This window comes from Dendrobates tinctorius, unplaced genomic scaffold (assembly GCF_039654945.1).
Source record: "Dendrobates tinctorius isolate UK_male_01 unplaced genomic scaffold, ASM3965494v1 ptg000003l, whole genome shotgun sequence".
Classification (NCBI taxonomy): Eukaryota; Metazoa; Chordata; class Amphibia; order Anura; family Dendrobatidae; genus Dendrobates; species Dendrobates tinctorius.
The window spans coordinates 55,138,214-55,210,302 of record NW_027361671.1 but is presented as its reverse complement, the minus strand read 5'-3'; positions in this window follow the sequence as shown (position 1 = coordinate 55,210,302).

Sequence of the window (72,089 nt, the reverse complement as noted above, 5' to 3'; positions counted from 1 at the left end):
CCTGTATAAGCTACCTGAAGTCTGCTTCATTTAGTGAGGACAGAACAGTCACATTGTAGAAGGATCATCTTTATTCTCATTTGCAGAAGGAAAGACTAGAAGCAATGGGATGAAACTGAATGAGAGGAGACACAGATTAGATATTAGAAAAAACTTTTTGACAGTTAGGGTGATCAATGAGTGGAACAGGCTGCCAAGAGAGGTGGTAAGTTCTCCTTCAATAGAAGCCTTCAAACAGAGGCTGGACAGGCATCTGTCTGGGATGATTTAGTGAATCCTGCTTTGAGCAGGGGGTTGAACCAGATGCACATGGGACTGTAGGCAGCAGAGCATGGAGAGGCGGAGAGCTGAGTAACGAGCAGCAGCAAGGAGTCCACCAGTAGACAGGCAGGAGCTCAAGACCCAACAGCAATAAAATACTCAGGCAAAAGAGGAACACACCACCCAGACTTAAATCACAAAACAGACAGGAAATTCCATGACAGGGCGAGATACAAGACTCCATCTTGAATAAGGGCAAACAGGCACAAAGGAAGGTCCGGAATCCTTACAGCAGCCAATCAGTGGTAGGAGCATGGTTACATTACTCACACCTCAGAAGCGGCCTTAGGACGATTTCAGTGCAATGCAATGTGGTTGTTAAAAAATCGTAAAATCTGTCAAGTAAAATTATTTTTTATCTACTTTTTTTTTTCTGATGATAGATTTTCTTTAAAGAAAAAAACAAAAGAAATTAACTGGAGTATAAGTTGGTATACATGCAACGTGTAAGAGCATGATCACACTGATCAGTAAATGAACAAAACCTAACACAGAAATAAAATGCACATATACCCTGCTGTAATAAAGTAAAAATCAATAGTGTACAGAAATAACATAGGGGACTTTATAAAGACTGTGTTTGATAGCTGTCAGTTTTGAAGGACTCTCTCTTCTTATTGCCATGTGATGTGGATTTCCTAGGCCAGTTATATAGTCATGAACCTATATTAAGAATAAAAATGCAGGGAGCGCTGTAATGTGATACAGGATGGTAGTCGTAGGTAAGGCCTTGTGGACTTGTGCTTTGAGGATGTTACGCCCATGCAGGCTGTATGTAACCGATGTTGTTGGTTTTCCAGAAACAAGTGTTGGAAAGTTCATTGAGGTAGACCACCATTTAAAAATAAACTTTTTACTGAGCGGGAACTAGGTAGGGAATATATACAGGAGCTAATGGGTACAAAGTCTTTTGAACATTTCCTTCACAACTAGGAGCATATTCCACAGTCTCAATTCCTTCCACTTTACTTTCTCTATTTGTCCTCTATATTCGCTGTTTCTCACTACTTCACCACAACCGAGCTCAACACTACTGTCCTCTTTAGCAAGACTCCTTTACTTGACTAGCGGTTCCACACCTTCTTTCCCATTAGGGGAACTATGGCGCCAGTATGGCTGGTACTTATCTTCTCTAATGCTGACGTATTGGAAATCCTGTCCAAAGCACTCTACCCATCTTGCGTACTAAATCTTGTCTAGGCCCGTCACCTTCAGGAATTATAAACTCTGGGTCTTTTCTGCTAGGCGTTCTCTCCCAGGCCCCACTCTGTCTCTTAGTCACTTCTGCTCTGGATCTCACTATCTCTTCCTTTCAGTCTCCTCTCACTTAGAGACACCCAAGAATGCGGTACTGCTCGCACTGGACCTTAGGTCCGTTCTTTATGCACTTCAAGCCCAATCTCATTTCTTGACAGGAAAACGCCACTTTCCCTTCAACTCTGCTCCTCCCACTCTGGGGTAGTCCCCAAATATTAACTCTTACTATCCCTATTGTCAAAATACACACATTATCAACATCATAAACACAAGTCACAATTCACATTATATATGACAGTTCACATTACACACTACAACAATTTACATATTATTCAAGGGGGTACGTGGGCAATGGGTCCATCTCCTTACAACTCCGTAGTGCAGAAATCCTTAGTAAAGTAGAGATGGTGAGGGCTGACCGAAAAGGAATATGGTAGTGCTCACACCTTGGAGGGATGTGCAAATGCCAGTCAAAACTCTATTTCAAATCCAAAGATAGATGGAATCAGCCGCAGCTGCCCAAATGATGGTCCTCTTGAGGAACTGATGCGCCCCAGAGACCGTGGGATACTCGGCGCCGGGCCCGTTAACTTCAATGGGGAAATGTCACAGTCGCAGTGACCTGGTCCGTGGCCTCAGGCGGTCATGTAAAAGGGGTTGAATTGAATGGGGATAAAGTTTATGAAGTGATTCGTGATGCCACCTGTGGTTTCTGGTCAGATTGACCAGCGCTGCAGTGTTGCTTCTCTGGGACAGATGTTGTGGTGCAGCAATGATGTTGAGCTCTCCACAGGTAGAGCTGTAGTCCCAGGGCAGAAGAGATGAGTGGGTAGATGGTGAGGTAGTGTAGAGAGGAAGATGCAGGATTGCTGAATGAGTGGCGCAGAAAGAATATGGAGGACACAGTGGCTTGTAGTTCAATGGGCTTTACTCACAGTTCTGCTGTACACACAGATGCCCGCTTCAGTGCTGCTTCCTCCAGGTGAGGGGTCCAGCCAACTTCCAGATAAGATGAAATGCACCTTTCCAGCTTTTCCTGTCAGTGTGTGGCTTTCCTGGCCGTCTCCAAACAATATGCTGCTTTTCCCTTCTTACTTCCACTCCAGCACTTCACAGTTATCGTTCTGAGCCAGCAGCTGCGAATCCTGTCAGACAACTCCCTGCCGTTTCTGTGATCCTATATAGCCGCCATTCCAGTCGGACTAACCGTGGTTGGGGCAATGGTCCCTAAAGTAACCAAAGCTATCGGCTTGCTAGTGGCGCCCTGAGGTACGCAAACTAGGCTAGGGGTGTTTCATTTTGCAACCAGTTTCTCCCTCCACCTGACCTGTAGTCAGCATGGGGAAGGGACCCACGGGGAGGTCGCTCCAGCCGTGTCCCAGAAGAACCTTCTTTCCTTTAGGGAGCTTTCTTTGTATTCCAATCCGTCCAGCAGCCTCTAAGCAGTAGAGCTGCTGCAGACACGTCCTTCTGCTTTCCCTCCCTCAGAGGGATCTGATCTCACTTTCTATCCTGCTCCCGCTCTAAGCTACGCTCCGCCCACCTCCCAGCACTTTTCGTGTTCCAAGCAGGGAGCCATAAAGCGTGCTCTGCTACACTACTGGTGTGTGTGGAATGTGGGTGCTGGAATCTGGTCGGGTGCACCCACCTTACCTGGTTGTGGGGTACCACACCTCTGAGTGAGGTGCAGTACCTCTGTGCCGACTGGACCCTCACGGACGCCACAGAACCACCAGGTATTGGATAAATAGTTTAAAAATTAAAATAAAACAGGGAGTGATATAATCACTGCTGAGTGTGACAGACAGGCAGGTAACATGTTACACACCAGGCCTGAGGAAGACATCTGTCCAATGTCGAAACACATAGCCCTTAACCTTTTGGTAAATTCTTTTGAAGATACAGCATTACCTGCCTGTCTGTTACACTCAGCAGTGCTTATAAAACCCCATTTTTTACTTTCATGTTTAAACTATTTATCAGTATTATATGTATGTATACAGTCATATGTAAACGTTTGGGCACCCCTATTAATGTTAACCTTTTTTCTTTATAACAATTTTGGTTTTTGCAACAGCTATTTCAGTTTCATATATCTAATAACTGATGGACTCAGTTATATTTCTGGATTCAAATGAGGTTTATTGTACTAACAGAAAATGTGCAATCTGCATTTAAACAAAATTTGACCGGTGCAAAAGTATGGGCACCCTTATCGTTTTCTTGATTTGAACACTCCTAACTACTTTTTACTGACTTCCTGAAGCACTAAATTGGTTTTGTAACCTCATTGAGCTTTGAACTTCATAGCCAGGTGTATCAAATCATGAGAAAAGGTATTTAAAGTGGCCACTTGCAAGTAGTTCTCCTATTTGATTCTCCTATGAAGAGTGGCATCATGGGCTCCTCAAAACAACTCTCAAATGATCTGAAAACAAAGATTATTCAACATAGCTTTTCAGGGGAAGGATACAAAAAGTTGTCTCAGAGATTTAACCTGTCAGTTTCCACTGTGAGGAACATAGTAAGGAAATGGAAGAACACAGGTACAGTTCTTGTTAAGCCCAGAAGTGGCAGGCCAAGAAAAATATCAGAAAGGCAGAGAAGAAGAATGGTGAGAACAGTCAAGGACAATCCACAGACCACCTCCAAAGACCTGCAGCATCATCTTGCTGCAGATGGTGTCACTGTGCATCGGTCAACAATACAGCGCATGCATAACGCCTTTTTGTATGACCAAACAACTCAATCTTTGTTTCATCAGTCCACAGGACCTTCTTCCAAAATGTAACTGGCTTGTCCAAATGTGCTTTTGCATACCTCAGGCGACTCTGTTTGTGGCGTGCTTGCAGAAATGGCTTCTTTCGCATCACTCTCCCATACAGCTTCTCCTTGTGCAAAGTGCGCTGTATTGTTGACCGATGCACAGTGACACCATCTGCAGCAAGATGATGCTGCAGCTCTTTGGAGGTGGTCTGTGGATTGTCCTTGACTGTTCTCACCATTCTTCTTCTCTGCCTTTCTGATATTTTTCTTGGCCTGCCACTTCTGGGCTTAACAAGAACTGTATCTGTGTTCTTCCATTTCCTTACTATGTTCCTCACAGTGGAAACTGACAGGTTAAATCTCTGAGACAACTTTTTGTATCCTTCCCCTGAAAAGCTATGTTGAATAATCTTTGTTTTCAGATCATTTGAGAGTTGTTTTGAGGAGCCCATGATGCCACTCTTCATAGGAGAATCAAATAGGAGAACTACTTGCAAGTGGCCACTTTAAATACCTTTTCTCATGATTTGATACACCTGGCTATGAAGTTCAAAGCTCAATGAGGTTACAAAACCAATTTAGTGCTTCAGGAAGTGAGTAAAAAGTAGTTAGGAGTGTTCAAATCAAGAAACCGATAAGGGTGCCCATACTTTTGCACCGGTCAAATTTTGTTTAAATGCAGATTGCACATTTTCTGTTAGTACAATAAACCTCATTTGAATCCAGAAATATAACTGAGTCCATCAGTTATTAGATATATGAAACTGAAATACCTGTTGCAAAAACCAAAATTGTTATAAAGAAAAAAGGTTAACATTAATAGGGGTGCCCAAACTTTTACATATGACTGTATGTATGTATTTGTATCCTTCGATACACTCAACATCACCATCAGACCTATGGCTACTTTTATAAGTTCTTACAGCTTAGACATGCTCTCCATACACAATTTCCTGGCACTCTTTATAATATATCCTCTTTTCCTCAAATTGGTATTTTACATAGCCAAGGTCCCAAAGGTTTAATCTCTGCTTAATCTACACAGCTACTCAATATTCAATGTATTCCTGCCCAATTGGCGGCAGAGGAGAAATGGAGGAGGCCTATTCCCTCAGGAATAGGAGGAGTGATCAGAAGCACCAGATTCTCCCAAAATGTCTCCCCTTCTATAAATAACAAACTAGTCCAACTTTATATACTTCATGAATATTTTCTAACTCCTGTTTCTTCTTCAGAATGCCATAGATGCGGGTCTGAGGGAGATGATTTCTCACATTAAATGTGGCACTGTTCCACATTATTTGAATTTTGGTAAGGTAGTTAATGATAATATTCATGGGATTGTTCAATCTTCGATACCACTCAGACAGCTTGTATTTTGGTCATTTTGGAGGAAGACATTTGGCCCCATCACCTGTACATTACGATTTGAGAAATTCTCTTCTTAGCTGGACAGACAGTCACAACGCAATGAATGGACCAAGAGCCTCCTAGGATCTCACGTTGCTTAAATATGGTTAACACTACCATTATGTATGAGAAGATAGTATACAGTTAGGTACATATACTGTATATTTGAACAGAGACAACATTTTTCTAATTTTGGTTCTAAACATTACCACGATGAATTTTAAACAAAACAATTCAGATGCAGTTGAAGTTCAGACTTTCAGCTTTCATTTGAGGGTATCCACCTTAAAATTGGATGAAGGGTTTAGGAGTTTCAGCTCCTTAAGATGTGCCACCCTGCTTTTAAAGGGACCAAAAGTAATTGGACAGATTAAATAATTGTAAAAAAAAATGTTCATTTCTAGTACTTGGTTAAAAACCTTTTGTTGGCAATGACTGCCTGAACTCTTGAACTCATGGACATCACCAGACGCTGTGCTTCCTCTTTTTGATGCTCTGCCAGGCCTTCACTGTGGTGGTTTTCAGTTGCTGTTTGTTTCTGGGCCTTTCTGTCTGAAGTTTAGTCTTTAACAAGTGAAATGCATGCTCAATTGGGTTGAGATCAGGTGACTGACTTGGCCATTCAAGAATATTCCACTTCTTTGCTTTAATAAACTCCTATGTTGCTTTGGTTTTATGTTTTGGGTCATTGTCCATCTGTAGTATGAAACAATGAACAATCAGTTTGGCTGCATTTGGCTGGATCTGTGCACACAGTATGGCTCTGAGTATCTCAGAATTCATTCAGCTGCTTCTGTCCTGTGTCACATCATCAATAAACACTAGTGACCCAGTGCCACTGGCAGCCATGCATGCCCAAGCCATCAAACTGTCTCCGCCGTGTTTTAGAGATGATGTATGCTTTGGATCATGAGCTGTACCATGCCTTCGCCATACTTTTCTCTTTCCATCATTCTGGTAGAGGTTGATCTTGGTTTCATCTGTCCAAAGAATGTTCTTCCATAACTGTGTTGGCTTTTTTAGATGTTTTTTAGCAAAGTCCAGTCTAGCCTTTTTATTCTTGATGCTTATGAGTGGCTTGCACCGTGCAGTGAACCCTCTGTATTTACTTTCATGCAGTCTTCTCTTTATGGTAGATTTGGATATTGATACGTCTACCTCTTGGAGAGTGGTGTTCACTTGGTTGGCTGTTGTGAAGGGGTTTCTCTTCACCATGGAGATTATTCTGCGATCATCCACCACTGTTGTCTTCCGTGGGCGCCCAGGTCTTTTTGCATTGATGAGTTCACCAGTGCTTTCTTTCTTTCTCGGGATGTACCAAACTGTAGATTTTGCCACTCCTAATGTTGTAGTAATTTCTTGGATGGGTTTTTTCTGTTTTTGCAGCTTAAGGATGGCTTGTTTCACCTGCATGGAGAGCTCCTTTGACCGCTGTTTCCTTCACAGCAAAACCTTCCAAATGCAAGCACCTCACCTCATATCAACTCCAGACCTTATATCTGCTTAATTGAAAATGACATAATGAAAGGGATTGCCCACACCTGTCCATGAAATAGCCTTGGAGTCAATTGTCCAATTACTTTTTGTCCCTTTAAAAACAGGGTGGCACATGTTAACCCCTTCATGACCCAGCCTATTTTGACCTTAATGACCTGGCCATTTTTTGCAATTTTGACCAGTGTCCCTTTATGAGGTAATAACTCAGGATCCTAGCGATTCTGAGATTGTTTTTTCGTGACATATTGGGCTTCATGTTAGTGGTAAATTTAGATCGATAATTTTTGCATTTATTTGTGAAAAAATCAGAAATTTGGCGAAAATTTTGAAAATTTCGCAATTTTCAAATTTTTATTCTGTTAAACTAGAGAGTTATGTGACACAAAATAGTTACTAAATAACATTTCCCACATGTCTACTTTACATCAGCACAATTTTGGAAGCAAAATATTTTTTTGTTAGGAAGTTATAAGGGTTAAAAGTTGACCAGTGATTTCTCATTTTTACAACAAAATTTACAAAACCATTTTTTTTAGGGACCACCTCACATTTGAAGTCACTTTGAGGGGTCTATATGGCAGAAAATACCCAAAAGTGACACCATTCTAAAAACTGCACCCCTCAAGCTACTCAAAACTACATTCAAGAAGATTATTAACCCTTTAGGTGTTTCACAGGAACTAAAGCAACATGGAAGGAAAAAAAGGACATTTTAATTTTTCCAACAAAAATTTTCTTTCAGCATCAATTTTTTCATTTTCACATGGGCAACAGGATGAAATGGATCCTAAAATTTGTTGGGCAATTTCCCCTGAGTACACCGATACCTCAAATGTGGTCATAAACCACTGTTTGGGCGCAAGGCAGGGCTCAGAAGGGAAGGAGCGCCATTTGACTTTTTGAATGGAAAATATGCTGGAATATTTAGCGCTTGCCATGTCGCGTTTGGAGAGTCGCTGTGTGCCTAAACACTGGAGCTCCCCCACAATTGACCCCATTTTGGAAACTAGACCCCCCAAGGAACTTATCTAGATGCATAGTGATCACTTTGAACCCCCAGGTGCTTCTCAAATTGATCCGTAAAAAAAAAAAAGTACTTTTTTTTCACAAAAATTATCTTTTAGCCTCAGTTTTTTCATATGGACAACAGGATAAAATGGATCCTAAAATTTGTTGGGCAATTTCTCCTGAGTGCACAGATACCTCATATGTGGTCATAAACCACTGTTTGGGTGCACGGCAGGGCCCAGAAGGGAAGGAGCGCCATTTGACTTTTTGAATGGAAAATTAGCTCCAATCGTTATCGGACACCATGTCGCGTTTGGAGAGCCCCTGTGTGCCTAAACATTGGAGCTCCCCCACAAGTGACACCATTTTGGAAACTAGACCCCTTAAGGAACTTATCTAGATGTGTAGTGAGCACTTTGAACCCCCAAGTGCTTCACAAAAGTTTATAACATAGAGCAGTGAAAATAAAAAATCATTTTTTTTCCTCAAAAATGATTTTTTAGCACGCTATTTTTTATTTTCACAAGGGTAACAGGAGAAATTGGACCAAAAAAGTTGTTGTCCAGATTGTCCTGAGTATGCTGGTACCCCATATGTGGGGGGGGCACTGTTTGGGTGCACGGCAGGGCGCAGAAGGGAATGAGCGCCATTTGACTTTTTGAAATGAAAATTAGCTCCAATCGTTAGCGGACACCATGTCTTGTTTGGAGAGCCCCTGTGTGTCTAAATTTTGGAGTTCCCCCTCAAATGACCCCATTTTGGAAACTAGACCCCCTAAGGAACTTATCTAGATGCATAGTGAGCACTTTGAACCCCCAGGTGATTCACAGAAGTTTATAATGCAGAGCAGTGAAAATAAAAAATCTTTCTTTTTCCTAAAAAAATTTTTTTTAGTTGGCAATTTTTTATTTTCACAAGGGTACTAGGATAAATTGGACCCCAAAAGTTGTTGTCCAGTTTGTCCTGAGTACGCTGGTACCCCATATGTGGGGGGAACCACTGTTTGGGCACACGTTGGGGCTCAGCAGGGAAGTAGTGACATTTTGAAATGCTGACTTTGATGGAATGGTCTGCGGGCGTCATGTTACATTTGCTGACCCCCTGTGTGCCTAAACAGTAGAAACCCCCCACAAGTGACCCCATTTTGGAAACTAGACCCCCCCAAGGAACTTATCTAGATGTGTGGTGAGCACCTTGAACCCCCAAGTGCTTCACAGAAGTTTATAATGCAGAGCCGTGAAAATAAAAAATCATTTTTTTTCCCTAAAAAAAAATGAATTTTAGCACGCAATTTTTTATTTTCACAAGGGTAACAGGAGAAATTGGACCCCAAAAGTTGTTGTCCAGTTTGACCTGAGTACGCTGATACCCCATATGTGGGGAGGGACCATTGTTTGGGCACACGTCAGGGCTCGGAATGGAAGTAGTGACGTTTTGAAATGCAGACTTTGCAAATGTAACGACGACCGCAGACTATTCCATCAGAGCCCCTGATGTGCCTAAACAGTGGAAACCCCCCACAAGTGACCCCATTTTGGAAACTAGACCTTCCAAGGAACGTATGTAAGATGTGTTGTGAGCACTTTGAACCCCCAAGTGCTTCACAGAAGTTTATAATGCAGAGACGTGAAAATGAAAAAATCATTTTTTTCCACAAAAATAATTTTTTAGCTCCCAATTTTTTATTTTCCCAAGGGTAACACGAGAAATTAGTCCCCAAAAGTTGTTGTGCAATTTTTCCTGAGTACGCTGATACCTCATATGTTGGGGTAAACCACTGTTTGGGCACACGTCAGGACTTGGAAGGGAGGGAGCACCGTTTGACTTTTTGAACGCAAAATTGGCTGGAATCAATGGTTGCACCATGTCGCGTTTGGCGACCCCCTGATATGCCTAAACAGTGGAAACCCCTCAATTCTAACTCAAACCCTAACCCCAACACACCCCTAACCACAGCCCTAACCCTAACACATCCCTAACCACAAGCCTAACCCTAATTCCAACGCTAACCCTAATTCCAACCCTAACCCTAATTCTAACCCTAATTCCAACCCTAACCCTAATTCCAACCCTAACCCTAATTCAACCCTAACCCTCTTTCCAACCCTAACCCTCTTTCCAATCCTAACCCTAACCCTCTTTCCAACCCTAACCCTCTTTCCAACCCTAACCCTTTCCAACCCTAACCATCTTTTCAACCCTAACCCTAATGGAAAAATAAAAATAAAAATATTTTCTTTATTTTATTAGTTGTGCCTACCTATGGGGGTGATAATCGGGGGGTTTATTTACTTTTTCTTTCATTTTGATCACTGTGAGAGTGATCAAAATGAAAGAATGGAATCTGCAGCCGGCAGATTCGGGCAGGCGCACTGCGCATGCGCCCGCCATTTTCTAAGATGGCGGCGCCCATGAACCGGACCCGCCGGACACCAGGAGCGACAGGGGGACTTAGAAGGTGCCGGGGGAGGTGAGAGGGGGCGAGGGGGTTATCGGAATCTGGCGGGGAGCAGAGGGAATGGGAGGGGGGCAGATGATGACAGCGGCGGCAGATCGCCGCTGTCATTCAGTTGCGGGGGGTGGGCGATCGCCGGTGGGGGGGTGGAATCGGTGTCTCCAGCCATGTCCAATGCTACAGCATAATCGGCCATGGCTGGATTGTAATATTTCATCATTTTTCATTGATGAAATATTACTATCGCTCTGATTGGCTGTTTCACTTTTAACAGCCAATCAGAGCGATCGTAGCCACGTGGGGGCGAAGCCACGCCCCCTGTGGCGAAGAACAAAGCCCCCTGTATCTGCGGGTCGGGTGACCTTTCAGTGACCTAGGTCACCCGACCCGCAGGGGGGCTTTAAAGTCATGACGCCACATAGGCGTCATGGGTCGTTCTGGCACGACTTTTCATGACGCCTACGTGGCGTCAAAGGTCGTGAAGGGGTTAAAGAGCTGAAACTCCTAAACCCTTCATCCAATTTTAATGTGGATACCCTCAAATGAAAGCTGAAAGTCTGAACTTCAACTGCATCCGAATTGTTTTGTTTAAAATTCATTGTGGTAATGTCTAGAACCAAAATTAGAAAAATGTTCTCTGTCCTAATATATATGGACCTAACTGTATAAGAGTTGACACTGTCCTAATAAATTTGAGAAGGTTTGGAATCTTTGGTGTGACCCCTCTACTACTCAACCTACTTCTTGAAGTTTGAGGGAATCCTTAGCCTTATATTTACATGAGAGACAATAGTCGTCATTGTATTTCCCATGGAGGACCCTGTGTAATGTCTATTGTTGTATTCTTTATATTTGATCAAAATGATGTGAATGAAGAGCAAATAACACTGTGTTACCAAAGTTTTCTCCCTCGGACAATTTTGAGTGTTCCTGATAGATTGTTTCATGCTGATTTCAGAAATGACTTCAGATTTCTCCTATCAGGTTTTTGAGAAATGATACGAAACATTATAATATTCTGTTATAAGTCTAAAAACTCATATATGAACTTTTTCTGAAACCGTAAATTCTGAATTTTCCACTGAAATAACATAAATCGTTGATCTACACATATGCAAGCAAGTATTATGCGAATTCCGAGCAGGCGCAGTGAATCATTTGGCTGACCATGTACGGAGCATACCACATCTCCTGGGCAGGGGAGGATTTAAAAGACAATACTGACATACTTAGAGCATGGCTGAATGGATCACGACCTTCAATGCCATTCGCTGTCCCAATGATATGGAGAGAGCAGAGAGATCATGTAACAGATTGCTACGTCTGCCTTACAAATGTAAAATGATATTCAGCAAAGGACAAGAAATCAATAGAATAACCTAATCTTCATTCAGCCATAAGACCAGTGCCACATGATGAAAGTCTTTGTGTTCCAAAGCCGCCCAAAGTATGGACAATGGAGGACGACGAAGATGAACTAACAATGTCAGTGGAATATGAAACTGCTGCAGACCCAGACTTTGAGGCTTCTACATCTAATCCAAATCTGTTCATTCAAGATGATCTGAGTGACTTGGTCAGAGATTTGAAATTGTCAAAGAAGCAGGCAGAGTTACTGAGATCAAGGCTACAAGAATGGAATCTCTTGTTACCAGAAACAAGAGTCTCTGTTTTTCTAAGTCATCAACAAGACCTTAATCAATTTTTCAACCATGTCGACAGTTTAACCTTTTGCAATGACATCATGGGGTTGTTTGGTGCTCTTGGATGCGAACATGGCCCGAAGGATGGCGACTGTTCATTGACTTGTCAGTTTTAAGTCTAAAGTCTGTTTTACTACACAACAGAAATATCTATCCTTCTATACCTATTGGACATGCCGTACACATGAAAAACGTCTGAGAATATGGAGTTACTGTTGACCCACATTAATTATAGAAATTATAACTGGAACATATGTGGTGATCTAAAAGTTGTTGCACTTCTTCTTGGACTGCAGCTTGAATATACCAAGTATTATTGTTTTATTTGTGAGTGGGACAGTTGTGCACGAGAAATGCACTAGTTCAGAAAGGACTGGCCACTCCGCGAAAACTTGGTTGCTGGGCAGAAGAATGTTAAACATAATCCTCTCATTGATGCAGCAAAGATATTTCTCCCTCCTTTGCATATTAAACTTGGGCTTATGAAGAATTTTGTCAAACCAATCAACAAAGAATCGGAAGCCTTTTCTTACTTGTGACAGAAATTTCCATGAATAAGTGATGCAAAGATTAAAGAAGGATTTTAGCACAGGATATCATACCTATAATTGATCAATATATTGGACTTCAGTCCAGAAAAAAGGGTAACTCTGTGATCAGACAAACCTCCAAAGAACCAAATGAGTTAAAAAATGCCCAAATAATTACTAAAACATTTTCATAAAGTTAAGCATACAAAAAAACTTGGTCTTGTGCAAAAAAGTGTAAATATTTTATTCAAAAATTACATCTCCATAAAATATCAGTAAGTACAAAATATGATTCATATATGGTGGAAAACAATATGGCCAGGCCACCCGACATCAATAAACAGTAGAGCAACCAAATGGAAAAGAGTTAAGGTTAGCGCTCAGGAAGGGATTAAGGAAAAGAAAGGAATACTCCCTACTTCCTAACAAGGCACTTGGATTAAATTACCAATCTAAATATATACTGTGTATAAGTGCCGTAGATATGGAAGATTCCTATGTGCAAAGTACAAGGCTCAGTGGCCAACCATACAACCATATACCCCCTAATACTGCGTCCTGAGCCCCTATCATCAAACCACCGGTATAGATATAACAAAGAGAATTTTCTTACCCATAGTGGGAGTCGGGGGGTCCAGCCAATGCCCCTACGCGTTTCGCACACAAGGGCCTCCTCAGGGGGCCGCATGGCTAGTCATAAGGCTAGGGGGTTGTCATGAACTCATTTTCTGCTCCACCAGTTGAGAATTCTACTTCCGTTCTCCCTCTGGTGGTGACAGGAGGCAGTGCGGTTGGTTTAAGTGGTAATGATCTGCCACCTGATGAGGAAGATAACGATTGGATATCTGGAGTATCAGACTGGATATAAGACAGCAGACGCCCTATCCGGGTGTTGGTGATTCAATCTGCTTCTCAGGTCCTGGACTTCAGCTCTCTTCCAGTCTTCTCAAGTTAAGTTTGTTTTTTGCTATTGTTCACACTTGCGCTTGTTGGTCAATTCAGTTTTTTGTGTAATCAGCCTGCCCCTGCTGGGGCTATGCTGAAATTCCACTCCTATTAATCAGTATTTGCCAATCTGCTTTTTGTCCCTTATTAGATTGGCCTCTTTTTTGCTCTGTCTCAGAATATTTCAGAGTGCTGATATAGGTTTAGAAGTCTAGTGACTTCAGGGTTAATCAGAAGTCACAATAATTTTGTAGGTTTTTTTGAGCAGATTGCAGACAGTGTTTTTCCTTTTCTGTCCTTTTTAGTTAGCCGGGCTCCATCGTTTGCTCAGCCTATTTTCCTGCCTTTGTTTGTATTTTCATCTTGTTTCACCGTCAATACATGTGGGGGGCTGTCTTTCCTTTGGGGTCTGCTCTGGGGCAGTTAGTTTTCCTCTTTTCCTGCTTTAGGCTTATGTAGTTCTCCGGTTGTGACGAGGCGTCTAGAACCAATGTAGGAACGCTCCACGACTGCTGCTAGTTGTGCGGGTAAGATCAGGCATCTGCAATCTGCATAGTTACCAACTTCTCTGGTTTTCTGAGACTTAGCTTGCGGTCTTTTTTTCCTCCTCAGTTTCCCATTCATAACAGGGGGTCTTTTATAGGGATCCCTACATCAGTGTAAATTGGAATTGAATGCGCGCGGCCATCTTAAGCCGGAACATGCGCGGTGAGCACGGCGTCCCCGCCACGTCATTTCCGGCCATCCCGGAAGTCAACGCACGTCAGAGCCCCCATGGTAACCATGAGAGCCAGACAGAGCGCCGACGCCGTGAGGATGCCTTTCACAACGCGGCAGGCGTGTGCACCGCGCACGCGCACAGCAGCGCGGCCATTGCTATATAGGGCACAACTGTGGGCAACATATATTGTAAGGCAGCAAAAAGAAAAAACATAAAATGAAGTGAATCATATTATCTAAAACATCTATACCGATATTTAGCCATAGAATACAATATATATATTTGTATAGAAATTTATATAGATCAGTTCATCACATATTTTTAGCATAACATATATAATGTTGCACCAAATGTACACATCAATATTAGCAGATGATTTTTTCTTTTCATCCAGTGAAAAAGGTCCCAATCTTCAGAGCTTGATAACACATGTGCGCCTTCAGAGGTCAAGATAAAAAGTTCATACAGTCATATGTTAAAGTTTGGGCACCCCTATTAATGTTAACCTTTTTTCTTTATAACAATTTTGGTTTTTGCAACAGCTATTTCAGTTTCATATATCTAATAACTGATGGACTCAGTTATATTTCTGGATTCAACTGAGGTTTATTGTACTAACAGAAAATGTGCAATCTGCATTTAAACAAAATTTGACCGGTGCAAAAGTATGGGCACCTAAACATATAAGTGACATTAATATTTTGTAGATCCTCATTTTGCAAAAATAACAGCCTCTAGTCGCTTCCTGTAGCTATTAATGAGTTCCTGGATCCTGGATGAAGGTATTTGTGACCATTCCTGTTTACAAAACAATTCCAGTTCAGTTAAGTTTGATGGTCGCCGAGCATGGACAGCCCGCTTCAAATCATCCCACAGATGTTCAATGATATTCAGGTCTGGGGACTGGGATGGCCATTCCAGAACATTGTAATTGTTCCTCTGCATGAATGCCTGAGTAGATTTGGAGCGGTGTTTTGGATCATTGTCTTGCTGAAATATCCATCCCCTGCGTAACTTCAACTTCGTCACTGATTCTTGCACATTACTGTCAAGAATCTGCTGATACTGAGTTGAATCCATGCGACCCTCAACTTTAACAAGATTCCCAGTGCCGGCATTGGCCACACAGCCCCAAAGCATGATGGAACCTCCACCAACTTTTACTGTGGGTAGCAAGTGCTTTTCTTGGAATGCTGTGTTTTTTAGCCTCCATGCATAACGCCTTTTTGTATGACCAAACAACTCAATCTTTGTTTCATCAGTCCACAGGACCTTCTTCCAAAATGTAACTGGCTTGTCCAAATGTGCTTTTGCATACCTCAAGCGGCTCTGTTTGTGGCGTGCTTGCAGAAACGGCTTCTTTCGCATCACTCTCCCATACAGCTTCTCCTTGTGCAAAGTGCGCTGTATTGTTGACCGATGCACAGTGACACCATCTGCAGCAAGATGATGCTGCAGGTCTTTGGAGGTGGTCTGTGGATTGTCCTTGACTGTTCTCACCATTCTTCTTCTCTGCCTTTCTGATATTTTTCTTGTCATGCCACTTCTGGGCTTAACAAGAACTGTACCTGTGTTCTTCCATTTCCTTACTATGTTCCTCACAGTGGAAACTGACAGGTTAAATCTCTGAGACAACTTTTTGTATCCTTCCCCTGAAAAGCTATATTGAATAATCTTTGTTTTCAGATCATTTGAGAGTTGTTTTGAGGAGCCCATGATGCCACTCTTCATAGGAGAATCAAATAGGAGAACTACTTGCAAGTGGCCACCTTAAATACCTTTTCTCATGATTTGATACACCTGGCTATGAAGTTCAAAGCTCAATGAGGCTACAAAACCAATTTAGTGCTTCAGGAAGTCAGTAAAAAGTAGTTAGGAGTGTTCAAATCAAGAAAATGATAAGGGTGCCCATACTTTTGCACCGGTCAAATTTTGTTTAAATGCATATTGCACATTTTCTGTTAGTACAATAAACCTCATTTGAATCCAAAAATATAACTGAGTCCATCAGTTATTAGATATATGAAACTGAAATAGCTGTTGCAAAAACCAAAATTGCTATAAAGAAAAAAGGTTAACATTAATAGGGGTGCCCAAACTTTTACATATGACTGTATATACTCAAACTGATAGGAAAATAAAAACAGAAAAAACAAGCATTAACCCCTTAACGACCGCCGATACGCCTTTTAACGGCGGTAATTAAGGGTACTAAAACCACAGCGCCGTTAATTCACGGCGCTGTGGAGAAAGTACATAGCGCCCCCCAGTGTCGGATTTTCTCCGGGGTCTTGGCTAACAGGGGTAGCCGAGACCCCAGAGAACATGACTCGGTCGGTTTTTACTGACCCTGCTTTTGCGATCGCCGTTATTAACCCTATAACGGCGACCGAAAAAAAAAAAAAGCCGCGATTATGCATTAAATTTCTCTTTCCTCTGATGTGATCGCACATCAGAGGAGAGAGAAATAGGGTCCCCGATCCCCCCCGGTACCGCTCCGTGGTCCTAACTTCCCTCCCGGTGGTCCCGCGTCCCGCCAGCATCCTCCGATGGGCGCCGCCATCTTGAAAATGGCGGGTGCATGCGCAGTGCGCCCGCTGGGAATCTGTCGGTTATGATAAACGATCATAGTGATCAAAATAAAAAAAATAGTACATAACCCCCCGTTTATCACCCCCTTATATAGGCAAACATAATGAAATAAAGAAAATATTTTTTTTTCAGTTTTCCATTAGGGTTAGGGTTAGGGTTGGGCTAGGGTTAGGGTTGGGCTAGGGTTAGGGCTAGGTTTAGGGTTGGGCTAGGGTTAGGGTTAGGGTTGGGCTAGGGTTAGGGTTGGGCAAGGGTTAGGGTTATGGTTTGGGCTAGGGTTAGGGTCGGTCTAGGGTTAAGGCTAGGGTTAGGGCTAGGTTTAGGGCTCGGGTTAGGGCTAGGGTTAGAATTAGGGTTAGGGCGAACTAGGATTAGGGTTAGAAATAGGATTAGGATTAGGGATTAGGGTTGGGATTAGGGTTAGGGGTGTGTTGGGTTAGGGTTGGAGCAAGAATTGAGGGGTTTCCACTATTTACCAACTTTGGGGGTCTAAAAATTGGGGTCTAAAAAATCACTTTTGTGGAAATAAAAGACTTTTTATTTTCACGGCTCTGCGTTTATAAACTTCTGTGAAGCGCTTGGGGGTTCAAAGTGCTCACCACACATTTAGATAAGTTCCTTAGGGGGTCTAATTTCCAAAATGGGGTCACTTGTGGGGGGTTTCCACTGTTTAGGCCCATCAGGGGCTCTGCAAACGCAACATGATGCCCGCAGACCATTCCATCAAAGTCTGCATTCCAAAATGGCACTCCTTGCCTTCCGAGCTCTCCCATGCGCCCAAACAGTGGTTCCCCCCACATATGGGGTATTGGCATACTCAGAACAAATCGCACAACATCTGTGGGGGTATGATTTCTCCTGTTACCCCTGTAAAAATAAAAATTTGGGGGCGAAAAGATCATTTTTGTGGAAAAAAAATGGATTTTTTATTTTCACGGCTCTACGTTATAAACTTTTGTGAAGCACTTGAAGGTTCAAAGTGCTCACCACACATCTATATAAGTTCCTTAATGGGTCTAGTTTCCAAAATGGGGTCACTTGTTGGGGGTTTCCACTGTTTAGGCCCATCAGGGGCTCTGCAAATGCAACATGATGCCCGCAGACCATTCCATCAAAGTCTGCATTCCAAAATGGCACTCCTTGCCTTCCAAGCTCTGCCATGCGCCCAAACAGTGGTCCCCCCCACATATGGGGTATCAGAATACTCAGGACAAATCACACAATAACTGTGGGGGTATGATTTCTCCTGTTACCCTTGTAAAAATAAAAATTTGGGTGCAAAAGATCATTTTTGTGGAAAAAAAAGGATTTCTTATTTTCACGGCTCTACGTTATAAACTTCTGTGAAGCACTTGAAGGTTCAAAGTGCTCACCACACATCTAGATAAGTTCCTTAATGGGTCTAGTTTCCTAAATCGGGTCACTTGTTGGAGTTTTCCACTGTTTAGGCACATTAAGGGCTCTCTGAACGCAACATGGCATCCGATCTCAATTCCAGCCAATTCTGCGTTGAAAAAGTCAAACTGCGCTCCATCCCTTGCAAGCTCTGCCGTGTGCTGAAAAAGTGGTTTACCCCCACATATGGGGTATCGGCGTATTCAGGAGAAATTGAACAACAAATTTTGTGGTTGATTTTCTCTTTTAACACTTGTGAAAATAAAAAAAATTGGTTCTGAAGTAAATTTTTTGCAAAAAAAAGTTAAATGTTAATTTTTTCCTTCCACATTGCTTTAGTTCCTGTGAATCACTTAAAGGGTTAATAAACTTCTTGAATATGGTTTTGAGCACCTTGAGGGGTCTAGTTTTTAGAATGGTGCCACTTTTGGGTATTTTCTGTCATGTACACCCCTCAAAATGACTTTAAATATGATGTGGTCCCTAAAAAAATGGTTTTGTAAATTTTGTTGTAAAAATGAGAAATCACTGGTCAACTTTTAACCCTTATAACTTCCTAACAAAAAAAAATTTTGCTTCCAAAATTGTGGTGATGTAAAGTAGACATGTGGGATATGTTATTTATTAAGAAATTTGTGTGACACATCTCTCTGATTTAAGGGCATAAAAATTTAAAGTTTTAAAATTGCAAAATTTTCTAAATTTTTGCCATATTTCCGTTTTTTTTCATAAATAAACACAAGACTTATCGAAGAAATTTTACCACTAACATGAAGTACAATATGTCAGGAAAAAACTTTCTCAGAATCAGCGAGATCTATTAAAACGTTCCAGAGTTATAACCTCATAAAGGGACATTGGTCAGAATTGTAAAAATTGGCCCGTCATTAAGCTGCAAACTGGCTCTGTCGCTAAGGGGTTAAAAACAACCCAAATAACAATTAAAAACAAATAAACTGAAGGACTAATTCATCTTGTTATTTTTTAGAGGAATGGTGAAAAACATAATTTCTCATTAAGGCCATACGGTGCCATTGTGCCAAGTAGAACGATCCATCGACATTCCAACTGCGCCAATGTTTTTTTCAAATCTCCACCCCTAATACAATGGTGGACCCGGTCTATCCCCCGTACTTGTAAGCCAGATGGATTAGAATCATGTTGCAGTTTAAAATGCCTAGGGATAGTTTTAAGGCCAGATATATCAGTAATTTCCCTTGAAGCCATGATATATCTAACATGCTCTCGGGTCCTAACGCGGAGCTCTCGCGACGTCAGACCCACATACACCAAGTTACAAGGGCATGTCGCATAATATATGACATATTGTGAGCTACAGGAAATATACGTTAAAATACGATATTCTTTATTACCATCAGAGGACGAAAAGGATGTGGCCTGTATGATATTGCTGCAGGCCCGACATGAGACACAGGGATAACATCCCCAACGTTGCCCTTGTGTATCAAAGGGGTTGGAAGTGGATACCACATAGATTAAAGAAGGTATTTTTATTGGCCCACAGATCAGAGATATAATGAATGACAGTAGCTTTGATAGTCTTTTGCAAGGTGATGAACACGTGGCATGGAGAGCCTTTAAAGATGTGACCTTCAGCTTCCTTGGCAACAGCAGGGCACCGAACTTTTAACAACTCGTGGACAACATGCTCACAGCATATCATTTGATGAAATGCAATATGTCACTAAAAATGCATTTTCTACATTCTCACTTAGACTTTTTCCAGCCAATCTTGGTGCCGTTAGCGATGAACACGGTGAAAGATTTCACCAAGACATTGCGCTGAAGGAGAAAAGGTACCAGGGAAAGTAGAGTACGTCAATGCTGGCTGACTATTGCTGGAATCTTATTCGAGAAGCATCTGACTTGGATTATAAACGAAAGCTGTCTGCAAAACACTTTTGAACAATTGCTTTTGCTACTGACACCGATGCACATGTGTCTCGGACGTCATAATGTAGACTATAAACTGTTGTTTCTTAAAAACCGTACGTGATAGAATTTTGGAGCACATATTTGTGTTCAGCATATCAAAATCTATAAGATACAATAAAATTTTCTCAGGGGACAAGAACTTCCCTGAAATTTGTTGCGCATTGTGACACATATGGTGATGTTAAATAATTATGTATTTTCATTCTGTAACCATTGTTGATATTTTTTTCTGTGCAGTGTAATCTTTATATAAAGCAAATAAAAAGAAGTTTGTTGAGGAAAGATGACCAGTTTCGTTGATCAAAATACAAAATCCCAAAAAGAAATTTACAGCTTGTTAATAGCAGAGGTTAATGTACAGTCAATGTATAATTGACGTTAAGAGGTGACACAATTTTCTCAAAATATTCTTTTGCAAAAGTCCACAATATCAACACAAAACCAAATATCTACATGTGATGTCCATTTTTCATTATCTTTAATATATACTGACAGTTCCCTCCCACCAGCCCAGGAATAAATTAGCATATGTGAGATCACAGGAGCTCCCCATTACTGTACCACTGAGCTGGAAGTACCGTCCATCAAAAAGTAAATAATTGTATAATTGTTCAAACTCCAGGAGATGTGAGACAAAAAGGTTATGTCTGTCTATATAGATGAAATCCTCTCATACCTTAGTACTACATGATGCAGGCAGTTAAGCTGTCAAACATTTCAGAGTATCAGCATCTCGGCTCGCCAAATATGTGCCTGGTTCCAACTCAAAGTCTCCTAATTTCCTCAAGAAATCAATTGTGTCTTGGCAATATGATGGAAGGGCCACTACCAATTATCTCAAAACTGTATTAATGTAAATACTGATGCTTTGGGTGTTACGCCTAATGCCGAGACTATTGGGCAACCTCACAGAGGCGCATAGCTCTTATGGACTTTGGGCAAGTATAAGAATGTTGCAATTTGTGGGCATTTTGGCTCAAGGAAAGAAATCATTTTATCTATGAATTTTCCTTCCAATGTTTGTCCCAACAGCAAATATAGGTCCTGTAAAAGGCATCCACAGGATCTTTGTCTAAAATCTCATAAATCCATTTGGATTAAATGTTATGGTGTACTTGCTTATATGGTAGTCTATCCAGCTCCATGATAATGTCCCTTTTTGAAGGAAAAACCAAAGACAGAAACATAATGATTAAATATCCTTTTTGAAGAAGGTTTAATAAATAATGGCTGCTCTTTCTCAAGCTCCAAAAGGGATTACAATTTGCCCTGGATAAATTAGACCAGCTTGATGTTCAACCTCAATGTTATTTAAAGCACAACTCCATCGTTTGTTTTTTTATTTCACTGCTGAAGTGGTGCTGTAATTCCCCTGCCTCCTGTCTTATACATAACTGCCGGTGCCTTCATCCTTTTCCAGTGTCATTCCCGTCACCTGCCTGCAACTACAGTATTTCATGAATCGCGATGCACAGTGACACCATCTGCAGCAAGATGATGCTGCAGGTCTTTGGAGGTGGTCTGTGGATTGTCCTTGACTGTTCTCACCATTCTTCTTCTCTGCCTTTCTGATATTTTTCTTGGCCTGCCACTTCTGGGCTTAACAAGAACTGTACCTGTGTTCTTCCATTTCCTTACTATGTTCCTCACAGTGGAAACTGACAGGTTAAATCTCTGAGACAACTTTTTGTATCCTTCCCCTGAAAAGCTATGTTGAATAATCTTTGTTTTCAGATCATTTGAGAGTTGTTTTGAGGAGCCCATGATGCCACTCTTCATAGGAGAATCAAATAGGAGAACTACTTGCAAGTGGCCACCTTAAATACCTTTTCTCATGATTTGATACACCTGGCTATGAAGTTCAAAGCTCAATGAGGTTACAAAACCAATTTAGTGCTTCAGGAAGTCAGTAAAAAGTAGTTAGGAGTGTTCAAATCAAGAAAATGATAAGGGTGCCCATACTTTTGCACCGGTCAAATTTTGTTTAAATGCAGATTGCACATTTTCTGTTAGTAAAATAAACCTCATTTGAATCCAGAAATATAACTGAGTCCATCAGTTATTAGATATATGAAACTGAAATAGCTGTTGCAAAAACCAAAATTGTTATAAAGAAAAAAGGTTAACATTAATAGGGGTGCCCAAACTTTTACATATGACTGTATATAATTTCTGTTGAAAAAGAAAAACATCTCTTACACATAAAGAGAGACACACATCTGTATATATGCATAAAAATGTAGGTATAATAACTAATATATCAGGAAATAGTTATCAAATGATTAGATCCATAAGAGAATAAGACCTGGAGCAGCTTTCAGGCACCACGAGAAAAAAAATAGTGAACAGAATAGCCATAGAATAACCTGTGTGATCAAATGTTCCAATCTCAAAATTCTGAAGGAACAATAGAAAAAAGAGAAAAAAGTGTGAATAAAGGATAAGATACAAAAGAGATTAAAAGAAAGAGAGGTCTATTGGATTTTCGGTCTCCAAACATTAGAGCCCGTTGGCCTCAATAGAGAATATGAAGTTTTCTATTTATTTCTTGTTCTAATGATTTTCATTAATATTACTCTACGTAATAGTTAGTAGGGCATTGCTATGCTTTAGTCTTCCTTTAACACGGAGTATATTGTTAAAAATACTCAATATATCTCTTATAATATGATTATGTATGTGTGTATATATATATATATTTGTGCATATATATATGCACATACGGATGTGTGTACAGGCGTGGATATAAAAGGTTTTTTTTATATATATTGAGAGATATACATGCACATATACGTGCATGTTTATTTTTTGTATTTTTTGAAGCTTTATACTAATTTTTTTTAAAAATTTTATATAATCTTTTCCTTTCTTTATACAAGAATCATGTGTTATCTAAGAAGATCCTATGTTCTTCTCCTAATAAGTTTTTCCTTTTTCTCTTTTTCCTACAGACCTGAAAATGCAGAAATTAGGTATTCACGTTGGCTTTCGTGATTTTCTTCACTTGGTGATCATGTCCTTCCCTCTTTTCTTTATTATCCTTTTTTTCTTTTCCCCCTTTTTTCTATATTTCTCTTTTCTCTAACAGCAAAAAAAAATTTTTCTTTATTAAAATACACGTAATATTGATATTACAATATTCTGTTAGCATATGTTTGCATTCACAGATAATTTTCGTGTGTGCAGTTATATATTTTGATATCTACAGTGGGGCATTTACTTACACATATTGTTACATATATTGATAGATACATAGGGTGATGAGTACGCACTATTTTTTAAATATATGTTATCTTTAAAATCGCTAGTTTTACATAACTATTACTATTATCATCCCCCTTTCTCAATTATGTAAATGTACGCAAACAATTTTGCCTCCCTTGCTCTGCTCTGAACCCTAGTTTGCCTGCCAGATTCCGTAACCTGCTGACTGCTGCCAGAGGTCCGGACCTAGATGACTGCGGCCTGACGTCCGGAGCTGATGTCCGTAGCCGATGTGATTGAACCCTCCCTGGCGTGCCCTCGCACGCGCAGGCCACCATCCTTGTGCTCCTCCCTGGCGTGCACGCGCAGGCCTCTGTCCTTGTACCCGCCCCTGGCATGCCCCTCGGCATGCGCAGGTCTCCGTTCTGTGAATCTGATCCTGGCGTGTCTCCTTGCACGCACCCTGTTTTGTCTCCTAGTTTGTCTGCCGGATTCCTGAAGCCCGCTGACTACTGCCGGAAGTCTGGAGCCAGATGTCTACACTCTGATGCCTGGATCCTGTCAGCCCTTGCCAGTCTTCCAGAGTCTGATTCTTCGCAACCTGCATTGGACTTTGGCATGCCCTGGCATGCACCTCGTTATATGGATTCTGTGTGTTCACGTTTTGCACCTGTTTTACCTGGAAGAGTTCCTCATGCCTTGGACCTCGGCATGCCCTTGCACGCATCTTGCTTTGTGTTCTTTGTGTGTTCACCTTTGCACCTGTTGTACCCTGAAGTGTTCCTGAATGAAGTTTACTTGAATTAATGCCTTGTCTCGTCTTGTCTTGCTTCCTGAGCTGGCCGTCTGGTCCAGCAGCCATGGTGGCTCACCCCCTTGGTCTTGCCCCTGACACTCCCTGTATAGGGGGTGGTTCCTCACTAGGTCAACTCGCCCTAGGTGGTTGGGTGCCACGGCCCAGAGGGTCCACTCATTCAAAGGAAAACGACTCAGCGTAAGCTGACGCTCGTCACAAGGAAGAGGTGCAAAGGACGTTGCAGACGTTGTTCTTCAATTGTTTTTGGCTCCCCAGTGAGATGCAATGTTTATTGGTTATAGAACTCTGAAGCACCAACTGCATTCTGACTAGGATGGTTTTATACCAAGGAGAAAAAGTGTTTGCAAACATACAATTAGGAGAAGGCGACCACCACTCTATTCTGGAATTAGTTACCATAAATGCTTTCAACAGGGTGGAGTGGGAACTTTTCTGAGGAGAGTATTCAAGACGTTTAGTTTTGAGGAGAATTTTACAAGATGGATCAAATTATTATACCATTCATCCAAACTTAGAGGGACAAGACATGGAGGCCCCATCTCCCCTATTCCTGCTGTAGTTTGCTTTGTTTATTGCAATGCTTGCATTTAAAATCAAGAAACATGAGAAAATTAGGGGCTTTGGCAGCAATAGAGATGGGAATAAAAAAAGTCTCTATGCAGATGATAAACTGCTGTGTTTCACGGAGATGAGGAAATCTCTCTCCCTCACTTAATCTTCGATCCTCCCAAGACCTCCTACTCTCCTCCACACTTATTCGTTCCTCACACAACCGCCTCCAAGATTTCTCCCCAATATCCCCCATCCTCTGGAATTCCATGCCTCAACACGTCCGATTATCCACCATCCTCGGATCCTTCAAACGGAACCCGAAAACTCATTTTTTAAGGAAAGCTTACAGCCTGCAATAACCATTCTGCCACTTCACCACCACCTGAGCTTCCTCCTCACCACCACCAGAGCTGCTGCACCCCTGACCTTATGTCTCCTTCCCATTATCCCATAAAATGTAAGTCCTCAAGAACAGGGTCCTCTCTCCCCTCTGTACCAGCCTGTCATTGTAAATTTGTTTACTAGAAACGATATCTATAACTTGTATGCATCCCCTTCTCATGCATCATGGAATTAATGGTGCTATATAAATAAATAATAATAATAATAATAATAATAATAACAATAATAAAATCTCTCCCATGCACCATAAAGGTGATCAGATCTCTTGGTGCTCACTCTTTCTTGGATATCAACTGTAGAAAATGAGTTTGTTTACAACTTGATGAAAAAATCAGACAAGTGTGAAGAGAATTACAGATTTTAGTAAAAAAAATACTTTTGCATATTTAGGGATAATTACCATTGGAGAGGTTCCAAGATTATTACCACTTAATGTATATCGTTAATTAGGAAATTAAGACAGAAAATATCGGTGTGGATGATGCTGCTGTTGTCTAATGCAGATAGAAAAGCCCTGATTAAGTTGTTGGTCTTTCTCCTCTAGTTCTTTGTGTCATCAGTGTCTGCCCGGTATGTATAATTTAGAGAATTTTTAAATTAATTGAAATTCTTCTGAATGATCCGATTTGGTGGCGAGGGATGCACCCCATCATGGGATAATATAAATATACATGAACTTGGTAAGACACAGGACACCGGGTTTTGGAGGAAAGAAGGTTCTTTTTGGCTACACATTTAATTAATGAAGATGAGTTGTTGCCATTTAATGTATTGGAGACAGTTTAGCTTAGTTAACCCCTTCACCCCCAAGGGTGGTTTGCACGTTCATGACCGAGCCAATTTTTACAATTCTGACCACTGTCCCTTTATGAGGTTATAACTCTGGAACGCTTCAATGGATCTAGGCGATTCTGAGATTGTTTTCTCGTGACATATTGTACTTGACTTTAGTGGTAAAAATTTTTCGCTATAACTTGCGTTTATTTATGAAAAAAACAGAAATATGGCGAAAATTTTGAAAATGTTGCAATTTTCAAACTTTGAATTTGTATGCCCTTAAAACAGAGAAATATGTGACACAAAATAGTTACTAAATAACATTTCCCACATGTCTACTTTACATCAGCACAATTTGGGAAACAACATTTTTTTTGTTAGGAAGTTATAAGGGTTAAAATTTGACCAGCGATTTCTAATTTTTACAACAAAACTTACAAAACCATTTTTTTTAGGGACCACCTCACATTTGAAGTCACTTTGAGGGGTCTATATGGCAGAAAATACCCAAAAGTGACACCATTCTAAAAACTGCACCACTGAAGCTACTCAAAACCACATTCAAGAAGATTATTAACCCTTCAGGTGCTTCACAGGAGCAGAAGCAACGTGGAAGGATAAAATGAACATTTAACTTTTTAGTCACAAAAATAATATTTTAGCAACAATTTTTTTATTTTCCCAAGGGTAACAGGAGAAATTGGACCCCAAAAGTTGTTGTCAAATTTGTCCTGAGTACGCTGATACCCAATATGTGGGGGAGAACCACTGTTTGGGCACATGGCAGGGCTCAGAAGGGAAGGAGCCCCGTTTGACTTTTTCAACCTAAAATTGGCTGGAATTGAGATCGGACGCCATGTCGCGTTTGACGAGTGTCTGATGTGCCTAAACAGTGGAAACCCCCCACAAGTGACCCCATTTTGGAAACTAGACCCCCTAAGGAACTTATCTAGATGTGTGGTGACCACTTTGAACCCCCAAAGGCTTCACAGAAGTTTATAACACCCGGGCGTGAAAATAAAAAATCATATTTTTTCCACAAACATGATCATTTAGTCCCCAATATTTTGTTTTCCCAAGGGTAACAGGAGAAATTGGACCACAAAGGTTGTTGTCAAATTTGTCCTGAGTATGCTGATACCCAATATGTGGGGGGGAACCACTGTTTGGGCACATGGCAGGGCTCAGAAGGGAAGGAGCCCTGTTTGACTTTTTCAACCTAAAATTGGCTGGAATTGAGATCGGACGCCATGTCACGTTTGACGAGCGTCTGATGTGCCTAAACAGTGGAAACCCCCCACAAGTGACCCCATTTTGGAAACTAGACCCCCTAAGGAACTTATCTAGATGTGTGGTGAGCACTTTGAACCCCCAAGTGTTTCACTAAAGATTATAATGCCCAGGCGTGAAGATATAAAATCCTGTTTTGTTCCCACATAAATGATCATTTAGTCCCCAATTTTTAATTTTCCCATGAGTAACAGGAGAAATTGGACCCCAAAAGTTGTTGTCCAATGTGTCCTGAGTACCCTGATACCCCACATGTGGGAGAAAACTACTGTTTGGGCACACGTCAGGGCTCGAAAGGGAAGTAATGACGTTTTGGAAAGCAGACTTTGATGGAATGGTCTGCGGGCGTCATGTTCCATTTGCAGAGCCCTTGATGTTCCTAAACAGTAGAAACCCCCCACAAGTGACCCCATTTTGGAAACTAGACCCCCTAAGGAACTTATCTAGATGTGTGGTGAGCACTTTGAACCCCCAAGTGTTTCACTAAAGATTATAATGCCCAGGCGTGAAAATATAAAATCCTGTTTTATTCCCACATAAATGATCATTTAGTCCCCAATTTTTAATTTTCCCAAGAGTAACAGGAGAAATTGGACCCCAAAAGTCGTTGTCCAATTTGTCCTGGGTACTCTGGTACCCCACATGTGGGAAAAAACTGTTTAGGCACACGTCGGGGCTCGAAAGGGAAGTAGTGTTGTTTTGGAATGCAGACTTTGATGGTCTGCTGGCGTCATGTTCCATTTGCAGAATCCCTGATGTGCCTAAACAGGAAAAAAACCCACATATGACATCATTTTGGATACTAGACCCCCAAAGAACAAATCTAGATGTGCCCCCAACTAATCTAATGTAAATTAGTAGTGCATGGAGGTGTGGTACAATTTGAAGCAATCCTTCATGCACAGGCCAGGTTTTTCGGGCAGGTGTCGCATTGATAAGTGGTGTCCCTGCGTATTCCTTTTTGTAACACACTCGACACCTTTTTGGCGGCTTACCTTTTCTTGGGGTTGGCGGGACCACCCCCGGAAAATGCTGACCTGGGACAATACGAGCACCTTCAGTACCAGAAGTACTGGGGCCCGCTCCTTCCTGAGCGCCAAACATCAGGGCCTTAACCACTACCTCCTGGAAATGAAGGTACGCCGTATCGCTGGGGCATGCACATTGTGACAGCAGGAATGCGTTGAGCATTGCCATTTGGATGATGTGCACGGCCAGCTTTTTGTACCACGCCTTGGCCTTCCTCAATGCATTGTACGGTTGGAGGAGTTGATCGGAGAGATCAACTCCCCCCATGTTTTTGTTGTACCCCACTACACATGTCGGTTTGCGGACCTGTGTAGAGGTACCCCGTACAGTGCAGAGGGTACTGCCATCACTGTGTATGGTGGTCAAGAGATGGACATTTCTCTTGTCCTTGTACTTGACCACCAGCAGGTGGTCGCTACATTGGGCTCTGCTCTCACCTTTTCGGAGCATCTGCCCAAGTAGCGTCTTCAGGAGGCCTCTCTGATTTTTGCGGACAGTACCGCAAGCTGCGGTACGTCGCTCAGAGAGGGATTTGTAGAGTGGGATGCTGGTATAAAAGTTATCAGTGTAGAGGTGATAACCTTTATCCAGCAGTGGGTGCACCAAATCCCACACAATTTTCCCACTCACTCCCAGGAAAGGAGGACACTCAGGGGGTTCAATCCGGGTGTCCTTCCCTTCGTAAACTCTAAACTTGTGGATGTACCCTGAGGTACTCTCACACAACTTATAGAGTTTGATTCCGTACCTGGCCCTCTTACTGGGCAGGTATTGACGGAATCGCAGCCTTCCCTTGAAGTGAACCAAGGACTCATCCACGCAGATGTCCCTTTGGGGCACGTACACTTCAGCAAACTTTTTGTCGAAGTGATCGATGACCGGCCGAACTTTGAACAGACAGTCAAAGTTGGGGTCATCTTGTGCGGGACACTCTGCATTATCAGTATAATGCAGAAACTTGTGGATGGCCTCAAAACGCGTCCGGGCCATGACCATTCGGAACACTGGAGTGTTGTATAAAATATCAACACTCCAATATTGCCGAATTTCCGGCTTCTTCAGTATCCCCATATGGAGGACCAGGCCCCAAAACTGCGTCATTTCAACTGCGTCTACAGGAGACCAGTTTGAAAATGTTGAACGCGGGTTTTGCTCCAAAAATTGACGAGCGTACAAATTAGTTTGCTCCACCATGAGGTTAACAAAATCCTCAGAGAAAAAGACTTTGAAAAAGTCAATTTCTGTGAGGCCGGTGGTGTCAAACTTGATTCCTGATTCTGCCACAAAATCAGGAATCAGTGGCTCGTAATTTTCGGGGGGCGAGGTCCATACGGGGAGCACTGGGTCAGCTGCGGGCATGGTGGGCGCTGCCTCATCTTCTGTCCTGGAGCATCTGCGTGGCAGTTCCGCAGGACCCGAGGAGGAAGATGAGGAGGGGGAAGAGGAAGAAGAAGAGGATGAAGAATCCGAAAAATAAAGAAAAGTCGGATCGCCATCCAAATCGCTATCAGTGTCGGAGGCAAGTAAAGCATATGCCTCCTCCACTGAATAGCGCTGTTGGGATGAATTTGATGACATTTTTGTGTAAATATGGTGCTTGGGTGTACACTTTATTGAAAACTGTATGTGTACGTGAGGGGGGAGTGATTGGTGTAAACTTTCTGTAAAGAAAAAGCTGTGGAAAAAAGTCTAAAACAGCAGGCCCTAGCAGATAAGTGTCACTTATCAAAACTAGGCTGCTGGATGTGCGCACGGGGTGGCGCAAGGGGGGGGTGGAAAAAAAAAAAAGGAAAACGGCAGGCACAAACTCTGATAACTTATCCAAGTTTCGCAGCTGTGGGATGTGTGTACGGAGGGGCTAAGGAAAAAAGCGAGCTCGAGTGTTGATCGGTGAACTGCGTCACCAATCAACGCTCGGCGGCTGCGCACGGAGGTGGCGCAAAAGTGGGGTGGAGGGGGGTAAAAATAGGGGGAAGGGGGATGGGGGGATTGGGGTGGATGAAGAGAGATTGGGCAGGGATCAACAGTTAGGGTTGTAGTTAGGTGGCACAAAGGGGGGTGAAAAAAATGAAAAACGGCAGGCACAAGCTTGGATAAGTGACGTGTGTCACTTATCCAACTTTTGCGGCTGCGGGATGTGTGTACGGAAGTGGCGCAAAGGGGGCTAAGGAAAAAAAAGCGAGCTCGAGTGTTGATCAGTGAACTGTGTCACCAATCAACGCTCGGCGGCTGCGCACGGAGGTGGCGCAAAAGTGGGGTGGAGGGGGGTAAAAATAGGGGGAAGTGGGATGGGGGATTGGGGTGGATGAAGAGAGATTGGGCAGGGATCAACAGTTAGGGTTGTAGTTAGGTGGCACAAAGGGGGGTGAAAAAAATGAAAAACGGCAGGCACAAGCTTGGATAAGTGACGTGTGTCACTTATCCAACTTTTGCGGCTGCGGGATGGGTGTACGGAAGTGGCGCAAAGGGGGCTAAGGAAAAAAAAGCGAGCTCGAGTGTTGATCGGTGAACTGCGTCACCGATCAACGCTCGCCGGCTGCATACGGAGGTGGCGCAAAAGTGGGGTGGAGGGGGGTAAAAGGGGGGTGAAGAGGGGTAAGGGGGGGTGGAGGGGGGATGGGGGGATGAAGATAGATTGGGGGGTGAAGATAGATTTGGGGGGTGAAGATAGATTGGGCAGGGGATCAGGGATCAATTAGCACTTACAGTTGTAGTTTTCTTTCTTCTTTCTTCTTTCTTCTGCAGTGATTGTGATGCTACAAGCTGTGGCACCACAATACCCAGCACAGGAGCTCTTGCTGCTTCCGACCTCTCTGCAGGAATCCTCAGCTAGAGTGAGGACCCCTGCAGACAGGTCAGACAGGTCAGAGGCAGGTCATGGGGCAGGTCACAGAGCGGTCACATCGCTGCTGTGACCTGTCATTGGTGGGATCGAATGATTACATCGATCCCACCAATCCCTGATCTGCCTGGTGACCATGGCAACTGCCTAGAATCGGAGCTCACAGCTCCGATTACTAGGCAGGTCATGCCCAGGTCACCAGCAGGGCACAGAGCGGTCACATGGTGACCGCAGCTGTGCCCTGTGGTTGGCGTGATCGCCGATCTAATCGATCGCGCCAGCCAACTCCTGCAGGCCCTGCATCAGGCTCCAGCCTAGGATCGGTGCTAATATAGCACCGATCCTGGCCAGTACTGGCAGGGCATAGCGGCGATATAGCGCCGCTGTACACTACGATTGGCGCGATCGATCAGATCGGCGATCGCGCCAATCCGGGTGCTTTTTGCCGGTGCCTGGGGTTGCCAGGCACCGGCTCTAGGATCGAGTACATCAGTACTCGATCCCAGCCTAGGACATCATTGTTTCAGCCAAGCTGATTGGCTGAAACAATGAGAAACGCTGCGATTGGCTGTTCAGAATTGAACAGCCAATCACAGCGCTCTGGATGCCGGGGGGGCGGGATCGCAGCCCGGAATGCCGACGCCATCTTTTGTAAGGTGAGATGGCGTCGGAATTTTAATGCGATCACCGCGACTTTAGTCGCGGTATCGCATTAAAGGGCCCGACGTACTATCCCGTCCACGGTCATACGGGCCCGGGTACTGTGGACGGGATAGTACGTCAGATGTCAGGAAGGGGTTAAAGTGCACGATTTTAGATATTATCAGATTCAACAAGTGGTGAAGAGTATGAAGGAATCAAATAACTGTCACATCAACTCTCACAGAGGAATGGATTATTTGTTGATTGGTTACCATTCAAAAAATAATATGATATTCATAACTTTCTATATAATATACAATATAATGTAATAAATATAATATTAATAAACCATTAACTATACTTGTATATTTCATCTTTAAGAAGAAGGTTATTTATGAAAGTATAGAGTAAATATTACAGAGGCTCAATATATATATAAAAACATAATTGGGATCTCAATCAATAAAATCATAAATTAATCCATTGGTTACATGATTTAAACCAAATATTAGACAAAAGGGAAAAACAAGTTGACAATACTTGTAATCTGTTTAAGAAACAAGGGTACATTTAATATATTTATCAGACGGTATAAACATATTTAGGGGACACTGGGAATTTAGATCTCCAGTGAGGTCAAGTCAGCAATTGTAAACTGCTCTCTGGACGGAGGACATAAAATGAAGAAGAAGAGATCTTAAGTAGGCGGCTTTACATAGCAAAAGTGGATTTAGTTAGGAAATGGATAGGAAAAATATTGAATATTGTGGCATGGAACAATTTATTGTATGTAAGACAGTTATTTAATACGAGAAGGTGCGACTTTGCTCCTCAGAATATTTTTATCATTGGGAGAAAATATGTAAAAAAGTGTAGTGGAGAACATTCAAACTTAAGGAAGGGGTTAAACAACCACCAATACAACAGTAGGGTTTATTTTGTTTGTTTGTTTGTTTTTTAATATTGTTTAATGTTAAGAAAAAATTATCTGAAAATTTGGAAATGGGCAGCAGTGGGGAAATGAGACGGATTGTTGTTTTTGTATTATTTCATTTGCTTGTATTTGTACAGTATGTTTTGTATACTTAAATAAAGTTATAAATAAAGTTCTTAAAAAAACCCCACAAACAATCACAGCATTCCGTTGAAGTCACAATTGACTGGATGATATAGAACGCCCCGTCATCCAGAGTTCCGTTGAGGGTTTTTGTAGGCGTTTGTAGAGAGAGGAGTGTTGTGAGTGACTATTGCGAATATAATGAGAATAAAGCGCTTAAGGCGTACTGAAGTTCTCCCTGACACCGAGGACAGCAGCGATGATGACGATTTCCATCAGGTGAGCATTACTTTTACATTTTTAAATAATTAGAATTCATTTGAGATAAAAATCCCAGAAAAAGATGATGGGACCATAAACTTAGCTCCAGAAAGAGGAAATATTGCGGGAGGAGTTTGGATCATGTTTGCAGTCTAAATACTGCCCTCCGTTGTGGTATTTGTGACAATATGTCCATGTACTGGATGCATAATAATATTGTACGAAGGCAAGTAAATGTCACCACCGCCCCATCCGATTCCTAACCATAAGTATCCCGTATACCCATCATACTCTGCACATGAAATAAGCCCAGCCCAGTGGTAACCACATTCATACAGGCGTCTAACTGTAACTTACAGGAAAATGGACTAAGATTATAAATTGGAGATCCTCATGTTTATAAATTGTATCTGACGTTTGCCATTTTTTACAGTCTCATCCACGAAAGAGGCCAATACCGAGGTCTCCAAGCCAGGATAACACCAGTGGCTTCAATTCGGGCCCGATTCCGAGTATACCAGGTACTGTGCTCTGATCCAATAAAGGTCCTGATATATTGAGGAGTTATTATAGTCATTGGGCGCAGATCACACGCACATTGTGGTCAGGGCTTGGATTTATGTCTATTGCGTATCTACAGTAATGAGTTCATATTAAACATTTCTTTTTAACATTTGGTCAGGAATATTCCTGCTGCCATTTTAGAGACAGACAGAAATGGGATTTGGGGATTTCTTCTTATGGTGGACATGAACAGTGCAGGTTACCGTAGCTGAATGTGATTGTCTGCCCATGTACATATAGTGGTACACTGAATACTATATTGGGGTGCATTTCATTGATGTTGAGCCTCACTCAGTGCTACTACACTATTCTAATAAGAAATGTATATTGTGTTGCCCCAACAGATCTGATTTCAACACCTTCAGATTGTGATCCGGACAGTACCACCTGGTAAGATATACATCTCCTCCATTACTAGACACTTGATGGGGATTAATGACTAATGGCAGCTCATATTCTGCTCAATTTATTTTACAGCTCCGATGAGATCATTTTGATATTTGTTGATGATGATTCCAATAGAGCAGGAAATTCCACATCTAATAGTAAGGAATGATTTCTAAATACAATCCAGAGTTATGTAATTGTAGAAAGAACATTGGGTTTTTAGTCTGGTCTGAGATCAGTTTCCAAAACTAATGATTGAAGGCAAATTATAGAAGGTTCTGTGCAGGTTACTGAAGCTGAATGTGATCTTTTGTCCCATGTACATATTTTGGTACACTGGATTCTTTAGTATTCCCTTAATTTTGAGCCTCAGTCATTGCTATTACACTATTCTAATAAGAGATTTATATTGTGTTGCCCCCACAGATCTGATTTCACAACCTTCAGATCATGATCCGGACAGTACCACCTCCGATGAGATCATTTTGATATTTGTTGATGATGATTCCAATAGAGCAGGAACTTCCACATCTAATAGTAAGTAATGAATTCTAGATACAATCTATGGTTATATTGTTGTAGAAAGAACATTGAATTTTCTGTTTTGTCTCAGATCAGTTTCCAAATCTAACAATTTAAATTAAATGGTCAGATTTTGTGCTTTTGTTTTTATTCTCCTTCTTCCTTGAGACATAACTTTTTATATTTGCACCCACATTGCCCTATGAAGGCTTGGTTTTAGTGTGACGATATGTTCTTTTCAATGCACCATTCATATTACCATATAAAGTACTGGAAATTGGGAAAAATTCCAAGTAAGGGGAAATGGTGAAAAAAACACAATTCCAGATTTGTATTTTGCTTTGATTTTTATGGTCTTCATTGCACAGTAACATTGGCATGAAAATATAATTTTTCAGGTCAGTATCATTTTGTCCATTCCAAACTTGCAAAGTTTTTCTAAGTGTTAAAATTTGTGTCTGAAATTATTACTAAATTTATTTGCTTGTGTCGCCATTTTTAGAGATCTATAACATTTGTATTTTGCTGTTAGTGGAGCTGTGTGAGGGTTTGTTTTATTTTATAAGGCGAACTGATATTTTTGCTGATACTATTGATCTGGTCTGATCCAATCTGCATAGTCTTATTATCTCTCTCCACTCCATATTTATAGACCCCTCTCTAGTACGGACCTGCATACTGACATTTCTGATTTGAACTTTATTAAAAGCATTTTCATTCTTTCATATTTCTGCACAGATAATTTACCATCTGATATTGAGAAAAGCTCCACTACAGAGGAGAGGTGCGTTATGCCGGACGCATCTATCTTTATATAAAACCATGACCTCTGTGATAAATATTTCCTGTGAATTCATATATGATTCCTTATCTTCCCCTGAACACAACTATGCAACAGCTCCATCTATATCCTGGAAGACATTATTTCTCCTACTTCCATCTACGTTACCCACTTCCAGGTAACTAAGGAAGAACTGGTGGAGCGACTGTACCATCTATACAACACAACAGTCTTCGAAAATAAGGTATCTTATCATTGGTATCTGAGTGGCACGAGACTTAACTATTATCTACCCCTTCAAACGGTCATTTCTATGACTAACTTTCTGAAGAGCATACTAACCCCTTTGTCATGATTCTGACACTTAGCTATTGAATATCTCAGGTAAAACTCACTTACTTTGGTAACTGATGTCACCCTCTTCTTATCTGTGGGATGAGTGGAGACCTTACATGAGCCAACATGCAGAGACAAAGAAATTAGCAACTTTTGGCTTGAAGGTCACAGGGTTTTTATAAAAAAAATTTTGTTGACATCTGGACAATCTTGAAAAAGTTAATTTTTGTTCTCTAATTTGGCACTTCTTTGTAGACCCCAGGCCCCATACAAGCCGAGCAGTGCTGGAAATCACACATCAGAGTTAGTTTGTTAGATTGGGGTCAAAGAGTTTCCAGGTTTAATGGAATTTGTCTCCTCTATTCTAGCTCCCTGAGAAAATGGACATTGTGTGGAATAAGAGGCTGACAAAAGCATCCGGTCAATGCCGTCACATCGAGAAGAACAACCAACATTTCTCAGTTATTGAGCTTTCTGATAAAGTCTGCAATTCTGCAGGTATGTTTCACATCACGTCCATCCCGTGGCTTCATAAGATAACCTGTATACAGGGCAAAAAGCTGCTACTTACAATGTAATACATCTTATATCAAGCAGGGTGTACTTAGATTATTTCTTGTCTGTATAAACTCCTATTTTAGAGCGACTTCGATCCGTGCTTGTGCACGAGATGTGCCATGCTGCCTGCTGGATAATTGATGGTGAAGACAGAGACAACCATGGCCCATTATGGCAGACTTACACAAGACGGGTAAATGATATCCATCCTGAGCTGCCAGAAGTGACGATGCGTCACAGTTATACCATCAACTATAAGTACAACTACCAATGCTCCCTGTGTGATAACAAGTAAGTAGATATTATGATTCATCGTGTCATGAAACACAATCGCTGTGAAGAGACGTCAGTTTGGTTCTGTTGGTATAAGGTTTTAGTCCTTTACTACTATCAGAGCGGACTGATGCCTGGGGGATGTAGGGATTAAGATGTTACGTATTATATTTTCTGTGCTGGGGTCAGTTTTTAATATATCGGTTTCAATTTGTTCTTTTTATTGTAACCCATAGTATAAACCAACATTTACTCCAGTCTGGTAACCAATATTCCTCCTCTCTTTGTAGATTCGGACGTTTTCGACAGATAGCTCTGAATAAATGTTATTGCCGCCGCTGTGGATGCCGATTAATTCCTCTGTCCACCAGCTAAACATGTAACTATTCTCCAGAATATTTAGTCTCTAACTTTGTTTCTTTATCATTTAAAGTTTAGATGCTTTTATATATTTTTCCCATGAGCAGTGACGCAATGAGTATCTGTGTTCATCACCAGCACTAACAATTAGCAGCAAACATTCAGAATCCATCGTCATAGGTTACCAGATAAATACTGGATACATTTTACATTACTTGCTGGATATGCAATGAATGACAATTTCCATAATATTTACAATGCTGTTGCAAACCTCCTATAATTTCAAGCTTAGCTGAATGTAATTATTTTTCTTTATATTTTCAGGTTCACTTTTGGAACATTGACACTTGTGGAAATTTCTTTATCTCATCTACCTGTGATGGAGGTAAGAAAGAATCCTCCACTATTGTCAGTAATCAATAGTAAGTTATTGTAAAAATAATGAGAAGCCTGAGTCTCTCATTTAGTCTCTTATTCAATTATATTATTTAAAGTTTAAATGCTTTTGTTTATTTTGCCTTTTTTTCACCATGTAGAAAGATGATGTGCGAATGTCTTCATCACAAGTACTTACACGCAAACATTCAGAATCCACCAATTCTGATTCACACAAAGCTTCCAACATGAATTTTCCAGGTAAATATTTCTGCGTTTTCCTCCTTTTATATATGTACTTCATGTCAATGCTAAATCATTGTAAATCACAACGACATGATAGTGTAAGCGAAGTGGTTTTTATTACTGTATTTCAAATAATTATTTTGTTTGCTGTACAATTTTTGAATTCTAGTTGTTGAGAAAGGAAGGAGACGATGAAGATTATCAGGCTAGTGATGTGTAAGAATCGCCAGTACACTTTCTGACGGACGAGGTAAGTCCCTCAAACATTACATGTTACATAGATCTATTGTGAATGCACTCAATCATGGTCTTATGGCTGATATTGCATTTTTCTATTACAGCAACAATATTGGCAACTTCATTTTTTCAATTTCCAAATTGGTCTTTTTAGTAGACAATATATAGTGTAATATTGTTATTATTTCATGTCCATGTGAACTAGTGAGGTGATAGCCAACAATAAAATAATAGAGTTACTTTTGCTTTAGTTTGTTACATTTGATAACAAGTATATATTTTCAATTTTTTAAAAAGATGCTTTTTAAATTGTTTTCAGATTAATGAGAAAGGCGCCTTATTGCTTCTATACAGGCATGATACATGGCTGTCCTGGAAGAAAGAGGTGACTATCTGCACCGGCCTACGCTGAGAACATTATCAGATAGAGTTTTCTTGACCCAGACATTCTCCACATGTTTATTTTTCAAAGTTGTGATGACCCAGCATTAGATTTGACTATGGACATTTGAACATTAGTAGTCATAGATTACTTTGTTTTTTTCATATATTACTGGGTTAAATATAAAAACCATTCAAAAATGAATATCTTGGCTCCTTATAGCTTTGAATTTTTGTTCTACAAATCGATGGCTTTTGCTAAACACATCACAATCAATGTTGCCTGCTGATATAGGTTTAGAAGTCTAGTGACTTCAGGGTTAATTTTGCTATCAGAAGTGTTGGACAATATATTTGTAGGGTTTTTTTGGCAGATTGCAGACAGTGTCTTTCCTTTTCTGTCCTTTTTAGTTAGCCGGGCCCCATCGTTTGCTCAGCCTATTTTCCTGCCTTTGTTTGTATTTTCATCTTGTTTCACCATCAATACTTGTGGGGGGCTGTCTTTCCTTTGGGGTCTGCTCTTGGGCAGTTAGTTTTCCTCTTTTCCTGCTTTAGGCTCATGTAGTTCTCCGGTTGTGACGAGGCGTCTAGGACCAACATAGGAACGCTCCATGACTGCTGCTAGTTGTGCGGTTAAGATCAGGGATCTGCAATCTGCATAGTTACCAACTTCTCTGGTTTTCTGAGACTTAGCTTGTTGTCTTTTTTCCTCCTCGGTTTCCCATTCATAACACACCCCCTTATGCCAATATTTATATGGCAGAATTTGAATTAGAGTTTGTTTATTCTCACTTTCTCTTCCAAAAGTATTCTGCACTATGGAAGAGATATATAGACGACATTTTTCTCATTTGGTCAGGTGATTTGTCTTCTCTTGAGACCTTCTTTCAAGATATTAATACTCAAGTAGATGGTTTGTTTTTTACCATGCAACATGATCTGTCTTCAATTTATTTTCTTGACACTAAGGTTATAAAAGAGATTGATAGTTCGCTTTCCACAGATCTATTTGTTAAACCAACTGATAAAAATAGTCTTTTACATATCACCAGTTGCCACCCCAAACACATTAAAAAAATCTCTCCCGAGGTCACAGCTTTTTCATATTAATCGGATTGTCTCTGATAGTCCAAATGGTATTATTCGTCTCAATGAGATGAAATTGAGGTTCAAATCACGTGGATATCCTGACTCTTTGTTAACCCATTCCTCTGGATCTTCATCGAAACCGATTACTAAAATGAATAGGGTGGCATGTGTGAACACATATCATCCATTTATGTATCTTTTTCATAAGATTATACGCCAACATTGGCCACTTCTTTCCAATTCTTATCCACAAATTCCCGAATTCCAAATTCCACCCTTAATTTGCTATAAAAAAAACCTCCTAACCTTCATAACCTTCTAGTTAGAGCTGATATTGGCAGTTTATGGGGCGCGGATAAGCAAAGATTTCTTAAGCCACAACGGAAAGGGACATTTCCATGTTTACACTGTTTACAATGTTCCAACATTACCAGAGGTGACACTTTTAGTCACCCTAGGTCAGGCAAGATTTTTTCGATTAAGGATTATTTTAGTTGTGATTCATCATTTGTTATATACTTGATCAAGTGTCCATGCGGTCTCGGATATGTTGGTGAAACTACACAACATATCCGAGACCGCATATCACAACATAAATCCACTACTCGCTGTAAAAAAAAAACTTTTGCCTATTCCGGCACATTTTGTTTCCCATAATCATAATATCTCACAACTTCGCTATCAGATTATTGAAAGTGTACCATTAGCCAGACGAGGTGGCAATAGAATTCAAAGATTGAAAGAAAGAGAGGCCTATTGGATTTTCGTTCTCCAAACATTAAAGCCCCTTGGCCTCAATAGAGAATATGAAGTTTTCTATTGATTTCTTGTTCTAATGATTTTCATTAATATTACTCTACGTAATAGTTAGTAGGGCGTTGCTATGCTTTAGACTTCCTATAACATGGAGTATATTTTTAAAAAATGCTCAATATATCTCTTGTAATATGATTATTTATGTATGTGTCTATATTGTAGGGATTCGACTCGCTTAGGTGCAGCGGGAGACAATCATGAGACAGGTTCTTCCCAAAGTTCATGTGGTTTATTCACTTCATAAACCCACAAGGCAGCACATTACCAAAATAGCCTCTAGCTTAGGCAAAAGAACACAAATGTCCGTGGTTGGAGACTCGGACCGAGAGTCTCAGCACATGCTGGGAGGTGTAGTCCTCCCCATATACAACTTTCTGTAGTGTCCCACCTGGACACAGGGAAGTCTGTCCACACTCTGACAGACTCTCTCACACTCCCTCACATGTGCCAAACACCTCAATTACATAGCCCTGTAACCACACCCACAGGTGATCACATGGCTATGACATCACTAAAGGTTGTATTGCACACAGACACACACAGGCTTCCCTGACACAGTGTAACAGAAAGATCAGCAGTACCTATGCTGATCAATACACCCTGGAGCCTGCATCCCAAGGCCACCCACCTTGAGACCCATAAAGGTCATTTAGGACCCTGCTCCTGTTACCACACTGAATGTGCCTGTACACCCGTCCTGGGACACCCACACAGCGCCCCCTAGCTGACATAGTGGTCACTACACCACATACCTCCCCCCTCTGTTCAAACTTGTGGGGTTGAACACATGACATCACCCAGGTATCTTGAGACCTGGCACCCATGTCACCTTGCCCTACAAGTCGAGAGGACCATCTCCGTCTGCTTCGGTAGTCAAACTGCCTCATATTCACGTTAGGCCTCCCCCGCCCCCAGCGGTCAGTATCTCGGCCTTGGGCTTTGGCCTTCCCGTCAACGTCCGTCAGTGTGACCAGACACTCTTTAGTCTCCACCTGTCTGCAGTGCGCTCCGTCACCCAACTTTTCTCTCACTGGCCGGCTCTCCCAGTTCGCACAGTCATGAGTCCCACGTCCAGCTGGGCCAACTGCCTGGTCTGAGTCTGACCCTCTGTCGCTATGTCCACCACTGAGTCTCGTGCCTATGTTACTAAGATTAGAACGGCCACTTGCGGACTCTCGACGTTCTTGCCTTCGACTACCTGTCCTTTCATTCCTTGGAGGATCCCTTCGGGTCCTTTTTTTTTTTTTTTAAACCAGTTATTTTTATTTAGGTTTCAAAAGATTTTAAACAATAAACAGTGGATATCAATATACATGTAACAATTCACATATCTTGTAATAATACAATCAAAGCCATCCCCCCCGCCCCCTCCCCCAATACTCCTTATGCCGGGTATAATTGAGAGTCTTAGCAATCATATCACCGCCATCCAGGCGGACCATATTTTTTCGAAAGTTCTTTCACCATGCCTTTTCCTGTAAATGCTTTCCTCTAAATGCATTACCATACGTGTCTGAGCAATAAATTCCCTCCTAGTGGGGGGTTCCGAATCCTTCCATTTTCGTGCTATTAGTTTGCGTGCCACATACAGCAACCTCGCTATTGCCACCTTGTAATGTTCTAAGACAGGTATCCCATCCACCTCCCCCAAAACATACAGCACTGGATTCCTGTCGAGCGTACATGCATAAGCTCTCTCAATTTTGTTGATAACGACCAGCCAGTATGCCCCCAGCCGCGGACACGACCATAACATATGTAACAGTCCGGCCTGGTCTGTGTCACATCTAGGGCAGCTAGAGTCTCCCCTCAAGCCCGCCTTGAATAGGACCAGTGGTGTTTTGTATGTTCTATGTCCTTACACCTTGGGTTGGAGGTGGACGCCACCTGACGTTCTCTATCTGCTCATTCATCTGCAGTCGATCCTGTCTTAGCTGCTCAATCTCCTTCAGGTACGCTACCCAATATTCCAGGAGCATGCGAAGCGTCCCAATGCTTTCCACCGAACCAACCACAATGACAGGAACCATGTCATCTTCAACAGCGACTTGGATTTCACCAGCAGGTGGGATCCTCACTCTTTTCACACTGGATCGATTCACCATCTCCTGCATCACCTTTCCAAGTCGGCCAACGACTTTCCCCACCAGATTTCTGGGTACCGGAATTATGTCTTCCACAAAGCCCAGCCGACTTTGAGCTTCCCTTGCAAGCTCCAGACGTCGAGCGGCTTTCCTATTACGTTCCACGAGCATCTGTTTCGTGCGGAGACATTGTAGGTGCATCTCCTTCAGGACAGCCACCCTTCTCTCTGTGTCTTCCGTTTCTGCCAGTATCACCAACTGGTTTGTTTCTGGTGCCCAGCTCACACTATAGGCCTTTACTGCCTTTTTAAAGGTCTCATGCACACCTTTGCTGGCACACGCCTTTCGCACGTCTTCAGGTACCTCCATCACGCACTTGAAGGTCATGGACTTGCTCTCATCCTGGACAGATGGCTCTGGGTTCCCCACGGACACTTCCCTCAAGGTATCTGCCAAGACCGGGTGACTGTCTTGTGCAGCTCTTGGCTCACCATCTTCCTGAGATTTACAGTCTTCAGGACCCTTTTCCAAGATGGGCTTTGGCAGTTCTGCCTTGCTGTCAGTCGGGCATGGCCGCTGTACGTCTTCGCCCATCCACTTCTCCTGCAGAAGACCTTTTACTACTCCACTGAGTTCTTGCAGAACTTTATCTCGCTCCTCTGCCAGGTAGCGACGCTCATCCTCTCTCCTGAGAATCTCCTGTTGATGCTTCTCTTGGGCCTCTCTGAGCACCTCCATATCTTCCAACAGGGTCTTGTTCATGGTTTTACACGCTGACAGGTGACCTCTGAGCTCAGAGACTTCCTTCTCCAGCTCATCCACTCTGTGCTCAGTCACTTGTCTCAGTGCCTTGCCTGCCAAGAGCTCGGACTCTAGGTGGTGCAGCCGCTCCACCTGCGTGGAGTTGGCGACTTCCAGACTCGCCACCTTCAGACACTCCCTCGCCAGCTGCTGACACATCTCTTCGCGCCCTTGCTCCAAGTCTCGTAGGTGCGCTTCTACCTGGTGCAAGCTGTCATTACACTGGGTTCGTGCTCCGGTCTGACAAACACTGTCTTCAGCCCTAGTGGTTGCTACTGGCAATAACATATTACAGTCACGCCTGGTACCTGTGTCACTCCCCACCATATGGGAAACGCTCATGTTGCTCTCTGTTCGGGTGTCAGGTCCACTCTTTTTAATTACCACACTACTATTAGTTCCCCTGTGGTACCCGTCAGGTGACATCATGTCCGTAAGTGGGGCCGACGCACCGTTCTCTCTGGTCATGCTTAACTTAGGCCTGTCAACTTTAGGAGGCAGACTTTTCACACCATTACCTCCCATACACATTATATCAACAGACACTTCTCCTTTTGTCCACCAATCCCACAGGGCTTCTAAGTCCCGCCCTATTACCACAGTATACTGTAAGTCTGGGTCTACTGTCACTACATGGTACGTGGAACTCTCAGTCGTGTCAATGTAGAGGTATGCTGTCAAAAGTTCTTTATCGTCCCCACCAAAGCCATTCACTCTTGTCACCGTCTCAGGCGACACAGAACATCCAGGAGTGGTTCTTAGCACAGATACCAGACTCCCAGGGTCTAACAATCCCATCACCCGTTCTCCATCCAGCCAGAAGGGGCACTGTAGTGTCGGTTCACTGACCGAGCTACTCACAGTCGTCTCATCTCCCAGCCCACCATCCGTCATGTCACGAGACATCAGGTCCGTAAGTTGGGCAGATGTCCTTCTCCTTCCGGTCAGTTCTACCTCTGACCTGTCCACGTCAGAAGCCGTCACTATCTCAGTGTCCGCTGGCCCCACAGTTGAAGCATCTCCATCGTCCGACCAAACGTCATCAAACAAAAGAAAGTCCCGGCCCCTCTCCCAGGCATAGACTAAGTCCCGTGGTATCCCTCCCCCTTGGCACTCACCACCTTTGGTCCCCTCAAACATTACTCGGTCTACTGCATAGTTCACCGTGATCCTGTGTTTACAGTGAACCCTGACGTTTTTCCCGGTCAGAGAGAAAACGAGAGGAATTCCTGTCAGAGTCACCTGACTCTGACGAGTTGTGCCGACCAAAGGCTCCTTCCCGGTGCAGCACCACGGTACACACCTGTGGCCCGTCATTACTACCTGGAAAAGATATCCCACATTCTGAAAAAGACCTACACATACACTGCAGTACTCCAGACATACACACTGAGTCAACCAGTGCTGTCATTTCTTCAAACTTGGCCCCTTTCTGGACCACCACCCCGCTTTGGGTTGCCGCCCCCTTCCGGGACTCCACCCTTTATGGGTTACCGCACCAATTTGGGACTCCACCCCCTTTTGGGCTATTACCCCGATTTGGGTCACCGCCCCCTTTTGGGACTCCACCCCCTTTTGGGTTACCACTCCAATTTGGGTCACCACCCCGATTTGGGCCACCACCCCCTTTCGGGATTTCCCCATGTCTGTCCTGTAGAACTTCTTAGGCCCCAGTTCACACAGTACAGTTTATGCCTTTTTTCTTCCGGCTGGTACTGGCCCTTTAAGCACAACACCACACCAGTTCCTTCTGGTACTGCCACAGCTCCTGCTGTCACAAACCACCGGCACCCCCGGCTGCTGTTCACACACACACACACACACAGCGGCTGGTGTCACTGCAGTTCCTGCTGCGCCGTCTTCGTGGACGTGCCGATCCACCGGAAGCCACTTGTCCCCTTCGTAACCCCGCCGGGTTACCGGAAGCCACTTGTCACCCTCAAAGATTAAAAAAACCACAAAAGCGCGCCCATAGGGCCTTACCAATGCAGGTATAATGGGTATCAAGAAAATAATACAGGGTACTCACCCTCAATAGTTGTGTAAAGCCACAACTACTGTATACGCTTAGTTACACTCAATAATGCTGCAGCAGGATGGCGTAGACAGACAGCGTCTGCTACCAACGCTCCCAGGGCAGATCCCAAAAAGAAAACACCAGGTCCCTGTGCTGCGAGACCTTCGTGACCCCACTGAGCCACAGCAAGCACCTTCAGGTTTTGTAGAGGAAAAGAAAAAAAAAAAAAAACACATGCACAGTCTCTCACGTGTCCTGTTCGTGTGCCACTCAGGACGTACCGTCTCCACCTGAGAACGTCCAACACACAGGGCACACCGGGTGCTATTCAGGGAGCCGACCCTCCTCCCAGGGTCTCCCAACACACCGGCCTCACCAGGTCCAGGGGCTCAGCGGGTGCTCTTCAGGACATCCGTCTCTGCCTGAGACTGCCCAACACATGCCTCACCAGGTCCAAGGTCATATCATGTGTTCCAGGGATCCGATTCCTCTCACAGAACCTCCCAACACTGACCCTCCAGGACCTTGCTCACTGACCCCTCCAGGAACACAGTCTCTCACTGACCCTGGTCAGTGCAACACAGACTCCTGTCTGTTACCTACTGGTGTCAGCCACACAGGTTCTGGGAATCGCTGCCCGCATTCTCCACCAATTGTAGGGATTCGACTCGCTTAGGTGCAGCGGGAGACAATCATGAGACAGGTTCTTCCCAAAGTTCATGTGGTTTATTCACTTCATAAACCCACAAGGCAGCACATTAACAAAATAGCCTTTAGCTTAGGCAAAAGAACACAAATGTCCGTGGTTGGAGACTCAGACCGAGAGTCTCAGCACATGCTGGGAGGTGTAGTCCTCCCCATATACAACTTTCTGTAGTGTCCCACCTGGACACAGGGAAGTCTGTCCACACTCTGACAGACTCTCTCACACTCCCTCACATGTGCCAAACACCTCAATTACATAGCCCTGTAACCACACCCACAGGTGATCACATGGCTATGACATCACTAAAGGTTGTATTGCACATAGACACACACAGGCTTCCCTGACACAGTGTAACAGAAAGATCAGCAGTACCTATGCTGATCAATACACCCTGGAGCTTGCATCCCAAAGCCACCCACCTTGAGACCCATAATGGTCATTTAAGACCCTGCTCCTGTTACCACACTGAATGTGCCTGTACACCCGTCCTGGGACACCCACACAGCGCCCCCTAGCTGACATAGTGGTCACTACACCACAATATGTATATATATGTGTATATATATGTACATACGGATGGGTGTGCAGGCGTGGATATAAAAGGACTTTTTATATATATTGAGAGATATACATGCACATATACGTGCATGTCTATTTTTTGTATTTTTTGAAGCTTTATACTAATTTTTTAAATTTTTTTATATAATCTTTTCCTTTCTTTATACAAGAATCATGTGTTATCTAAGAAGATCCTATGTTCTTCTCCTAATAAGCTGTTCCGTTTTCTCTTTCTCCAACAGACCTGAAAATGCGGAAATTAGGTATTCACGCTGGGTTTCGTGATTTTCTTCACTTGGTGATCATGTACTTCCCTCTTTTCTTTATTATCCTTTTTTCCCCCTTTTTTTCTATATTTCTCTTTTCTCTAACATTAACCTTTTTTTTTTTCTTTATTAAAATACACATAATATTGATATTACCATATTCTGTTAGCATATGTTTGCATTCACAGATAGCTTTCGTGTGTGCAGTTATATATTTTGATATCTACAGTGAGGCATTTACTTACACATATTGTTACATATATTGATAGATACATAGGGTGATGCGTACGCACTATTTTTTATATATATGTTATCTTTAAAATCGCTAGTTTTACATAACTATTATTATTATTATCATCCCCCTTTTTCAATTATGTAAATGTACGCAAACAATTTTAGTTTTATTCGATATTTAAAAGACGTAAACTAGCGTTTTTTGTATAATATGCATAGCGCATGCGCCCTGTAGTCGCCATGTTGCTTTCCCCATTGCGGACGCTGACTTTGCCACACTTCCGGTGACTTATGCCCCACTTCCGTCCTTTAGAACACAGTGCGCATGCGCGAGTTCGACGCAATAGCGCACACAGCTGCACCGCATCTTATCACCTTAAATAGGACTTAAATAGACACGTTTACTTTCCGCCATGCACACTTAGCAAACAGACGGCGGCGTGGTCCCCAGTACTCAGTGTCTTTATCAGTACAGGTTGGTTTATGCTATTTATACATTACTTCTGGTGACTATGTGTTTGCTTTGCCTTCCTGGGCTATATCTTATCCTTTATTCACACTTTTTTCTCTCTTTTCTATTGTTCCTTCAGAATTTTGAGATTGGAACATTTGATCAAACAGGTATTTATTCAATGACTATTCTGTTCACTATTTTTTTTCTTGTGATGCCTGAAAGCTGCTTCAGGTCTTAGTCTCTTATGGATCTAATCATTTGATAACTATTTCCTGATATATTAGTTATTATACCTACATTTTTATGCATATATACAGTTGTGTGTCTCTCTTTATGTGTAAGAGATGTTTTTTCTTTTTCAACAGAAATAATCATCATGTTCATCATTATGTGAATGGCTATGTTACACATTTTATTTTATTTGATATTCATGAGCTATTTCTAATTGGGTGTTATTGTTTTCATTTAGATAAAAACCCTTGATAAAGGCCAGAGTAGGCCGAAACGTTGGGATTCTGCGTAACAAATTGTTCTAATAAAAATTTTTTTTACAAGTCCAAAATAAAAATTTTGAGCCTCAGGTTTTTATATATAGCTATTGTACTGGTTTCCTGATGGCTAGGTTTGCTTTCCCCATTTTTGTCATCATGAAAATTGTAGATTCACTCTGAAGGCATTAAAACTATGAATTAACACATGTGGAATTTTATAATTAACAAAAAAGTGTGAAACAATTGAAAATATGTCTTATATTCTAGGTTCTTCAAAGTAGCCACCTTTTGCTTTGATTACTGCTTTGCACACTCTTGGCATTCTCTTGATGAGCTTCAAGAGGTAGTCTTGTAGAATTTAAGCCAGCTAGGGTAGCGCTCTCTCCCATCTATACCAGTCTCCCTGTGATAGCCTAATCACCATAATTTATATTTGTATATTGTATGCAACCCCTCCTCATGTACAGCACCATGGAATCAATGGTGCACTAAAAAAATAAAAATAACCTTTCAAGAATGAAAAATTAAGGGAGCGTTACTGAAGTGTCTTCTCTCTATACACTGGCCTAAATCTGTGATTCATTATTGGACACTGCAACAATTTAGAAATATTGTACTAGTTCTAAAATACAGAAATAAAAAAAAAATGGTGGAAAAGTGATGTCAAAGTAGTAAAAACACTTTTAATGAAAAACATCCACTGCCAGAAAAGGAGAGAGTATACTGACAGAAGGCAGAGGAAGAGGTGCAAAGGACGTTGCAGACGTTGTTCTTCAATTGTTTTTGGCTCCCCAGTGAAATGCAATGTTTATTGGTTATAGAACTCTGAAGCACCAACTGCATTCTGGATGGTTTTATACCAAGGAGAAAAAGTGTTTGCAAGCATACAATTAGGAGAAGGAGACCACCACTCTATTCTGGTATTAGTTACCATAAATGCTTTCAACAGGGTGGAGTGGGAACTTTTTTAAGGAGAATATTCAAGACGTTTAGTTTTGAGGAGAATTTTACAAGATGGATCAAATTATTATACCATTCATCCAAACTTAGAGGGACAAGACATGGAGGCCCCATCTCCCCTATTCCTGCTGTAGTTTGCTTTGTTTATTGCAATGCTTGCATTTAAAATCAAGAAACATGAGAAAATTAGGGGCTTTGGCAGCAATAGAGATGGGAATAAAAAAAGTCTCTATGCAGATGATAAACTGCTGTGTTTCACGGGGTTGAGGAAATCTCTCTCCCTCACTTAATCTTCGATCCTCCCAAGACCTCCTACTCTCCTCCACACTTATTTGTTCCTCACACAACCGCCTCCAAGATTTCTCCCCAATATCCCCCATCCTCTGGAATTCCATGCCTCAACACGTCCGATTATCCACCATCCTCGGATCCTTCAAACGGAACCTGAAAACTCATTTTTTAAGGAAAGCTTACAGCCTGCAATAACCATTCTGCCACTTCACCACCACCTGAGCTGCCTCCTCGCCACCACCAGAGCTGCTGCACCGCTGACCTTATGTCTCTTTCCCATTATCCCGTAAAATGTAAGTCCTCAAGAACAGGGTCCTCTCTCCCCTCTGTACCAGCCTGTCATTGTAAATTTGCTTACTAGAAACGATATCTATAACTTGTATGCATCCCCTTCTCATGCATCATGGAATTAATGGTGCTATATAAATAAATAATAATAATAAAATCTCTCCCATGCACCATAAAGGTGATCAGGTCTCTTGCTGCTCACTCTTTATTGGCTATCAACTGTAGAAAATGGGTTTGTTTACAACTTGATGAAAAAATCAGACAAATGTGAAGAGAATTACAGATTTTAGTAAAAAAAATACTTTTGCATATTTAGGGATAATTACCATTGGAGAGGTTCCAAGATTTTTACCACTTAATGTATATCATTAATTAGGAAATTAAGACAGAAAATATCGGTGTGGATGATGCTGCTGTTGTCTAATGCAGATAGAAAAGCCCCGATTAAGTTGTTGGTCTTTCTCCTCTAGTTCTTTGTGTCATCAGTGTCTGCTCGGTATGAATAATTTAGAGAATTTTTAAATTAATTGAAATTCTTCTGAATGATCCGATTTGGTGGCGAGGGATGCACCCCATCATGGGATAATATAAATATACATGAACTTGGTAAGACACAGGACACCGGGTTTTGGAGGAAAGAAGGTTCTTTTTGGTTACACATTTAATTAATGAAGATGAGTTGTTGCCATTTAATGTATTGGAGACAGTTTAGCTTAGGTAAAGTGCACGATTTTAGATATTATCAGATTCAACAAGTGGTGAAGAGTATGAAGGAATCAAATAACTGTCACATCAACTCTCACAGAGGAATGGATTATTTGTTGGAAATGGGCAGCAGTGGGGAAATGAGACGGATTGTTGTTTTTGTCTTATTTCATTTGCTTGTATTTGTACAGTATGTTTTGTATACTTAAATAAAGTTATATATATAAAGTTCTAAAAAAAAAACCACAAACAATCACAGCATTCCGTTGAAGTCACAATTGACTGGATGATATAGAACGCCCCGTGATCCAGAGTTCCGTTGAGGTTTTTTGTAGGCGTTTGTAAAGAGAGGAGTGTTGTGAGTGACTATTGCGAATATAATGAGAATAAAGCGCTTAAGGCGTACTGAAGTTCTCCCTGACACCGAAGACAGCAGCGATGATGACGATTTCCATCAGGTGAGCATTACTTTTAGATTTTTAAATAATTAGAATACATTTGAGATAAAAGTCCCAGAAAAAGATGATGGGACCATAAACTTAGCTCCAGAAAGAGGAAATATTGCGGGAGGAGTTTGGATCATGTTTGCAGTCTAAATACTGCCCTCCGTTGTGGTATTTGTGACAATATGTCCATGTACTGGATGCATAATAATATTGTATGAAGACAAGTAAATGTCACCACCGCCCCATCCGATTCCTAACCATAAGTATCCCGTATACCCATCATACTCTGCACATGAAATAAGCCCAGCCCAGTTGTAACCACATTCATACAGGCGTCTAACTGTAACTTACTGGAAAATGGACTAAGATTATAAATTGGAGATCCTCATGTTTATAAATTCTATCTGACGTTTGCCATTTTTTACAGTCTCATCCACGAAAGAGGCCAATACCGAGGTCTCCAAGCCAGGATAACACCAGTGGCTTCAATTTGGGCCCGATTCCGAGTATACCAGGTACTGTGCTCCGATCCAATAAAGGTCCTGATATATTGAGGAGTTATTATAGTCATTGGGCGCAGATCACACGCACATTGTGGTCAGGGCTTGGATTTATGTCTATTGCGTATCTACAGTAATGAGTTCATATTAAACATTTCTTTTTAACATTTGGTCAGGAATATTCCTGCTGCCATTTTAGAGTCAGACAGAAATGGGATTTGGGGATTTCTTCTTATGGTGGACATGAACAGTGCAGGTTACCGTAGCTGAATGTGATTGTCTGCCCATGTACATATAGTGGTACACTGAATACTATATTGGGGTGCATTTCATTGAAGTTGAGCCTCACTCAGTGCTACTACACTATTCTAATAAGAAATGTACATTGTGTTGCCCCAACAGATCTGATTTCAACACCTTCAGATTGTGATCCGGACAGTACCACCTGATAAGATATACATCTCCTCCATTACTAGACACTTGATGGGGATTAATGACTAATGGCAGCTCAAATTCTGCTCAATTTATTTTACAGCTCCGATGAGATCATTTTGATATTTGTTGATGATGATTCCAATAGAGCAGGAAATTCCACATCTAATAGTAAGGAATGATTTCTAAATACAATCCAGAGTTATGTAATTGTAGAAAGAACATTGAGTTTTTAGTCTGGTCTGAGATCAGTTTCCAAAACTAATGATTGAAGGCAAATTATAGAAGGTTCTGTGCAGGTTACTGAAGCTGAATGTGATCTTTTGTCCCATGTACATATTTTGGTATTCTTTAGTATTCCCTTAATTTTGAGCCTCAGTCATTGCTATTACACTATTCTAATAAGAGATTTATATTGTGTTGCCCCCACAGATCTGATTTCACAACCTTCAGATTATGATCCGGACAGTACCACCTCCGATGAGATCATTTTGATATTTGTTGATGATGATTCCAATAGACCAGGAACTTCCACATCTAATAGTAAGTTATGAAATCTAGATACAATCTATGGTTATATTGTTGTAGAAAGAACATTGAATTTTCTGTTTTGTCTCAGATCAGTTTCCAAATCTAACAATTTAAATTAAATGGTCAGATTTTGTGCTTTTGTTTTTATTCTCCCTCTTCCTTGAGACATAACTTTTTATATTTGCACCCACATTGCCCTATGAAGGCTTGGTTTTAGTGTGACGATATGTTCTTTTCAATGCACCATTCATATTACCATATAAAGTACTGGAAATTGGGAAAAATTCCAAGTAAGGGGAAATGGTGAAAAAAAACACAATTCCAGATTTGTATTTTGCTTTGATTTTTATGGTCTTCATTGCACAGTAACATTGACATGAAAATATAATTTTTCAGGTCAGTATCATTTTGTCCATTTCAAACTTGCAAAGTTTTTCTAAGTGTTAAAATTTTTGTCTGAAATTATTACTAAATTTATTTGCTTGTGTCGCCATTTTCAGAGATCTATAACATTTGTATTTTGCTCTTGGTGGAGCTGTGTGAGGGTTTGGTTTTTTTTTATAAGGTGAACTGATATTTTTGCTGATACTATTGATCTGGTCTGATCCAATCTTCATAGTCTTATTATCTCTCTCCACTCCATATTTATAGACCCCTCTCTAGTACGGACCTGCATATTGACATGTCTGATTTGAACTTTATTAAAAGCATTTTCATTCTTTCATATTTCTGCACAGATAATTTACCATCTAATATTGAGAAAAGCTCCACTACAGAGGAGAGGTGAGTTATGCCGGACGCATCTATCTTTATATAAAACCATGACCTCTGTGATAAATATTTCCTGTGAATTCATATATGATTCCTTATCTTCCCCTGAACACAACTATGCAACAGCTCCAACTATATCCTGGAAGACATTATTTCTCCTACTTCCATCTACCTTACCCACTTCCAGGTAACTAAGGAAGAACTGGTGGAGCGACTGTACCATCTATACAACACAACAGTCTTCGAAAATAAGGTATCTTATCATTGGTATCTGAGTGACACGAGACTTATCTATTATCTACCCCTTCAAACGGTCATTTCTATGACTAACTTTCTGAAGAGCATACTAACCCCTTTGTCATGATTCTGACACTTAGCTATTGAATATCTCAGGTAAAACTCACTTACTTTGGTAACTGATGTCACCCTCTTCTTATCTGTGGGATGAGTGGAGACCTTACATGAGCCAACATGCAGAGACAAAGAGATTAGCAACTTCTGGCTTGAAGGTCACAGGGTTTTTATAAAAAAAATTTTGTTGACATCTGGACTATCTTGAAAAAGTTTACTTTTGTTCTCTAATTTGGCACTTCTTTGTAGACCCCAGGCCCCATACAAGCCGAGCAGTGCTGGAAATCACACATCAGAGTTAGTTTGTTAGATTGGGGTCAAAGAGTTTCCAGGTTTAATGGAATTTGTCTCCTCTATTCTAGCTCCCTGAGAAAATGGACATTATGTGGAATAAGAGGCTGACAAAAGCATCCGGTCAATGCCGTCACATCGAGAAGAACAACCAACGTTTCTCAGTTATTGAGCTTTCTGATAAAGTCTGCAATTCTGCAGGTAGGTTTCACATCACGTCCATCCCGTGGCTTCATAAGATAACCTGTATACAGGGCAAAAAGCTGCTACTTACAATGTAATACATCTTATATCAAGCAGGGTGTACTTAGATTATTTCTTGTCTGTATAAACTCCTATTTTAGAGCGACTTCGATCCATGCTTGTGCACGAGATGTGCCATGCTGCCTGCTGGATAATTGATGGTGAAGACAGAGACAACCATGGCCCATTATGGCAGACTTACACAAGACGGGTAAATGATATCCATCCTGAGCTGCCAGAAGTGACGATGCGTCACGGTTATACCATCAACTATAAGTACAACTACCAATGCTCCCTGTGTGATAACAAGTAAGTAGATTTTATGATTCATCGTGTCATGAAACACAATCGCTGTGAAGAGACGTCAGTTTGGTTCTGTTGGTATAAGGTTTTAGTCCTTTACTACTATCAGAGCGGACTGATGCCTGGGGGCTGTAGGGATTAAGATGTTACATATTATATTTTCTGTGCTGGGGTCAGTTTTTAATATATCGGTTTCAATTTGTTCTTTTTATTGTAACCCATAGTATTAACCAACATTTACTCCAGTCTGGTAACCAATATTCCTCCTCTCTTTGTAGATTCGGACGTTTTCGACAGATAGCTCTGAATAAATGTTATTGCCGCCGCTGTGGATGCCGATTAATTCCTCTGTCCACCAGCTAAACATGTAACTATTCTCCAGAATATTTAGTCTCTAACTTTGTTTCTTTATCATTTAAAGTTTAGATACTTTTATATATTTTTCCCATGAGCAGTGACGCAATGAGTATCTGTGTTCATCACCAGCACTAACAATTAGCAGCAAACATTCAGAATCCATCCTCATAGGTTACCAGATAAATACTGGATACATTTTACATGACTTGCTGGATATGCAATGAATGACAATTTCCATAATATTTACAATGCTTTTGCAAACCTCCTATAATTTCAAGCTTAGCTGAATGTAATTATTTTTCTTTATATTTTCAGGTTCACTTTTGGAACATTGACACTTGTGGAAATTTCTTTATCTCATCTACCTGTGATGGAGGTAAGAAAGAATCCTCCACTATTGTCAGCAATCAATAGTAAGTTATTGTAAAAATATTAAGAAGCCTGAGTCTCTCATTTAGTCTCTTATTCAATTATATTATTTAAAGGTTAAATGCTTTTGTTTATTTTGCCTTTTTTTCACCATGTAGAAAGACGATGTGCGAATGTCTTCATCACAAGTACTTACACGCAAACATTCAGAATCCACCAATTCTGATTCACACAAAGCTTCCAACATGAATTTTCCAGGTAAATATTTCTGCGTTTTCCTCCATTTATATATGTACTTCATGTCAATGCTAAATCATTGTAAATCACAATGAGATTATCAGGCTACTGATGTGTAAGAATCGCCAGTACACTTTCTGACGGACGAGGTAAGTCCCTCAAACATTACATGTTACATAGATCTATTGTGAATACACTCAATAATGGTCTTATGGCTGATATTGCATTTTTCTATTATAGCAACAATATTGGCAACTTCATTTTTTCAATTTCCAAACTGGTCTTTTTAGTAGACAATATATAATGTAATATTGTTATTATTTCATGACCATGTGAACTAGTGAGGTGGTAGCCAACAATAAAATAATAGAGTTACCTTTGCTTTAGTTTGTTACATTTGATTACAAGTATATATTTTCAATTTTTTAAAAAGATGCTTTTTAAATTGTTTTCAGATTAATGAGAAAGGCGCCTTATTGCTTCTATACAGGCACGATACATGGCTGTCCTGGAAGAAAGAAGTGACTATCTGCACCGACCTACGCTGAGAACATTATCAGATAGAGTTTCCTTGACCCAGACATTCTCCACATGTTTATTTTTCAAAGTTGTGATGACCCAGCATTAGATTTGACTATGGACATTTGAACATTAGTAGTCATAGATTACTTTGTTTTTTTCATATATTACTGGATTAAATATAAAAACCATTCAAAAATGAATATCTTGGCTCCTTATAGCTTTGAATTTTTGTTCTTCAAATTGATGGCTTTTGCTAAACACAACACAATCAATGTTGCCTGCTGATATAGGTTTAGAAGTCTAGTGACTTCAGGGTTAATTTTGCTATCAGAAGTGTTGGACAATATTTTTGTAGGGTTTTTTTGGCAGATTGCAGACAGTGTCTTTCCTTTTCTGTCCTTTTTAGTTAGCCGGGCTAGCCGTTTGCTCAGCCTATTTTCCTGCCTTTGTTTGTATTTTCATCTTGTTTCACCGTCAGTACTTGTGGGGGGCTGTCTTTCCTTTGGGGTCTGCTCTGGGGCAGTTAGTTTTCCTCTTTTCCTGCTTTAGGCTTATGTAGTTTTCCGGTTGTGACGAGGCATCTAGGACCAACATAGGAACGCTCCATGACTGCTGCTAGTTGTGCGGTTAAGATCAGGGATCTGCAATCTGCATAGTTACCAACTTCTCTGGTTTTCTGAGACTTGGCTTGTCGTCTTTTTTTCCTCCTCGGTTTCCCATTCATAACACACCCCCATATGCCAATATTTATATGGCAGAATTTGAATTAGAGTTTGTTTATTCTCACTTTCTCTTCCAAAAGTACTCTGTACTATGGAAGAGATATATAGACGACATTTTTCTCATTTGGTCAGGTGATTTGTCTTCTCTTGAGACCTTCTTTCAAGATATTAATACTCGAGTAGATGGTTTGTTTTTTACCATGCAACATGATCTGTCTTCAATTTATTTTCTTGACACTAAGGTTATAAAAGAGATTGATGGTTCGCTTTCCACAGATCTATTTGTTAAACCAACAGATAAAAATAGTCTTTTACATATCACCAGTGTTAGGGTCGGCGGAACGCACCAAATATAAATAATAGTAGGTGCGTTCGCCGCCCGGGGTCCACCGTGCGGTAGGTGACAAGACCGCTGCAGAACAATGGCAGATGCACCTAGTAGGTGCGGTACTGCGCTCGGGTTAACGTCACCCGAACGCTAAGGGCGGCTCCATACAAACACAGAGTCGCTTGGCGAACACTAAAGCAAAGGCGCGGGCCCTGTTAGCGTCACAGAGGCCTGCGTGTGGCGTCGCAGCTGCGAACACCAATAGCTGCTGTTACTACAGCGCAGCGGCAGAGAAAGCCGCAAGCGTCGGCGCCGAGGACCGGGCGCCGACGGACGCTAGTGTAGGCGTGGAGCAAGTGGCGTGTAGCTTGCCACAACCCTGTAGCTGACTATACACACTCGGTCACCACTCGTAATATCAGAGGGTAGGGGTTTCATAATGAGTCAGACACCAGTCCATGCATCCATCACCATACACACACAGAATAATATGCTACACTAGCGCATGGCCGAGCCGCCATGCGGGGCTTTTATAGCCATGCGCTTCCGGGACCTTCCAATACTTTGGGAAGGACCAATCAGATCCGACACAGGACCTGCACATGTGACCCCTGCTCTCCACTGAGAGGGCACGTTGCGGGCATGCCCAGTAGCACGGCACAAGGACTTAGCCTCTGGAGCGGTTCCCTGCAAAGCAGTTTGCGCTACCATTGCTGCATCGGAGGTGTGCAGTGCCAGGAATCCGACGCCTAACATTACCCCCCCTCCTAGGGCCCCCCCCTCTGAGCCTCACTGCGCTCAAAGGCCGCGATCAGGAGCGGTGCATGAATGTTTTCCACCGGCTCCCAGGTCCGAGCCTCGGGACCATGACCCTTCCAGTCCACCAAATAAAATTTTTTGTCACGAACAAACCTGCGCCCCACGATGGCGTTAACCTCAAACTCGTCAGACGATAAGTCTGATGACCCGGCAGATGACTCAGAAAACCGGATCATGTGAACTGGTTTGAGGAGGGACACATGGAACACGTCCGAAATGGCCAAATGTGGAGGAAGAGCCAGGCGGTAGACCACCGAGCTAAGTCGCTCGAGGACCTTGAATGGTCCAATGTATCGCGGTGCAAACTTGGGAGACTCGACCCGCAGTTTAATATTTCGGGTAGAGAGCCATACCATGTCGCCAGGGGAGTAGCTTGGCGCGGGCCACCGATGCGTGTCGGCGGACGCCCTCACCCTTTCTTTAGATGCCCGGATAGCATCCTGAGTGCGATCCCAAATGTCCCGGGCCTCCACTGCCCAGTCTGCCACCCTGGAGTCAGTGGAGGACACTGGCATCGGGACAGGGACGCGTGGATGTTGAACATAGTTTAGGAGAAAGGGCGTCTGACCAGTGGAATCAGCCACCGCATTGTTTAGGGCAAATTCAGCCCAAGGTAGCAAGGATGCCCAGTCATCCTGCCTGGCAGAGACAAAATGCCGTAAATAGGTGACCAAGGTCTGATTGGCTCTCTCGACCAAGCCATTCGTCTCGGGATGATAGGCGGAGGATAGATTTAGCTCAATGCTAAGTAAACTGCAGAGCTCCCTCCAAAACCGAGACACAAACTGAGGACCTCGGTCACTCACAATTTTGTCTGGCATGCCATGTAAACGGAATACGTGCTTAATGAACAAGGTGGCCAGACCTCGAGCGGAAGGCAGGCGTGCGAGTGGCACCAGATGCACCATTTTGGAAAAATGGTCGGTGACCACCCAGATGACCGTACTGCCACCAGACTTGGGCAGGCCAACTATGAAATCCATGCCAACCATCTCCCATGGTCTATCCGCCACTGGCAGGGAAACAACAACCCCGCCAGCCTCTGTCTAGAGGGTCTGTTCCGAGCACACGAGACACATGCTTGCACGTATTCCTTGACATCTCGAGCCATATGTGGCCACCAATATGACCTTGCCAGGAGTTCGGTGGTCCGTATATTACCAAAATGGCCACCCACCCTGGAGGCATGTGCCCAGGCGAGGACCTCCGGCCGTAGCTGAAGAGGCACCAAAGTCTTGCCCGGTGGTACTGACTCGAGAGCGACTGGAGCCACGGTCGTAAAACTCTCCGGCGGGAGAATTAACCGAGGCTCAGCTTCTCTTTCTTCCGCTGAGACCACCGAGCGTGAGAGAGCATCCGCTCGGACGTTCTTCTCTCCAGAGAGGTAGTGCAGGATGAAGCGGAATTGTGAAAAGAAGAGCGACCACCTGGCCTGACGGGAATTCAGGCGTTGGGCCGTCTGTAGGTAGACCAGGTTTTTATGGTCTGTATATACCTGAAAGGGGAACCGGGCTCCTTCCTGGAGATGTCTCCACTCGGAAAAAGCCAACTTCATGGCTAGCAGTTCCCTGTCGCCGATGGAGTAATTTTTCTCCGCCGGTGAGAAGGTCTTGGAATAGAAGAAGCAGGGATGCTTTCGACCTTGAGCATCCTTTTGATAAAGGACTGCTCCTGCACCGACGGAAGAAGCGTCTACCTCAAGGATAAACGGCTTATCCACATCGGGACGATGTAATATGGGAGCGCCAGCAAAGTGCGATTTTATAGCCGAGAAGGCTTTGGAGACGTGTTCCGACCAAGCATTGGGGTTAGCTCCTTTCTTGGTGAGAGCAACCAAAGGAGCCACCAGTGTGGAAAAGTGTGGTATGAACTGGCGGTAGTAATTCACGAACCCCAAAAAGCGCTGCACCGCTTTGAGGGAATGGGGTTCTTGCCAGTCCATTACCGCTTGTAGTTTGGCAGGATCCATGGCCAGCCCCTGGGCCGAGATGATATAGCCCAGGAACGGCAAGGACTCCTGCTCAAACTGGCACTTCTCCAGCTTGGTGAATAGCGAGTTTGCCCGCAGACGGTCGAAGACCCTGCAGACGTCTCTCCGGTGGGTGGTCAAATCTGGCGAAAAGATGAGTATGTCATCCAGATAGACCACCACCGAGGTAGAGAGCATGTCGCGGAAGACGTCGTTGACAAAATCTTGGAAGACAGCTGGCGCATTACAAAGGCCAAAGGGCATAACCAGGTATTCGTAATGGCCATCCCTGGTATTAAAAGCTGTATTCTATTCGTCTCCTTCGCGAATGCGGATCAGGTTGTATGCCCCCCGCAGATCTAATTTAGTAAAGATCCGGGCCCCCCGCAACCTGTCAAATAACTCCGCGATCAACGGTAGGGGGTATTTGTTTTTAACCGTGATAGCATTGAGACCTCTGTAGTCAATGCAGGGACGTAACTCTCCATTCTTCTTCTGTACGAAGAAGATCCCTGCACCAGCCGGTGACACAAATTTCCTGATAAAACACCTAGCCAGGTTCTCCCGGATATATTGAGACATAGCCTCCGTCTCAGGGAGTGATAAACACAGCCTCGAGGAGGCTCTGTACCTGGCGGGAGATCGATCGGGCAATCATAGGAACGGTGTGGCGGAGCGTCTCCGCAGACTTCTTAGAGAAGACGTCCACGTACTGGTGGTAGGACCTGGGGAGCGTGGAGAGATCCGCAGGCACTTCAGTGGAAGCCACCTGAACACTGCCTCTTAGACACCTTCCCTCACAGTCCTTGCCCCAGCCCAGTATCCTCCCCGAAACCCAGTCAACATGAGGGGAGTGGCAGCGAAGCCAGGGAACTCCGAGGAGCACCTGATCGATGCCATTGGGCATGATAAGCAGGGACAGAGTCTCCTGATGTGAGGGTGAAATAGAGAGTCCGAGTGGGACTGTCTGATGGGTCACCTGAGACGATAACGGAGCCCCATTTGCCACTCTAATGGACAGAGGTTGCGAGAGTAACACCAGAGGGATAGCGTGACTCTGGGCAAAAGTCGAGGACATAAAGTTCCCCTCAGCCCAGGAATCCAGGGTGACCTCTGCCTCCCAGGTGGAGGACCCACTATCTAAAGTACCCCGGAACACCGGTTTGGGTGAAAAGGGTCCCATTTTGGATTGACCACCACCTACGACCACTGGACGTGGTCGTCTTTTCGGTCGCTGAGGACATGTGCCAGCCGAATGGCCAAACTGTCGGCACTGATAACAGCGCACAGAGCTTCGCATCGGACGCGGCTTAGTGCCGGTGCGAGACACCTCCATAGGCTCAGAGGAAGAGAGCTTTTGTGCGGGGTCCTCCAGCGGCACAATAAGGTGGGGGCCAAATTAACCCTACGTCTGGATTGCGCTTGTTCCAACCCGCGCTCCGTGTAGCGGAGATCGATGCGGGTGGAAACGGCGATCAATTCCTCCAGACTTGTGGGAATCTCCCTAGTGGCTAGAGCATCCTTGACGTGCTCAGCCAGGCCTCTCCAAAACACCGGGACTAAGACTTTGTCCGGCCACTCTAATTCGGAAGCCAGTGTCCGAAACCGGACAGCATAATGGCTAACCGAGAGTGAGCCTTGTGTTAGGGATAACAGTTGGAGAGCCGTATCGTGTGTGACCCGTGGTCCCAAGAAGACTTGCTTCAGAGCCGCGAGGAACTGAGCAGGTCCCTGAACCACGGGATCAACACGTTCCCACAATGGCGTGACCCACTGTAATGCCCGGCCAGACAACAAGGAGACAATAAACCCCACCTTAGCCCGCTCTGTAGGAAACCGTGCAGCCAGCAACTCCAGCTGAATGGAGCACTGGCTAACGAATCCCCTACAGGTGGCGCTGTCACCCGAATACTTATCGGGGAGCGGGAGGCGAGAAATTGTCGGCAAGGGCAAAAGTGTGGGCGCACGTGAGACAGCCTCGGCGACTGTCTGAGCAGCAGCTAGCGCAGCATTCGCAGCTGAGTTGGTGCTCTCAATAGCCGCCAACCTGCTCTCCAGCTGCCGAATGTAGCGCTGCAGCTGCTGCACGTCTGCCATTGCCAGCCAGACCCTGGTGCTAGTGTAATGTTAGGGTCGGCGGAACGCACCAAATATAAATAATAGTAGGTGCGTTCGCCTCCTGGGGTCCACCATGCGGTAGGTGACAAGACCGCTGCAGAACAATGGCAGATGCACCTAGTAGGTGCGGTACTGCGCTCGGGTTAACGTCACCCGAACACTAAGGGCGGCTCCGTACAAACACAGAGTCGCTTGGCGAACACTAAAGCAAAGGCGCGGGCCCTGTTAGCGTCACAGAGGCCTGCGTGTGGCGTCGCAGCCGCGAACACCAATAGCTGCTGTTACTACAGCGCAGCGGCAGAGAAAGCCGCAAGCGTCGGCGCCGAGGACCGGGTGCCGACGGGCACTAGTGTAGGCGTGGAGCAAGTGGCGTGTAGCTTGCCACAACCCTGGAGCTGACTATACACACTCGGTCACCACCCGTATTATCAGAGGGTAGGGGTTTCATAATGAGTCAGACACCAGTCCATGCATCCATCACCATACACACACAGAATAATATGCTACACTAGCACATGGCCGAGCCGCCATGCGGGGCTTTTATAGCCATGCGCTTCTGGGACCTTCCAATACTTTGGGAAGGACCAATCAGATCCGACACAGGACCTGCACATGTGACCCCAGTAGCATGGCACGAGGACTTAGCCTCTTGAGCGGTTCCCTGCAAAGCAGGTTGCGCTACCATTGCTGCACCGCAGGTGGCAGCAACATCCAGGCTCACAGAACAAGTCTGAGGAGAATGCCTGGCTTGCTGTGATTGCTGAGCAGGAGTCTGAGAGGTTGGAGGAGAATGGGAGACCGCAGGATGTCTGGCTCTGGATTCCCGCTGTGCAGTGCCAGGAATCTGACACCTAACAACCAGTTGCCACCCCAAACACATTAAAAAAACTCTCCCGAGGTCACAGTTTTTTCGCATTAATCCAATTGTCTCTGATAGTCCAAATCGTATTATTCGTCTCAATGAGATGAAATTGAGGTTCAAATCACGTGGATATCCTGACTCTTTGTTAACCCATTCCTCTGGATCTTCATCGAAACCGATTACTAAAATGAATAGGGTGGCATGTGTGAACACATATCATCCATTTATGTATCTTTTTCATAAGATTATACGCCAACATTGGCCACTTCTTTCCAATTCTTATCCACAAATTCCCGAATTCCAAATTTCACCCTTAATTTGCTATAAAAAAAATCTCCTAACCTTCATAACCTTCTAGTTAGAGCTGATATTGGTAGTTTATGGGGCGCGGATAAGCAAAGATTTCTTAAGCCAGAACGGAAAGGGACATTTCCATGTTTACACTGTTTACAATGTTCCAACATTACCAGAGGTGACACTTTTAGTCACCCTAGGTCAGGCAAGATTTTTTCGATTAAGGATTATTTTAGTTGCGATTCATCATATGTTATAGAATCATAGAATCGTAGAGCTGGAAGGGACCTCCTGGGCCATCTGGTCCAACCCCCTGCTCATAGCAGGATTCGCTAAATCAGCCCAGTCAGATGTCTGTCCAGCCTCTGTTTGAATACTTCCATTGAAGGAGAACTCACCACTTCTCGTGGCAGCTTGTTCCACTCATTGATCACTCTAACTGCCAAAAAGTTTTTTCTAATATCTAATCTGTGTCTCCTCCCATTCAGTTTCATCCCATTGCTTCTAGTCTTTCCTTGTGCAAATGAGAATAAAGTTGATCCTTCTACAATGTGACAGCCCTTTAGATATTTGTAGACAGCTATTAAGTCTCCTCTCAGTCTTCTCTTTTGCAAACTAAACAATCCCAAATCCTGCAACCTTTCTTTGTAAGACAGGGTTTGCAGACCGGTCACCATTCTGGTTGCTCTTTTCTGAACTTGCTCCAGTTTGTTGATGTCTTTTTTAAAATGTGGTGCCCAAAACTGGACACAATATTCCAGATGAGGTCTGACCAAAGAGGAGTAGAGGGAAATAATGACTTCACGTGATCTAGACTGTATGCTTCTGTTAATACATCCTAGAATTGCATTTGCCTTTTTTGCTGCTGCATCACACTGTTGACTCATATTCAGTCTGTGATCTCTTAGTATGCCCAAGTCTGTTTCACATGTGCTGTTGCTTAGGCCTATTCCTCCCATTCTCTATATGCTTTTTTCATTTTTATTGCCCAGATGTAGTACTTTGCATTTTTCCCTATTAAAAACCATTCTGTTAGTTGCTGCCCACTTCTCCAGTTTATTTATATCTTTTTGAATCCTCTCTCTCTCTTCTCTAGTATTAGCTATCCCTCCTAGCTTTGTGTCATCTGCAAATTTAATCAGTTATTTAATCAGTTATATACTTGATCAAGTGTCCATGCGGTCTCGGATATGTTGGTGAAACTACACAACATATCCGAGACTGCATTTCACAACACAAATCCAATATTCGCTGTAAAAAAAAAAACTTTTGCCTATTCCGGCACATTTTGCTTCCCATAATCATAATATCTCACAACTTCGCTATCAGATTATTGAAAGTGTACCATTAACCAGACGAGGTGGCAATAGAATTCAAAGATTGAAAGAAAGAGAGGCCTATTGGATTTTCGTTCTCCAAACATTAAAGCCCCTTGGCCTCAATAGAGAATATGAAGTTTTTTATTGATTTCTTGTTCTAATGATTGTCATTAATATTACTCTACGTAATAGTTAGTAGGGCGTTGCTATGCTTTAGTCTTCCTATAACATGGAGTATATTTTTAAAAAATATTCAATATATCTCTTGTAATATGATTATTTATGTATGTTTATATATGTAAAGTTGTGGCCAAAAGTATTGACACCCCTGCAATTCTGTCAGATAATACTCAGTTTCTTCCTGAAAATGATTGCAAACACAAATTCTTTGGTATTATTATCTTCATTTAATTTGTCTTAAATGAAAAAACACAAATGAGAATGAAGCAAAAAGCAAAACATTGATCATTTCACACAAAACTCCAAAAATGTGCTAGACAAAAGTATTGGTACCCTCAGCCTAATACTTGGTTGCACAACCTTTAGCCAAAATAACTGCGACCAACCACTTCTGGTAACCATCAATGAGTTTCTTACAATGTTCTGCTGGAATTTTAGACCATTCTTCTTTGGCAAACTGCTCCAGGTCCCTGATATTTGAAGGGTGCCTTCTCCAAACTGCCATTTTTAGATCTCTCCACAGGTGTTCTATGGGATTCAGGTCTGGACTCATTGCTGGCCACCTTAGAAGTCTCCAGTGATTTCTCTCAAACCATTTTCTAGTGCTTTTTGAAGTGTGTTTTGGGTCATTGTCCTGCAGGAAGACCCATGACCTCTGAGGGAGACCCAGCTTTCTCACACTGGGCCCTATATTATGCTGCAAAATTTGTTGGTAGTCTTCAGACTTCATAATGCCATGCACACGGTCAAGCAGTCCAGTGCCAGAGGCAGCAAAGCAACCCCAAAACATCAGGGAACCTCCGCCATGTTTGACTGTAGGGACCGTGTTCTTTTCTTTGAATGCCTCTTTTTTTCTCCTGTAAACTCTATGTTGATGCCTTTGCCCAAAAAGCTCTACTTTTGTCTCATCTGACCAGAGAACATTCATCCAAAACGTTTTAGGCTTTTTCAGGTAGGTTTTGGCAAAATACAGCCTAGCTTTTTTATGTCTCGGTGTAAGAAGTGGGGTCTTCCTGGGTCTTCTACCATACAGTCCCTTTTCATTCAGATGCCAACAGATAGTACGGGTTGACACTATTTTACCCTCGGACTGCAGGGCAGCTTGAACTTGTTTGGATGTTAGTCGAGGTTCTTTATCCAACATCCGCACAATCTTGCGTTGAAATCTCTTGTCAATTTTTCTTTTCCGTCCACATCTAGGGATGTTAGCCACAGTGCCATGGGTTTTAAACTTCTTGATGACACTGCGCACGGTAAACACAGGAACATTCAGGTCTTTGGAGATGGACTTGTAGCCTTGAGATTGCTCATGCTTCCTCACAATTTGGTTTCTCAAGTCCTCAGACAGTTCTTTGGTCTTCTTTCTTTTCTCCATGCTCAATGTGGTACACACAAGGACACAGGACAGAGGTTGAGTCAACTTTAATCCATGTCAACTGGCTGCAAGTGTGATTTAGTTATTGCCAACACCTGTTAGGTGCCACAGGTAAGTTACAGGTGCTGTTAATTACACAAATTAGAGACGCATCACATGATTTTTCGAACAGTGCCAATACTTTTGTCCACCCTCTTTTTTATGTTTGGTGTGGAATTATATCCAATTTGGCTTTAGGACAATTCTTTTTGTGTTTTTTTCATTTAAGACAAATTAAATGAAGATAATAATACCAAAGAATTTGTGTTGGCAATCATTTTCAGGAAGAAACTGAGTATTATCTGACAGAATTGCAGGGGTGTCAATACTTTTGGCCACCACTGTATATATATATATATATATATATATGTGTATATATATATGTACATACGGATGGGTGTGCAGGCGTGGATATAAAAGGACTATTTATATATATATATTGAGAGATATACATGCACATATACGTGCATGTCTATTTTTTGTATTTTTTGAAGCTTTATACTAATTTTTTAAATTTTTTTATATAATCTTTTCCTTTCTTTATACAAGAATCATGTGTTATCTAAAAAGATCCTATGTTCTTCTCCTAATAAGTTTTTCCTTTTTCTCTTTCTCCTACAGACCTGAAAATGCAGAAATTAGGTATTCACGTTGGGTTTCGTGATTTTCTTCACTTGGTGATCATGTCCTTCCCTCTTTTCTATATTATCCTTTTTTTCCTCCTTTTTTTTTCTATATTTCTCTTTTCTCTAACATTAAAAAAAAATGTTTCTTTATTAAAATACACATAATATTGATATTACCATATTCTGTTAGCATATGTTTGCATTCACAGATAATTTTCGTGTGTTCAGTTATATATTTTGATATCTACAGTGAGGCATTTACTTACACATATTGTTACATATATTGATAGATACATAGGGTGATGAGTACGCACTATTTTTTATTCATGTTATCTTTAAAATCGCTAGTTTTACATAACTATTATTATTACCATCCCCCTTTTTCAAAATGATGTAAATGTACGCAAACAATTTTAGTTTTATTCGATATTTAAAAGACGTAAACTAGCGTTTTTTTGTATAATATGCATAGCGCATGCGCCCTGTAGTCGCCATGTTGCTTTCCCCATTGCGGACGCTGACTTTGCCACACTTCCGGTGACTTATGCCCCACTTCCGTCCTTTAGAACACAGTGCGCATGCGCGAGTTCGACACAATAGCGCACACAGCTGCACCGCATCTTATCACCTCTTTAGGACTTAAATAGACACATTTACCTTCTGCCATGCACACTTAGCAAACAGACGGCAGCGTGGTCCCCAGTACTCAGTGTCTTTATCAGTACAGGTTGGTTTATGTTATTTATACATTACTTCTGGTGACTATGTGTTTGCTTTGCCTTCCTGGGCTATATCTTATCCTTTATTCACACTTTTTTCTCTTTTTTCTATTATTCCTTCAGAATTTTGAGATTGGAACATTTGATCACACAGGTATTTATTCTATGGCTATTCTGTTCACTATTTTTTTTCTCGTGATGCCTGAAAGCTGCTCCAGGTCTTATTCTCTTATGAATCTAATCATTTGATAACTATTTCCTGATATATTAGTTATTATACCTACATTTTTATGCATATATACAGATGTGTGTCTCTCTTTATGTGTAAGAGATGTTTTTTCTTTTTCAGCAGAAATTATATACTCTTTGGATGGAATCCCGATTATTGATTACATTGTAATTCTCATGAATTGGAATCCTTATGTTTTATTCATCATCATGTTCATCATTATGTCAATGGCTATGTATGTTACACATTTTATTTTATTTTATATTCATGAGCTATTTCTAATTGCGTGTTATTGTTTTCATTTAGATAAAAACCCTTGATAAAGGCCAGATTAGGCCGAAACGTTGGGATTCTGTGTAACAAATTGTTCTAATAAAAAAATTTTTGCAAGTCCAAAATAAAAATTTTGAGCCTCAGGTTTTTATATATAGCTATTTTACTGGTTTCCTGACGGCTAGGTTTGCTTTCCCCATTTTTGTCATTATGAAAATTGTAGATTCACTCTGAAGGCATCAAAACTATGAATTAACACATGTGGAATTATATAATTAACAAAAAAGTGTGAAACAACTGAAAATATGTCTTATATTCTAGGTTCTTCAAAGTAGCCAGCTTTTGCTTTGATTACTGCTTTTCACACTCTTGGCATTCTCTTGATGAGCTTCAAGAGGTAGTCTTGTAGAATTTAAGCCAGCTAGGCCAGCGCCCTCTCCCATCTATACCAGTCTCCCTGTGATAGCCTAATCACCATAATTTATATTTGTATATTGTATGCAACCCCTCCTCATGTACAGCACCATGGATTAAATGGTGCACTGAAAAATAAAAATAACCTTTCAAGAATGAAAAATTAAGGGAGAATTACTGAAGTGTCTTCTCTCTATACACTGGCCTAAATCTGTGATTCATTATTGGACACTGCAACAATTTAGAAATATTGTACTAGTTCTAAAATACAGAAATAAAAAAAAACATGGTGGAAAAGTGATGTCAAAGTAGTAAAAGCACTTTTGATGAAAAACATCCACTGCCAGAAAAGGAGAGAGTATACTGACAGAAGGCAGAGGAAGAGGTGCAAAGGACGTTGCAGGCGTTGTTCTTCAATTGTTTTTGGCTCCCCAGTGAAATGCAATGTTTATTGGTTATAGAACTCTGAAGCACCAACTGCATTCTGGATGGTTTTATACCAAGGAGAAAAAGTGTTTGCAAGCATAAAATTAGGAGAAGGAGACCACCACTCTATTCTGGTATTAGTTACCATAAATGCTTTCAACAGGGTGGAGTGGGAACTTTTTTAAGGAGAATATTCAAGACGTTTAGTTTTGAGGAGAATTTTACAAGATGGATCAAATTATTATACCATTCATCCAAACTTAGAGGGACAAGACATGGAGGCCCCATCTCCCCTATCCCTGCTGTAGTTTGCTTTGTTTATTGCAATGCTTGCATTTAAAATCAAGAAACATGAGAAAATTAGGGGCTTTGGCAGCAATAGAGATGGGAATAAAAAAAGTCTCTATGCAGATGATAAACTGCTGTGTTTCACGGGGTTGAGGAAATCTCTCTCCCTCACTTAATCTTCGATCCTCCCAAGACCTCCTACTATCCTCCACACTTATTTGTTCCTCACACAACCGCCTCCAAGATTTCTCCCCAATATCCCCCATCCTCTGGAATTCCATGCCTCAACACGTCCGATTATCCACCATCCTCGGATCCTTCAAACGGAACCTGAAAACTCGTTTTTTTAAGGAAAGCTTACAGCCTGCAATAACCATTCTGCCACTTCACCACCACCTGAGCTGCCTCCTCGCCACCACCAGAGCTGCTGCACCGCTGACCTTATGTCTCTTTCCCATTATCCCGTAAAATGTAAGTCCTCAAGAACAGGGTCCTCTCTCCCCTCTGTACCAGCCTGTCATTGTAAATTTGCTTACTAGAAACGATATCTATAACTTTTATGCATCCCCTTCTCATGCATCATGGAATTAATGGTGCTATATAAATAAATAATAATAATAATAATAATAATAATAATAATAATAATAATAAAATCTCTCCCATGCACCATAAAGGTGATCAGGTCTCTTGGTGCTCACTCTTTCTTGGATATAAACTGTAGAAAATGGGTTTGTTTACAACTTGATGAAAAAATCAGACAAGTGTGAAGAGAATTACAGATTTTAGTAAAAAAAATACTTTTGCATATTTAGGGATAATTACCATTGGAGAGGTTCCAAGATTTTTACCACTTAATGTATATCGTTAATTAGGAAATTAAGACAGAAAATATCGGTGTGGATGATGCTGCTGTTGTCTAATGCAGATAGAAAAGCCCCGATTAAGTTGTTGGTCTTTCTCCTCTAGTTCTTTGTGTCATCAGTGTCTGCTCGGTATGAATAATTTAGAGAATTTTTAAATTAATTGAAATTCTTCTGAATGATCCGATTTGGTGGCGAGGGATGCACCCCATCATGGGATAATATAAATATACATGAACTTGGTAAGACACAGGACACCGGGTTTTGGAGGAAAGAAGGTTCTTTTTGGTTACACATTTAATTAATGAAGATGAGTTCTTGCCATTTAATGTATTGGAGACAGTTTAGCTTAGGTAAAGTGCACGATTTTAGATATTATCAGATTCAACAAGTGGTGAAGAGTATGAAGGAATCAAATAACTGTCACATCAACTCTCACAGAGGAATGGATTATTTGTTGATTGGTTACCATTCAAAAAATAATATGATATTCATAACTTTCTATATAATATACAATATAATGTAATAAATATAATATTAATAAACCATTAACTATACTTGTATATTTCATCTTTAAGAAGAAGGTTATTTATGAAAGTATAGAGTAAATATTACAGAGGCTCAATATATATATAAAAACATAATTGGGATCTCAATCAATAAAATCATAAATTAATCCATTGGTTACATGATTTAAACCAAATATTAGACAAAAGGGAAAAACAAGTTGACAATACTTGTAATCTGTTTAAGAAACAAGGGTACATTTAATATATTTATCAGACGGTATAAACATATTTCGGGGACACTGGGAATTTAGATCTCCAGTGAGGTCAAGTCAGCAATTGTAAACTGCTCTCTGGACGGAGGACATAAAATGAAGAAGAAGAAGAGATCTTAAGTAGGCGGCTTTACATAGCAAAAGTGGATTTAGTTAGGAAATGGATAGGAAAAATATTGAATATTGTGGCATGGAACAATTTATTGTATGTAAGACAGTTATTTAATACGAGAAGGTGCGACTTTGCTCCTCAGATCATTTTTATCATTGGGAGAAAATATGGAAAAAAGTGTAGTGGAGAACATTCAAACTTAAGGAAGGGGTTAAACAACCACCAATACAACAGTAGGGTTTATTTTGTTTGGGTTTTTTTAATGTTGTTTAATGTTACGAAAAAATTATCTGAACATTTGGAAATGGGCAGCAGTGGGGAAATGAGACGGATTGTTGTTTTTGTCTTATTTCATTTGCTTGTATTTGTACAGTATGTTTTGTATACTTAAATAAAGTTATAAATAAAGTTCTAAAAAAAAAACCACAAACAATCACAGCATTCCGTTGAAGTCACAATTGACTGGATGATATAGAACGCCCCGTCATCCAGAGTTCCGTTGAGGGTTTTTGTAGGCGTTTGTAGAGAGAGGAGTGTTGTGAGTGACTATTGCGAATATAATGAGAATAAAGCGCTTAAGGCGTACTGAAGTTCTCCCTGACACCGAGGACAGCAGCGATGATGACGATTTCCATCAGGTGAGCATTACTTTTAGATTTTTAAATAATTAGAATACATTTGAGATAAAAATCCCAGAAAAAGATGATGGGACCATAAACTTAGCTCCAGAAAGAGGAAATATTGCGGGAGGAGTTTGGATCATGTTTGCAGTCTAAATACTGCCCTCCGTTGTGGTATTTGTGACAATATGTCCATGTACTGGATGCATAATAATATTGTATGAAGACAAGTAAATGTCACCACCGCCCCATCCGATTCCTAACCATAAGTATCCCGTATACCCATCATACTCTGCACATGAAATAAGCCCAGCCCAGTTGTAACCACATTCATACAGGCGTCTAACTGTAACTTACTGGAAATTGGACTAAGATTATAAATTGGAGATCCTCATGTTTATAAATTCTATCTGACATGTTTGCCATTTTTTACAGTCTCATCCACGAAAGAGGCCAATACCGAGGTCTCCAAGCCAGGATAACACCAGTGGCTTCAATTTGGGCCCGATTCCGAGTATACCAGGTACTGTGCTCCGATCCAAAAAAGGTCCTGATATATTGAGGACTTATTATAGTCATTGGGCGCAGATCACACGCACATTGTGGTCAGGGCTTGGATTTATGTCTATTGCGTATCTACAGTAATGAGTTCATATTAAACATTTCTTTTTAACATTTGGTCAGGAATATTCCTGCTGCCATTTTAGAGTCAGACAGAAATGGGATTTGGGGATTTCTTCTTATGGTGGACATGAACAGTGCAGGTTACCGTAGCTGAATGTGATTGTCTGCCCATGTACATATAGTGGTACACTGAATACTATATTGGGGTGCATTTCATTGATGTTGAGCCTCACTCAGTGCTACTACACTATTCTAATAAGAAATGTATATTGTGTTGCCCCAACAGATCTGATTTCAACACCTTCAGATTGTGATCCGGACAGTACCACCAGGTAAGATATACATCTCCTCCATTACTAGACACTTGATGGGGATTAATGACTAATGGCAGCTCATATTCTGCTCAATTTATTTTACAGCTCCGATGAGATCATTTTGATATTTGTTGATGATGATGATTCCAATAGAGCAGGAAATTCCACATCTAATAGTAAGTAATGATTTCTAAATACAATCCAGAGTTATGTAAT